Source organism: Spodoptera frugiperda, chromosome 10, assembly GCF_023101765.2.
Source record: "Spodoptera frugiperda isolate SF20-4 chromosome 10, AGI-APGP_CSIRO_Sfru_2.0, whole genome shotgun sequence".
Taxonomy (NCBI): domain Eukaryota; kingdom Metazoa; phylum Arthropoda; class Insecta; order Lepidoptera; family Noctuidae; genus Spodoptera; species Spodoptera frugiperda.
The window spans coordinates 8,702,613-8,770,761 of record NC_064221.1 but is presented as its reverse complement, the minus strand read 5'-3'; the positions used below and the strand labels follow the sequence as shown (position 1 = coordinate 8,770,761).

Sequence of the window (68,149 nt, the reverse complement as noted above, 5' to 3'; positions counted from 1 at the left end):
AATGTTATTAAAACATTTAGTTAATATTATTAGCTTCTATTAGTTCCAATGACTCAATACAGCTAATAGATGAATTAATTCCTGTAGCACATTTGAAGCTAAGCTAGATATTGCTACAAAATGTGCTGTTGTTATAATCATTATTAATTACCAAAGCAAATACCAATGTGACATCTACCAAGTTATATATACTTTCTAAGATTATTTAGACTCCACTGACAAACAGTAAAGAAAAACATTGAGAGGAAACCTGAGCTTATCGTTTCTAATTATAAGTTTGAAATCGTCAACTCGCAGTGAGCAAACATGTTGATTAATACTCAAACGTTTTTTTATGTGAGAAGAGGTCATTGGTCAGCAATGGTCACTTATAGACTGTTGATATATGTATGTATGTATCTATAGTCAACCAGCAACTTAGTCCCAATATGTTTTATTTATCAAAAGAAATAAATTACTAAGGTCAAGTATTTCCACGCCATTTACTAATACATCTGCAAATGGACCGGGGGACAATATTAATACAGAGTTCTGTCGAACGGAAAATACAAGTATTTTCTAGAAGATATATATTTTCTTGAAAAACAAGTTTGAGAAACTTTAACGTGTATTTTATGGTGTTTTCACAATTTGTCTCTTACTTTGATAAATATTAAGTATATATTTTTTTATTAATTTATTTATTAAGCTAAGCTGAGACTTTTTTGTCATAAAGTATCTACTTCTAAGTAATTAAACATATAACCTAATAAGTAAAGTAATAAGCACGTGCTATTGATTTATGAGGCACTGGTTTTGCTTGAAAGCAGTCGAGTGACTCAAATTTATATTGTAATTAAATATTGTACTGTCTTTGTCATTTGTAAAGAATTTTTATCGACTCGAGAGGGTCTTAAAATTGGGTATTGTTTGAGTATTTAACCTTAACTGCCGCACTCAGAGACATTTAATGATTACTTAAACTATTCCTTAGTAAAGATTTTGTATTGAAAACAATTACTAAGGAACGAGTTAAGTATCTATTAAACGACCGCACGCAGTTAGTCACTTAAAATAATTAATTTGACCATTGCGGAATCAATTTATATATCTTTCTATAATAATATCTTTCTATATAAAACCGCCCTTACATTGTTTACCTAGTCTCAAATTCGGTGGTCGCGATCCATCATCATTGAGCATTAATTATTTTGTAAATATTTTCGATACCGTAATGTCATACATGCACCCATACATCAATTTCATCAGTTGAAATGTTTTTGGGTCAAACTGAAATAGGTAGTATATTGTAGTTGGTGTTTTAAAGTTACATAACATAACATAGTTACACCACCTTACGTAAAGAATGATCATATAACATTTTAGATTATAACACATTATATTTTAAGTGTGGAAGAACCATGCTTTGGCACGAATGGGCCGGCTCGACCGGAGTAATACCACGGCCTCACCGAAAACCGACGTGAAACAACGCTTGCGTTGTGTTTCGTTGCATGAGTGAGGTTACCGGAGGCCCAATTTCCCCCTCCCCAATCCCCATTTACTCCCCGAAATCCCCGATTTCCTCAACAACCCTTAAATTCCGGAAACGCACTTGTAACCTCTCGTGTTTTGTGTGCTCATGAGCGGCGGCGATTGCTTACCATCAGGTGATCCGTCTGCTCGTTTACCGGCTTACTCGTGTTCCATAAAAAAATGCATTTATTTTTTCATACTAGAAAATCTCGTAAAAATGTCAGCCGTTTTGTACGAAGGATCATCGATATAAAAATAACTACTTACTTTTATTTTGAGATACAATTACATACAGAGAATAAAAAAGTTACACACTACACATATAAAGATATTGTTCACTAGACCAAAATAGGTGTGAATTACCCCAAATTCCCTTCAAATCACAAAAGGTTGGCCAAAAAATCTACAAACAACTGTAATCCTATTACCGTTTATCCAAATATCAAGCGAAATTGATGAGAAGGTTCAAAATCCGTTGTTCACGTCACAACTCGATTATACGGGTCAACAAATAATTGTGTTTTCATTGCTTTGAGCGCGGAATTATGTATGGACTGGGCTAGCGACCTTTTGCTAAACAATTGTCGACTTAAATGCCATGCTGTTTTGGTCTTGTAACCTTGAAGGACGAGGGTGGTGTGATATTTTGTTTTGATGTGTCATTTTTGGTTTGGTTTCGTTTGTTCTAACCTTTGAGGAGGAATATAGAAATGATTGTCGTTGTTTTATAAGTAGTATTACCCGTTATTTTATTCTCTACTCTAGATCTTTTTCTGACTTGTGTTACAGTATTAAAAATTTGTGATAATCACACTTCATACTAATATTATAATTAATTTGAAAGTGTTGTTTGTTACAGGGAGTCTATTGCCATAATATATTGGGCACAATTTCAGACTCCGTACTTCTACTGAGTAATTAATGAGAATCTGAAAAATGCCCATTAAGGCAACACAAATACCGGAGGCTCTATTACCGTTTCCTATCTTCCTAATCCCCGAGTCCTCAACAACCCTTAAAGTCCTAACCTCCAAAAGCCCACCACGCGCTTGCAATGCCTCTGGTGTTTCACATATGTCCATGGGTGGCGGCGCAACGGTTGCTTATCGTCAGGTGATACGTCTACGTGTTTACCGGCTTATACCATAAAAAATAACCATTCCTAACCCGAACTACTACTTCACAGAATCGCCACCTACATAACTTTAGAACAAATAATTATACAACAATAATAATTAAAACAATACATAATCCCATTCTCCAGTTGGATGTCACGTCACGTTGGTCACAGTTCACAGGACACCACGTGTCTAGGAGCACGTGTAGAAACAACGTGGTGTAAGCAGTGCTTCCTGGAATACCCACACTCTATAGTTGTTTGGTAGGAAGCAATTTTTCATTGATCTTTATGGAGTATGAAATCTGTGTCACGGATGTGTGTGGAAGTTCTGTTTTTGTGTTTGGAGGTCATTGAACTAATGGAGATGTTTTAAAATGTACCTTAAACCTTACCTAGATTTTCTCCTGTATCCTAAGTGCGTATACAATCATAGAATTTCACATAAATATGGCATCCAGACCCGGAACAGCTAGCTGTCTTTGGATTACACAAGTTGGTCCTTGCGGAAAATCATACCGACGACACATTGCACGGCAGCCCTGCCACCGCACCAACATTTATTTTTAATCTGAGGAGTCAAAGTCATTTCCATTGGCTACGCTATAACTTGAGAATCCGGAGCTGCGGACTACCTAGCGGGTTTACCGGGGCTCCAGCTCTAAAAGCAGGAGAAGGAACGGGGTGGTTTTTAGTCAGTAAGAGTCTGACACTCCCTCTCGCCTCGCCTCGCCTTGGATGATTCTCCAACATCAAAAAAAAAAAAGAGATTCACTGCAACTATTCTTCATTTTATTGTTTGTTTGATATAATTACTGCCAAGACAGTTAGTTTCTTTAATACATACGATATATTGTCGTGACAATATTATCTTAAAATTCTGAAAACAACATGCAAATGAAACCGAGGAAAGTGGCTAGTACGTTCACATATAAATAAAGCCATTTTCTATATCTGCTTGTAAATTCACCAATCTAATAGGTACACGCCGGAAGGTCCATTGGGTAGGCCCAAAATATTTCAAAGCCAATCCAAAAAGTATGCAAATCGCATTGTTTTACCTTTTCAGTCAAATTGACTACGAATTCATATGGGGCAGGGCCTCATAAATATTGTTCTACACACGACTGCACATCAAGCTGAACATAACCAGTTTATTTTAGTCTCTCTTTGTATAATCTTTCCGTACATTCGACGGTCAGTTTATACTGGTTTTGTATAGCATGATTTGAAGTTATGTGTACATACGCATAATAATGAAATTGGGTTTATTGTGATTTCGTTTCAACGTATTGAGCTGTAGGAGATTGATGGTCGAATCTTTGGTGTTATGACAAAATATTATAAGCTTTGGTTATGATTGTATTTTCGGAATAAATATTATTGCAACCCTTTTGCCTGTGTGTAAATTTTGTCGTCGTCTTATGTTTATTTTTGTGGCTGAACATAAAAAATGTGCCTACTAAGTAAGATTGGTTCTTTATTATGTGACGACACATGACATGATAGATGACAGAAGTCGCATCACATAGTAAATCGATGAAAAAACAAAAAAAGCTATGCTACATTGCTGTGGATGCGTTTGACTTCCACCAATCATATTCATTGGTACACATGGCTTAGCACTGCTGGAAACGGGTTGTTGTTTGTTCATCGATCTATTATGTGCGACTTCTGTCATTTATCATATGGCATGTGTCGTCACATAATAAACGAACTAGTCTTATTTAGTAGGAAATGTATGTTTTTACTTTGCGGCGGCACATCTTCCTAGCAAATCTTAGTCGCACAGCTACATAGCTCATCTAATCTCAACGTAGAACTGTTAGGCAGTAAACCCTCCTTAGTAAATCCTCCTTTACTTAGGAAACTTTACTCTCTGTTCCCTAAGAAAACTATGAAACAAAATAAATGTAAATTGTGTGCCCAAGAAGATATTTGCTTAAATGGCTTCGAGGATATATTAATAAAATGTGGTGTCATGTCTTCTCTTGAGAACAAATTACTCAAGTATTTAGACACTAATAAACAGAAGGTCTGTCTACATTTCTCAAATACTATAAAATGAGGCATCTGTTAATAGGAGGGACCAGTATAATGTCCAGTACATCATTTCGACCCTCCATTTGGACTGCTTTTAAAGTTTCTCCAACAATTACATCTGAATATTCATGATTTAAGTCAGACTTGTATGTATCGTCACGCCTTTTATCCTTGAAGGGGTAAGCAGAAGTCTACTGTAAAATGTGTACCCGCTTTTCAACATTTGTGTTATAAGTCCCATGTAATAAGTGGTGGTCCTACTGCCATATATCGGTTACGTTTTCAAAATCCTTGCTAAAATTGGGATTTTTTTCGAAAAAATCAAAAATACCTTTACTGGAGTTACCAGAGGCCCAATTCCCTCCTTCCCAATCTTCCCAATCCCCGATTTCCCAATAACCCCTAAATTCCTAACCCCTAAATTAGCGGCAACGCACTTGTATCGTCTTTGTTGTTTCAAGCGTGCATGGCCGACGAGGATTGCTTACCATAAGGTGATACGTGTGCTCGTTTACCGGCTTTTCCCATAAAAAAAATAGCAATACTTTGCCCTTGCCCAACCGTCGCACTTGGGACCACTCGATCAACGAGACAGTCTCATCACTATTGCACTAATAAACTCACGTAATAAATAAATAACCCCAAAATGCCATCACTAATATCACAAACACAACCACCAAATACTAACAAAGGCATTCAAAATTCACACATTGACACTAGCACTTCAATTCCTACCAAAACTTGGTCTTAAGATAGTGAATGCCACCTGCACAGTACACACCTGCTTGTAGTAAGTCAAGTTGCCGTGAAGTCCGTGTGACCTGCAATCAGCGTGCATTGTGGAATATACTGGATGCGATCTTCTTGTGGGTGTGTGTTTCCATTTTATGGGACGTCACGTCACGATATTTTGGGAGCGTGTGTTGCAATTGTTTTCTTTTTTTTGTGATGTGTGTTGTATGGTTTGTGTTTTGATTTCTTTGTTACTTTTTGTATGAATGCAATTTGTAATAGAGCCTTTGTCTACATGGTAAGGGTTAAGCGCGCATTTTAACACCACATGCTTAGAAGTACATGCATTTTACATCCATTTTATACAGGCAGCTAAAATGCTAACACGCGTAATTTGGAAAATCAATAACTAGTAAAAATTTTAAAGCCCTGACCATTATTATGTTATCACTTTTTAAATAGAACATTTCGGTATAATTATGTAGAAAGGCAAGCAAGAGATTTAAGAAACGAGTCTTTGTATAATCTGTGAATTATTGTTGTGGGTCTAGTTGTGATAAAATTATGTGTTTGTAAATGCTATCACAACACAAGAGGAAAAAAATGTGATATCACGTTTTTCTTTGAAAATTCAATGTCTGCACCTCTATCTACCATAAGTTTGAAGCAATAGTATTTGTCGGTAAGCTAGCTACAACGTAATTTTTTTGTATGTCAAATCTTACATCGCCTCTACCGTTCAATTGTGGTGCCATACAAAAACCTTACGCCTTCACTATCGAGTATGGATAAAAACTATTATAGTAAACTTATGGTAGAGGTACTGAAATAAAGTGTCATTTTCAAATTCACAGTTTAAACCCAACCTAAGATTTAGATCCACAGAGACACTATAATAGGTTATCCACAAATAAACCTAACTCAGATATTAACAGCTAAAACATAACCTCACTTCAAAATGTAAGCGCTAAAATGTAACAATACATTATTAAACAGTCCGTGATCCAGTGGGACCGTACCTCAGCACACACACTTAGCTCTCTCAGTCACATACGTACTTCATCGTCCACAGAACTGCTACCAAAGTACAGTGGAGTTAACTCAACGATGTATTTCGGTGGAGACAGCTAATGGGTTAGATTTGTACTAAGAATATTGATGACTAGCTGATGCCCGCAGCTTTGCTCGTGGATTGCGGAGTTTGTGACTTTATTTTCTGAAATAAAAGGAGTTTAAGTTGTTCTTTAGTACATCAGCTACCGGTAATAAAAATAGCATTAAGATTGGTCCAGCCATTTCAGAGATTAGCCGGAACAGACAGAGAGACGGATAAAAATTGTAAAAAGTTTTTTTGGTATATTTTATGTATTGTACGCTTGGTCGGAGGATCTTCATTTTCTTAAGGAACTTTACTATCTGTTTTCTATATCATAAAAAACATTGATTTCATTTAACATTTAGTCATAAATAGGTACGTCGTAACTACTTTCTGAGATAGAAAAGGCGAAGACAAGGAGAAGTAAAGGCTTACAACCATTTTTCCTACAATCTAGGTGTGTTCAAAATCAAATTGGCCAACTCGGAGATCGACTACAAAATTCGAGTGTACCTATTTGACGTACTTACGTACCTACCTACTTACTTAATAATACCAATCGATAGACAGAACCGAACCCCCATTAATTCGGCTTGTAACCACGGAATACGTATTCTCACTCAACCGTGCTTTAAATTTAAACTTCCGAAACGTTTTTCTCACAACATTTCCAGATGTTCGTTGCTCGTTAATTCTTAATTTTCCGACGCTTTGAGTTTTCGAGATTGGTACCGCAAACGAATTTGGACCTTAATTGATGGGTAGGACTTAATGCACATTTTTCCTATTTATAATTCGATTTCAGAGTATTTTTTACATTTTTTTTATTTTTAGTTACAAAGGACTTTGTCTCTTAGAGACTACATCGCCCAGTGCTGTTAAAATCACAATATCTTATTCAAACGAAACTAAACGACAACTGCTTCGTTGGTCAAGTCGTCGTAAGTGCGACTGCCAGACAAGAAATCTCGGGTTCGATTCTTGGGTCGGTAAGTAAAGTATTAGGTACTGGGCATTTTCCGATTTTTCGAAATTACCTCAGTCGTAGCACGGAGTCTGACATAGTGCCCAGTATATGGCAATAGGCTTACCCCCTATTACATGAGACTTATTACACAAATGGTGAAAAGTGGGGGCATACTGTATAGCGGCATTACGTTTTGTAATGTGCACCTCTACCTACCCCTTCGGGAGTGAAAGGCGTGACGTTGAGTGTATGTAATGAAATGTCTACATACAATAAATAAGGATCATGTTAATGAAAAAAAAGATCTAGAAGTTCCACCGATACTAGATACTGCTAAAATATACTTAAAAAATTCACTCAATTGTCTCTAGAACTGAACAAAATAAACACCTTTCAACAAAAAGAACATACTCTGCAAAACCACACAAAACCCAACTTTGCCGCACCATAACTTACGCAACCCAATATTCGGCAGCCATCTTGTTAGTACATCCATCATTCTTTGGCCCTCAACTTTAAGGCTGCAGGGTCGGACATCAAACTACAACTTTGCAGTAAAAATAAATTGAAAACAGATTGCCTCGTGTCTTCTCACCCAACGGATGGTGACAACTTTGGAGTCTATTGGACTTTATTTTACGGACAGTAAGGTTAGTTTTTGTTTAGCTTTTTGTATTAATAGCTTTTTTTGTTTGAGAAAGTATGCGTAACTTTGTCAGTTATAATATTTTTGATTGTGGGAGAGCCATGCTTCGGCACGAATAGGCCGGCTCGACCGGAGTGATAGATACCACGGCCTCACAGAAAACCGACGTGAAACAATGCTTGTGTTGTGTGAGTGAGGTTACCGGAGACACAATTAACTCCTTCAAATTTTTCCTATCCCCGATTCCCCAACAATCCTTAAATTCCTAACCCCAAAAGGCCGGCAACACAATTGTAACGCCTCTGGTGTTTTGGGTGTCCATGGACGGCGGCGATTGCTTACTATCAGGTGATCCGTCTGCTCGTTTACCGGTTTATACCATAAAAAATGTGTGTCTAAAAACTTGATACGATTTTGTACTCAAAAAAAAAACATCAAGTTTTAATCAAAGCGCAGTGCTTTTCTATTTCAAGACTCCTTTTTTTGTTTATTTACTATCAGGGAAATATTACTTAAGTATAATGAAATACTTCTTAGAAATTGCTTTTTTGCGAGTGCTTCTAAGAGTGAAAATGGAACGGAACCGCTGTTGGCACGGTAAATGCAGGTTTATTATTTTATACTTAACTAGTGGTCCCTGCGAACTTTGTTTCGCCTTTGATTTTTTCTTAATGTCTTTGTTACATAAGAATCTTTTTTTAACAATAACAAACCCAACAAAAGAAGAATTAGCGAAATCAGTTCCTCTGTTCTCGAGATTTTCGCTTAGCGACACATTCTACGATTTATTTTTAGAAGATAATATGTCGTGTTTTTTTTGACAGGGGAAATCATCCAATGACTTCTCCCGCCTTGGACGAGACAAGATGGTGGATAAGAATGTCATACTCTTACTGACTAAAAACTACCTCGTTCCTACTCCTGCTTTTCGAGCCGGAGCCCCGGTAAAGCCGCTAGGTAGTCCCCACCAACTCGCAAGTTACTTCTAACCAGCCGATCAGTCGAGCTCTATACACAGCAATGAATATCTTGTAGCTGACACAAAGATGATAACGAAGATGGAAATGAATGTTTCTACTACAAGGAATACTATATGAAAGTCACAAAAAATATACCGTACCTATATATACAGTCAACATTTTTGCTCCTTACAACATGAGCCACGCCTATCGTTTTGGGAACATACAAGTGAATGTTATGTATATTTTATATACCTAGTACCTATTTACATATCAAAGGAAAACTCTTTCAATATTTATTCCCATTGAGCGTCTAGATAAAAATATCAGCGTACTATTTCGTTTCTTTATTTTTTTGTCTTTGAATACTTCGTTTGGCCAGAAGTGCGGAATTAAAAGCGTTATTTGGGAAGTCTAAGCTTTTTTTGAGAGGGGAAAATCATCCAATTACATTTACCGCCTTAGGTGAGGCGAGAGGGAGTGGCAGACTCTTAATGACTAACAACCACCCCTTTCTTACTCCTGCTCTTTGAGTCGGAGCCCCGGAAACCCGCAACTCCGGGATTCTTCCATTCCTAATCTCCCAATCTTCAAACCTCTAACCGCAAACGACCGGCAACGCAATTGTAACTCCTGCAGTGTTGCGGGTGTCCATGGGCGGCGCCGATTGCTTACCATCAGGTAATCCGTGTGATCGTTTGCCGCCCCATCCTATAAAAATGTTACAAAATCTATGTTACTTATATAATTGATGTTATAAACTCCACAAAAGTATAGCAACTACTATAAAAAAACTATTCGTAATCTTTACTTTGCGTGGCGAGAAAGATTTTCTAAACGTAATATACTCGTACAAGCTTTGATTAAAGGAATATGGATAGGGATTATAATAGAACAACTATTATTCAGACTCCACTATGCAGGTGGCGGACTGTCGTTATACGTGGAGGACCAAGGCGGAGGCCCTTTGTTCAGCAGTGGATGTCTTCCGGCGATGATGAGGATGATGATGATGATTTAGACTTTCCGTGATTTTAATGTGACTGAGATTTACGAACTGGTGAACTCACTCTTTTGTTACTCAGGTACCTTTTTTTGTTTACTGGGGGAAACCACTTAAAGGCGCAGTGCTTTTTGTGGAAAAAGACTAGGGAGTGTGGGATTTTTACCTCACTGAAACCTCCCTGTTGGCCATCATCTACATGGATACTTTATTTTAGGCACTATGCCTGTAATGTGCACCTCTGCCTACCCCTTCGGGGATAAATGGCCTGACGTTACATAGATAATATTTATTTGAAAAACAATAAAATAATAAAAACTAATAATGCTAAAACTGCATTTATTATACAAAATTGCTTCTAAATCCTATTAGAAATTATTAATCTGATCTGATCTCAAGATTTTGTTGGGCCTAATCCCCTAAAAAAACAGAAGCATTAATTTCCAAATTCTCATTATTATAATATTTTGTACAAAAATAAAAAGTCAGTTGATTGACTTAGGGATTATACTGATTTGAAAGACAAGCGTATAAAATAAAATAAAATGGCGGATTTTTCCGCTTTTACGTTTTGTTTTAATTTATACGATCTCCTTGTTTGTCAATCTGAGTTTGTCATCCTCATGTCTGACATCAGTGTAAAACATAAAAAAGCATTTCACTAGGTACTATTTATTTTAGGTTTTCTTAGTAAAAGTTGTATATAATTCTGTTATACGTGGAGATTTTTTGGGCTCATTTTAAGATTTCTTTTTGTGGTATAAGCCGGTAAACAATCGGATCACCGGATAGTAACACTTAGTAACACTTGAAACACCAGAAGCTTTACAAGTGCGTTGCCGGCCTTTTGGGAGTTAGAAATTTAAGGGTTGTTGGGGAATCGGGAATTGGGAAGATTGAGAAAGCCTCTGGTAATCTCAAACACATAGAGAAATACAACGCAAGCGTTGTTTCACGCCGGTTTTCTGTGAGGCCGTGGTATCACTCAGATCGAGTCGGCCCATTCGTGCCGAAGCATGGCTCTCCCACACTTAAATTACAATTAAGTATATTTTAGTTCATATCCATTTTCTTCATACTCCAAGTTTCTCCGCAACTACGGTTGAATTAGATCATTAGTGGCATTAAGTTTTATCAAAACACATTACTTTTATTGGAGATTCAGATAACGCTGTGATTACCTACTTATTTTTTATGTGGTAATTTATGTACATTACTAGATTTTCTTTTCTTTATTATTTGTTCAAGAGTCGACTTAAGTACAGCACTTGTTTAACAGAGACAGAACCTTTTATAGTATAGAAGATTAGGGTAGAAGGTTTCCTCACGATGTTTTCCTTCACTGTTTATCAGTGGTGTCTAAATTATTTAAGGAAACACGCTGGTAACTTTCGAACTCGCACCCTCATACATGAGAACTGGGGGTCTTTCGAACCGTTTGTTAGTTATTTCTCATAGGGGTAGTGAATTCAAATAATTCTTGCCTGTTATGTCATGTACTAGAGCTAAATGTATAGATCTAATAGAGCGATACCTATGCTAATACAATACATGCCGAGCCGGTTCCTCGGTAAACCCGCTAGGTAATCCGCAGCTCCGGATTAGGCATTAGCCCTATTAGGCCCCATCTGTGGTGGTTTGAGGGCTCTTTGAAGCGCGCGCGGAACGCGACACGCCGTACGCTCGAGTCTGGATCTGATCGGGCGGCGAGCTACCCTTGCTCGCCGTCCGCAGACCCGACCTCTAATGTACCCTATGCTTCACAAATATAAATACTTTAACTTTGACTTATTATGGAAATTACTAGTCGTGGCAAGACGTCCAAAAATGTTTTTATGAATTCAAAGATTTTGATATGTTAATATTGTAAATGAAGTATGAGATAAAGAAATAATGTATGAAGGCTTTGTGTTTAAAGAAATAACATTAGTGTATTTGAAATCTTGCGTCTAGCGTGTAGTTAGGCTTGTCACAATTATGCGGGATTTACAATTCTATGCATATACAATTTAGGTTCATTCTTATCTTGATTAGACGAGGCAATAACATAGGGGTTACTGTATGAGTGAAATTCACATATATTTTTAAATAAAATCTTACTAATATTATAAATGCGAAAGTTTGTGAGTTTGCATTCATAAAAAGACTGATGACTGTTGATGAAGCGAAAGAGGTGTGTAAGAATCGTAGCGTCCCATTGTCTCTGCCTCACCTCATGTGTGACAGGCGTGAGGTTATGTATGTACCTATGTTTGTGAGTTTGTCTGGACACGCGGCGTTGCTTTTATAATGCTGGATTTGTAAAGTGTGTTCAAATTAACTCATAGAAAAGAATGTCGCACTTTTTGGCTTACCTACTGGGCCTGTTGCGCTTAGTTTTCGTCAAAAAGTCAGCCAAGATGATAACAAATATGTGGTTTAAATTAATTCATAAGAGGTTACCCCATACAGTATGTTTATTACTCTATCACGTCAAAACAACTGATGGGATTGTGATGAAATTTGGAACTGGTATATATCATAGTCTGGATCGTCATAATATTTAAGTTAATTTTTATACCACGGAAATGAAGTGAAGCCGTGGCAGAAGTTAGTATTTGTTTATTTTACTATTCAAGATATTTGAATAATACATATTCTTTTTTATTTCTTAAAGAAGTAAATGGTGCGAAAAATAATTGGACATATTTTTCTTTAACATATTTCAGTTTTTTTTTTTCATTTTTAAAAAAAAAAGTTAAACAAATGAATCTTTTGTTGAAATATGTTTTTGTTGTGTGGCTTTCTGTATTTTTTTTCATAAATATTTTAGTATCTAGTCTTCTTTTATTTTTGTGGTTACACGTAGGTGGTTCACGCCTAAAAACTATCTCAATTTTTTTGGTAGCAAAATTAGAATTCTGAAAAAGATACCTACAAAAGGTAGGCATATTTATTTTCGTCCGTGAAAAAGAAAATTGGTTATTTTATATTGTTTACACTGTTACTATTATTAGAACCTAATTAAGGATATTTTTCAAAAAAAGCATAGCCCCACATTTTCTTCTGCGTCGTGGGTGCGTTTACATACATACAAGTTGGCATACAAATGACACCCAGACAGAAACAACAATTAGTGGATCACACAAATGATTTCTTCCACTAACACAAAGAACCTGCTAAAAGTTGCGCGGTAGCTGGTTGCCCAGCCACGGCGCCAACTGTGCAGCCAAAAAATGTCTATATCCAACCATTGGATTAAACTTAAGACGAAGAGATTAGCAGTTACATTTATTACCAGTCTTACCAACGAATGCTTTACAAAAACCCTTTTTAATAGCAAAAAAGCCACGTTAAAAGTTATTTTTTATCACAACGGCAGATATGTAATTTGAAAATTCTCAAATCCCCGGCTTAGTTATCAGTGTAACCGCTCCAACATTAAAAATTACACTTTACGCGAAAATGCAATACACTTACATAACATAGGATATTAGTTGCATGTTTGATAATACTAATATTTTGTTTAAATGTGTGTCTGTTTATTTTAAACTGAATATTAATAACATTCTAAACCTATTTGTAATGAAAAAATAACATTCACAGAAACGACGTGAAACAATGCTTGCATTGTGTTTCGTTGTATAAGTGAGGTTACCGGAGGCCCAATTACCTTCCCAATCTTCCCAATCCTCGATTCCCCAACAACCCTTAAAGTCCCAACCCCAAAAAGCTGGCGACTTATAATGCCTCTGGTGTTTCGAGTGTCCATGGGCGGCGGCGATTACTTACCATCAGGTGATCCGACTGGTCGTTTAAAGGCTTATACCGTTAAAAAAAGAAAATGCAGTACGTCCTGTATCTATTGCACTCTTAACGTAAGTACGTACGCACTGTACGCAACAGATTTTAGTTTGTCTTGTATATAAACTTATACAACTGTGTCCACTGATCCGCATCAACGGCAATGCCAACATTCTAAGCTTACTGATGACGTCATGCGAAACGCGTACGATGCGGGCCTGTACTTGAACGCTTAAACACCGCTTTTAATATGACGAACGAGACATCACTTATGTAATAAACACTTCAACGAACTTTCTATATACCTTAATAGTGGCCAAAATAACATGTATTAATTTTTTTCTTTTACAAACAAACCTTCATGCAACACCTAGTTTATTTATACACTATACATGTATTGTGACACGAGTGGCCCTTCAAAAATTGATAAGAATTGATAATGGCACGGTGACTTGTACGAAATATATTGAGTTTTGGCCATAGCATCACTGCATGGCGAGATAAGGGAATTATGTACAACTGGGCTACAACGGGCTGTAATCCAAACGGTAGGGGACGGGGTTTTGGGGTTCCTTGTAGCATGAAGTCGGTAGAAGTGTTACTGTATGTTTTTGTTTGGTTTTTGTATGTGTGTTATGAGTAAAATGGATTCAATGGAATGTAAAGTCTTTGACTGCCAATAGAAAACTGTTGAAGGCAAATCCTCCGCTAACGTTGGTCACCGGTGACCACCACGGCGTTCAATGTGTTAATAAAAGTCTGAATTTTAACTGTACCCTTTGCAACGAGAGACGAAAAAAAACAACAAAATTTCATTAGCACGCGCGCGTAATCTTCCAAAATACCTGCCTAGTTACTAAAAACGCGGGCGCGAGCGCCTCGCTGCTAACAGCTGATCATACGAAAGCACGCGCGCGAAATTTTGTTGTTTTGTTATTGTGATAAAAATAAAACTATTGAGTATACAAAAAAAGTTTATTTGGGAAAGTTCTTTGTAATCATGAGTACTATTACGTGTTTAATTATCGTTCACTAATTACCAGTCACCATATATTATTAAGATTTATTATGTGAATTCCACTAGTTTCAAGCTATACTGGGGACCACTAAACTAATATAATAGTGAAACCGTAATAAAAACATTAAGTCTTTGTATATATATTTAAAGTAACCAATCGAAAACCGTATTTGACCTTTTAATTTTATTGATCTACTAAATAATGGCTGTCTAATTTGCGTAGCGTGGCATTAAATGGGATTACTCGTAGGTATTATTAATTGCAAAATGCTCGTAAATTGGTTTTAATGTTGTTTCAACATTTTCATTAGCCAATTATTATTGATTTCCGATACTTACTTAGTCGTGGGTACTTAGACTGAAATGTGGTAGAGCCATGCTTCGGCACGAATGGGCCGACTCGACCGGAGTGATACCACGGCCTCACAGAAAACCGATGTGAAAAACGCTTGCATTGTGTGAGTAAGGTTACCGGAGGCCTAATAATTGAGAGGTCCCTTCACAATCTTTCCAATCCCCGATTCACTAACAACCCTTAAATTCCTAACCCCTTAAAGGCCGGCAACGCACTTGTAACGCTCTGATGTTTCGCGTGTCCATGAGCGACGGCGATTGCTTACCATCAGGTGATCCGTCTGCTTGTTTACCAGGTTATAGTTGGTAAGACAAGTCTGGCTCAGAATCGTCCCCTTGCCAAAAAAATCTAGACTTAATATTTAGATTAATAAAACTCAAATTCAAATTAAATATCAAAAGAAACTAGTACAGAACCTCAACAATTTCACTACAAAAGGTCGTCAGTGTAATTATTCGACGAGTGTGTGACGTAATTCCTTGTTCCATAAGTAGGCGCCTGACGGCACGATATACGACATTTTACGAGAGCTCAAACGTGCTAAAGAGAGATTGCTCACTATTTTCCCGTAGGCGCTTGTTTTTGGAGTAAAACTAGAATAGTTGACGATGTTATTTGCAGAATGATATAGGAGTATTAGACAAAATTTTGACAATGACTTATTCGAAAGTACTTATGCATAGAAGTTTGGGAATGCTATTCAGATATTTTTAATTATTTTTACTAGTATATATATAGAATAGAGTTAGGCGTTACTACACTAACAATACAATATTTTAGTTTTCATTCGGCTTGCAGATGTATTTTCAGCATGTAGTGTGCAGCACTACCGTCCCGCCCGCAATTAAGCCGCCAGTAGAGGTGCAATACAAAAACACACACACGACACGCAACATAACACTCGACATTTGTTTCATATGTTTCGCTCCTCCACGGAGCATCTTTAGAAGGTTGTAAGGTAATGTGAACTTCAGCCTACCTCTAGGCTACGGCACGTAATGCCACTGTACAATGTACACCCACTTTTTGAACCGAACCCGAGACTCCTTACCCAGCAATCACACTTGCAATCTTACCATAATGCTTAACCAGACTCCCATCCTCAACAGACGCACTTCTGCAACCACCAAGTACTTAGTCCATAACTATTCAATGAGAAAAATAAAACAACCGCAACAAAACTTAATTTAAACTTTATTCACGCGGGCAAAGGTTGTCTTTTCAATTGTTTCTCGATTTGTTTCACACTCTTGTTCTTAATCTTAGGTACAGCGAACAGTGTGTACACCACACCAAACAAGTTTATACAGGCAAATATATAGAATGTCGTATAAACTCCTACGTAATCTTCTACGTATTGGAAGGTGTGTACGTGGATGAGTTTGACTACTTGTGAGTACAAGTAAATGGCTCCTATAAGTGTTGCTCGGATCTGAAAAGAAATAAAATAAGGTAAACATAATGTAACATAGGATAAGAGTACACTATATCTCATATATGTTAAAAGTTCCTACTCCTGATTTTCGAGCCGAATCTCGGTTACTCGCTAGTCCTAGTCTAGTCCCAAAGAAGGGGCCCAGTAGGGCTGATGCCGACCCGGAGCTGTGGTCTGCCTAGCGGGTTACCGGGGCTCCGGCTCGAAAAGCAGGAGTAGGAACGGGGTGGTTTTTAGTAAGTAAGAATCTGATACTCCCTCTCGCCTCGCCCAAGGCGGGAGAAGTAATTGGGTGATTTACCCTTCTTAAAAAAAGGTCCAGTCGAGTCCGCAGTTGACTGACTAATGAAATTATATTTACCCTTTATCTGACTAACGCCCAAATACTGAAATGCTACTCAATTTTAAGTTGTACTTAAATATCGTGCTATCACTGTCATTTTTCAAAGAAGTGATAGGGACAGAACTAGTTTTGGAAGCGTCTTAAAATTGAGTAACGTTTGAGTATTCGGGCATAAGAAGTTTTTGAAGTATTCATACTACATTGTACTGCTTTTCACTTTATACTGCTATGTACACAGTAACGATGCATTGCAAGTATTTCAGTGGAGCTCGGATCAAAAGCATATTTTAATATACCCTTTTACATTTTGATTTAGGGATGTAGTGAAGAATTGAAATTGTATCGGAAGTTATTGAATAAAACATATTAAGATCCGTAATTGGATTCAAAACATTTGAAATAAGTAATGGAGAGTATCTATTTTTGTTTATAATATGTTTATATTTTTACTTATAGTTGAATCAATACTCAATTCATTTCGTTAATTACGAAATATAATAAAAAATCTTATCATAGTATTTACCTAAAAATCTAACACTTGTCGTTGATGCTTTTAAAAACACACCAGAAGAGGGGCCATTACAGACTCTATGCTATAATCAAATTAAAATATTGATAAAGTTATGTAATATTTTTTGTAACATTGTAGGACTTCTAATCTCTTATTAGCTAATAACTAATCTTTGAATCTGCAAATTCACTTTATCCATATCCGTATTTGGATCCGAACTAAGTAGTATTAGTACCATCCCTAGTTTGAATCTATTACATAGCTCCCCGTTTCCTTACAATTCCTACACAATGCTTTGGTACTATTTCTTACTGCATTTTAATATCTGCAAATTGAATTTCAATTGTTGTATACAATTGAAATTCTTTATTCAGTTTTTTCTTTATTCAGCATAGCTTATGATATTTTTATTGTTTGGCAAATAAACAGATATTTTATAGAAAAACAGTTTGCTATAAATGTCAATATAAGTTAATAAAAAGAATTCTCGTGCTATTATTGGTGTTATTATAAATATTGTATAGATCTTCTCAAAAAAGTCCCGAAAAAGTCAGTGAAAAATTGAAGGTGTCTAATGTTTTCCCATTTCCATTTCGACCATATACTAAAGTAACCAGAAATCATTTCAAAAAGCCCAGTAATACTTTGCCCGACCCGGGAATTGAACCCTTTTTTTCAGGGGGGAAAATCATCCAATGACTTCTCCCGCCTTGGGTGAGACGAGAGGAAGAGTCAAACTCTTACTAACTAAAAACCTTCCCATTCCTTCTCCTGCTTTGAGCCGGTAACCTATTACGTTGTCCGCAATTCCGGAGGGAATTGAACCCCTTACTCTACTGCTGCTACTCGACCAACGAAGCAAACAGAAAAAAAATAACATCATACCTCCAAATTAAATATCTCCACCATGATCACAATAGGTAGACCCCACGCCACTCCGTAAGCAAACACCAGGACGCCGAGTGCGGAGACGGGCACCCATCTTAGTGACGTCACTGTCAGGTCCGCCTGCGTGTACACTGCCAGCACTCCTGTTGACATCGTCATTGTGACGTAGGCTGCTGTGAGGAGGTACTGGAAAGAGGAAAACAGATAAGGTAGTATTTATAATATACAAAACCGACATGTCTTTTAACTTTGCATGGAGCATATTGATCGTGCTATATTAAGTTGATAAACGAGATTTTTTTTGTTAGATAATAAAAATATACAAAATAATAACTTCTTTGACAAAAAGGGAACGGCATTTTTTTTAAAGTCATTGGCAATTTAAACTTATAATCAGAAATAATAAGCCCAGGTTTCCTCACGATGTTTTTCTTCACTGTTTGTCAGTGGTGTCTAAATAATCTTAGAAAGTACACAAAACTACTTGCCGGTGGTAGTTATCGAACCCGAACCCTCATACATGAGAACCGGGCGTCTTAAACTTCCAGACCACCATTTAAACAGTAAATAAATAATTGAAATTGTAAAATTGGTGCAAAATCTTTAAAAATAATCTCACCTTCCTATCCACAAACGTAGTGCAGATTAAACAGAACACACTTCCAAGGAACAAGGTGCTGAGCACCAGCATGTTCTCAGGGTCGGAAGATACCCTCAACTGCATCAACGTCTTCTGCTGGTCCAGGAACAGAATGCTTCCTCCTATAGCCGTTATGGTGTAGAGCACAATCCCTACTTTTGTGCCGTCTAGCCAAATTTTGTTTCGCCCTGAAAAAGAGACAAATGTTATTAAAAATTCTTGGAATGTATGAGAAATTGATAGATGAGGCTGTTTTGTGTTGTATAAAACTGAAGAATATTTTTTTTTTTCTAAAAGTATCGTTAAGCCTCTTCTTATCTAGACACACGGCAGTGTGTCCGCCAAGTTCGAGCAAAAAACCGACACACCGGCCGTGGGTTATATTACACGAACCATTTCGGGCCAAGTTCGACCCACCTATAACTCAAAATCTATTTTATCTACGCATATGAAATTTCTAGTATCGTATCTAATCGAGATCTACTTACTTATCTAAAATACAAAATTTCATTAATGTACCTATTGTAGGTCTTGAGATATTGACGTCAGAAAATCGCTAATTTTACTATACACTCACTGACTGACTGACTGACTGACTCACTCACTCATCAAAAACCTAGACCACTTCCAATGGTCGTATTGACTTGAAATTTGGCATGGAGGTAGGTCTTTAGGTCAAGGTAAAGGAAAAAATCTGAAAATGGCCAAGTGTGAGTCGGTTTTAAAAATAATGAAGGTGTAAATTTATACCCTAAGGAACCAAAACAAAAAAATTATCTATATCTTCCAATGGTCGTACCGACCTAAAATTCGTTACGAAGGTTTGTATTTAGTCAAAGTGAAGTAAAATAAGAAAAAAGAAAATAAACCTTACAAAAATAAATGAAATCCCACCCAAAACATAAATGTGAAAGGCTGCCAAGTTCGATAATATTGGAATGCTTCGCCTATAAAAGAAGTGAGATCTAAATAAGTACCAAGTTCCATACACAGACCTCAGTTAAAAATGATATAACTTGGCAAGTTATATATATTATTTTTTGCCTTTAATCCCCGAAGGTGTGGCAGAGGTGCACATTATGACACGTAATGCCACTGTGTACACCCACTTTTCACAATTTATGTTGTAAGTCCCATGTAATAGTGGTGAGCCTATTGCCATATACCGGGCACATTTCCAGACTCCGTGCTACTTACTACTGAGAAATTTTCGAAAAACCGAAAAAAACCCAGTAATACTTCGCCCGACCCGGGAATCGAACCCGAGACCCCTTGCCCGGCAGTCGCACTTGCAACCACTAGGCCACCGAGGCAGTACATGAATACTAAGTAAATACTTACACACAGAACATACTGTAAGCCTTCCCTTAGCCTTCGCCTTATCACTTTCATCTTTAAGCAGAGATATTTCCTTTGACACGTACGGATCATCCTCACCCACACAAACAAGCTTTGATAAATTTTTTCGCGCATTCTGGAAACACAAACAAATTTTTACTTATAAGATAAGGTATTTACTAAAATAAACTCTAAGGTTTGGTTGGTTTTAGGTCCGTTTTTGGTTATAAATAGCACGGTGTTATTGGATTTGTTGGTTTATATATTCTTGGTTCTAGTAATGGAGTTGAATTTCAGGTGTAGTTTAATTTATATGCTTTTTATCTTTGATTTTCGTATCAAGAACCTATATGTTACGCAAAAAACAATTTTAGTTATTATTTCTCCCTGATCTCCAAAAAAGGGGCCAGCAACGTACATACAACTCCTATGGTGTTTCGGGCGCCCATGGTCGGTACCAATCGCTGCTCTATACTATATAGAAAAATAGTTGATCAACACATACTTGTATTCTAACCTCTGTTAGAAGTAAGTTTAAAATTGAAACAATTTCATTCTAAAATATTTCTGACCGTTTTTAATATTAAACCAAATGGCAATATCTGTCGCAAATCTACTTTAATTAATTACTGAAAATTGCAAAAAAATATTCTACACTAAATAAGGAGGAGCAATCGTGTGAATACAATGAAAAAAAAAAACATGGATGTTCGGTGTTAAAAATAACCTCTTCCTAACCTAAAATACAACAAACTGTTGAACAAATAAAAAAAATATGTTAAAAACACCACCAGTATGAAATCATTTTTCACAGAACATAACATCAGAATGGAATTTCCCAAAGGAAAGCTAAAGTCTGCATATAACCGAGTATTACAACCAGGAACAAGACACATTCATTTGTATGACAAAAAGAAAAATGGCCGCTGCACATGATAATTTAGACAAAGCCGCTTATAAAAAGGTAAAGCTAGAATTTTAAATCTGAGGAGGAATTAGCGAGTTTGCATGAATGCGGTTTGCCAAATGCTTTAATAGCCTTTAAAACGAAGGATTATTTATGTTTTTAAAGTATGAGCCCGTAAAAGAGTAAACGTATCACCTGATGGCAAGCAATCGCCGCCGCTCGTGGACACCCAAAACATTAGAGGCGTTACAAATGCGTTGCCAGCCTTTTGAGGTTAGGAATTTAAGGGTTGTTGGGGAATCGGGGTTTGGGAAGATTGGGTTATTGGGCCTCCGGCAACCGGTCACTCAACGCAAGCGTTGTTTCACGTCCGTTTTCTGTGTATAACTTCGGCGGAGCTGGCCCATTTATATCAAAGCATGGCTCTCCCATACATAGGTATGTTTGTAAATATAATTATTCTAATGCTTTAAATGTGTATATGAGAACAAATGAGACTAAATTAGGACAATAATATTATTATCTATTACCTTAACATATAAGTGGTTCACTTGCAGCCAAACCTGTTGCTATTTTCGCATTTACCTAAATACATAATTATTTGCATGATTCTATTTATATTTGATACTATTTGCAATTTTATTTAACGCTAAGTGAGTTGTCGCGATGTTTATATTAGTGACTAGTATTTTGCACGTGACTTTGTTCGCTTTATATCGATTCTATTCGCTCAAAATTAGTTTAATAGTTTTTGATTTAGTTGGTTACATACACATAATCAAAAACATTGTTTTTTATTGATGTATGTAATCAAGAGTGAGAGGCTTGCTCGTTTATCGAAAGATAGCACAAATCGATAGCACGCATATTTACATTTAAAAAACAAAGCTTAGGTGAGTCCGTTACTACCAGTACTAAGCTATGTGTGCCAATGATTATAATTGGCGAAAGCCAAATACATCCACACCAACATAGCATAGCACATTTCTGGTGGAAAAGTACCCTGAGGGTGATATTTCTGAAAATCTTTTCTTATCATATAATATTATTATACTTTTCCTTATAAATAAGGCAACTTCATTTCCCCTTTCTTCGTATAACAGATAAAACGACAAGATACTGAAATTCTTTTGGGATCAAATATGCACCCATGGCCCGGCAAACTTCGTACCACCTTAAATATTCTCCTAACCTTTTAAACCTTCCCTGGGAATCGGTCTAACCGTTTTCTGGCGAGACTAACGTACAGCAAGTGATTTTTATACATAGAGATGTATAAAAGTAATTTTCCATTAACAAAACATTATTTGCTTACTAAAAATATTTCAGTAATTGTGTTAATTATTTAGATTATATGTTAGTGCTCGAATGCTAATAAGTATCTCGTTACTGCACTATTTAATGGTTAAAATATATTATTACACATGCCACATATTAATTTATTATGCACTAGCTTCTGCTAGCGGTTTCACTCGCGTTTTCGTGGAATAAAACGTATCCTATCACCCAAATCAACTCATGTCCTGTCTGTATACCAAATTTCATCAAAATCCGTTAAGTAGATTCAACGAGAGTGACGGGCAGACATTCAAACAAACGTTCACATTTATAATATTAGTGTGACACTTATTATTATTATTTGATTTTAAGGTAATTGCACATGAAGCTTAACAAAACCAGTATAAACTGACCGTCGAATGTACAAAACATCATACAAAGCGAGACCAAGATAAACTGGCTTTGTATAGCTCCATATGTATCTAAGTACATTTCATTCAGTAACAATGTTTTCTAGAACGTTTTCCTTAAAAGAAAAGTTCATTCACCTTACAACAGACGGGCAAACAAAAACAATTTAATAATAAGAATACCAAGGTCGAAAGAATTAATAAATAAGGCTTTGTTCGTCACAAATAACATCATAACACTATTACGAGTACTATTTAACATTCCACACACACATGTTTTTAATTTATGCCGTTTCTTGTAGATAAAGACTTATTCTTCTAATTTTCTCATTCACCTCTATAGAATTTTTATATGTTATAATTAAGCCGGTAAACGAGCTGACGGATCACCTGATGGTAAAAGTCAAAGTCAAAGCATTTATTTCAATTAATCCTAAATAAGGCACTTTTGAAACGTCAAATTGAATTGTCCGTCAGTCCGTCTGTCAGTGAAGCTAGGCGCTAAGCGTAAAGCAATCGCTGCCGCCTATGGACACCCGAAACACCAGAGGCGTTACATGGGCGTTGCTAGCATTTTAGGGGTTAAGAATTTAAGGGTTTTTGGGGAATTTGGGATTGGAAAGATTGTGGAGACGGGTAATTGGGCCTCCGGTAACCCCACTTAGGCAACGCTGCACGCGCAAAAAAATACTATGCTGAAAACCCCATCTAAAACGATTCAGCCAAAACCGAGATAATCGCGCACAAACGTGTATACCTACACACAGGTCTAAAATGAGAACCTCTTTTTTGAAGTCTTTTAAAACTCACCTCATATTTCCTCATCATCACCAGATAACTGGGGCTCTCCACCATCATCAGAATTGATAGGAACTGCACCATCACCATAGCGAGCATCACGTATAACCTCACTTCTACCGCTACCATCTTCATTAGGTAGCCACCAGTGGTCATTACCACCAGCAATGGGACGGCGAACCCACGGATGGTGGTCACTTCTCTTAAGTAAATTGGTAAGACAGTGAATAGACCACCTGATGATATTCCTGCTAGGATGTGCAGGATTATTTCTACGTAGTATATGTTTCTTTTATTTAGTAGAAAATGTGGGATTAGTGATATCTGGAAAAGAAAGCGATGTTATCATTAGAGCCTTATCATACTAGCGGTTTGCGAGGGTCTACAAGGTAGGATGAGCGTGCAATCATGCTAGGGGTAAAATCATCCTATGACTTTTCTCGTCTTGGGTGAGGTGAGAGAGAGTCTCAGACTCTTACTGTTTAAAAAACACCCCATTCCTGCCTCCCCCAAAGAGCTTTTTGAGCCGGAACCCCAGTAAACCAGTACCCTTAATATGAGTTTGCTTTACGTTTAAAGTATTCGAAACGAGAGCACGTTCGCTGCTCTGATTGGCCGGCTCGAATAAACCAACCAATTAGAGCTCTGAACGCGCTCTCGCTTCGATTATTTTGAAAGTAAATCAAACTCGTACTAAGGGCTCAGTTAGGTAGTCTGCAGCTCCGGGAAAAGTTATAAGTGTGTACCTGTGTGAGTACCTAATCTAAATTGCTTTCAATCGTGACTATAAAAAGAGTAAAACACAATTACATTATTGTGTTACTTTGTTAAAAGGACAAACCACGTCTTTAATGAGATCGTGTTATAAAACTGTTGTTGATAGCCTATAAAAGTCAGTAGCTATTAAATGCTAATTGAATTCATTAAATGAATGTCAGTCATTGACGAGGCATTTGTCTGCCAATCTTTTACTTTATTGTTCCCTTGTGATCTGTAGTTGATTTATTTTATAGCCGAATGGTGGTTTAATTGACAGTGCTATTATTATCACGCGTTCCCTAAAGTCTTTGACGTGTAAGTCGGTAAAGAGTGGGTGTGAAAAACTTACTGCTATACTCAGAGGCATTTAATGGTTACTTAACCCAGTCCTTAGTAATTGTTTTCGGAATAAAATACTAAGGAATAGTTTTAGTAATCATTATAATTATGTCTCTGAGTTTAGCAGTAAGACTCTTTGTTAAAAAAGACAATTTTTTTTCATTATTGTAATCTTCTAACACAACACTACCTCTCATTAAAGCCGTGGCATATACTTTTAAAACTCCTTATATGTATAATAGCTTACGAGATCACATACTACATAGTAAGAAGACCTATTTGCAATGCCAATGAAGAAACTAATCTATCAATGTTCAAGGTCAAATCGTTTGGTTCATGGCCATTCATCTATTTATAGTCAAACATTAATCATCAATTTGAATTTGAAACTACTATCATTACGGTACTGAATCAGTCAGACTAGTACGTTTTTTCTGCAATTGCTTTAGAGCATTTAATTTGCCACTCACAGTAAACAATAGTTATTAAAGAAGTGTACCAGATACCTTCATTATCTCGATTGTAAACTCTACCACTCAAAAAATAAAGATAAAATTTCAACAACACTTACCCCTTGTATCATACTGACTAAAAACACCCCGCTCATTCTTCCATAAGTATCGGCTATGTAGCAGAATATTGGAGCCGCTATGCCTGCCCCTGCTATGACTGAGGTAGTTGTCCATGTGGTACCATTTCCATTAACAAAATGGCCGGAATGTATCGATGACGTCAATCTTGTGGTCTCTATCCCATGTGTGAAGAATGGTAGGTTTACTGTAAAGAGAGTAGGAGATGGTTAGTCATATTGTTCTTTTTGTAAAGGTGAGAGAATTATCAATGTTGTTTTTATAGGATATGGTGGCAAATAAACGCAGATGGATCATAGATGGATAATACATGGACAATCTGGTTCGATTCCCGGGTCGGGTAAAGTATTACTAGGTTTTTATCGGTTATTCCACTCAGTAGTAGCACGAAGTCTGGAATCGTGCCCAGTATATGGCAATAGGCTCACTCCCTATTACATGTGACTTACAACACAAATGGTGGAAAGTGAGTATACAATGTACAGTGGTATTACGTGCCGTAATGCGCAGGGGCACTTCTGTCTACCCCTTCAGAAAAAAAGCGTGATGTTGCAAGCAAAAAAAAACTATTTCTGGACACCGAGAATCAAATCATATAGACCAAAATTATTAATAAAGAAGTATTCTTCTTTCTTAACGAAGTTTAAAACTTAGTAAATACTGAAGTCTGCGAATAGAATATAATGAAAATGTCTATCTATCTCTTTATTAAATCCAGATAAACATATAAAAAATTAAATAGCCAATCACATTATGGAATCGCTTTTTATTCCTACGGTTAAATATTTATGAGCTAAGATTGGTACAATTGAAGCTATAAACGGTTTAACTGTTCAATCTTAGTAATACCATATTTTTACTGTCGCCTTGTTCCAGTTTTAACGATAGACTATGGTTTAGGTCAGCAATTCTTAGGTAACTAACAACACGCAATTTATTTCTTACTAGCTTTTGCCGTATATGTTACTTTGTCCGCATAACCATGGGATAAAATGTAGCCTATGTGTTATTCCAGACCATAATCTACTCTTGTTCCAAATTCCATTCCGATCTCTTTAGCTATTTTGATGTGATTGAGTAACAGACTCATCACAAAATTTTGCATTGTATATCGATGATACGATGTACGATATATTAGTACGATGGAGGTAAGCAAAGCTAAAAAATGTAGCATCAACTTTTTTGTCACCATGTAAAATAGGAATAATCAAAAATTCTATGCGCTGTAAAATAATAAAATTTAGAAGACCTGTGGCGAGCGTATACGCTCAAAAAAGAAAAATAATGAGCGGCTGTCAAATATTGTACGTTCAATGATGTGCCATCAGCTTATTCTCTATTGGACGAAAGACGGGAGGATCACTATATCACCATCTGGTGAGCACAAATATGATAAGCCTCATTTACAACATTCAAAACTCTATCACCTTGCTAAATAATTTCAAACACCGAAAAATATCCCAATAAATTTCTACTCCGACCCAAAAACTAAAGCCAAAAATCTATCGCTCAGCATACACTAGATTAACGGTCCAATCTGTTAACAACATATTTGTTTACCAACTTTCGAAATCCGCATTCTATCCTTAATACGCATGTTTTCAACCGAACTGATCGTAATTTCGTCTAAACACCAGAAGGCCTCGTACCATCTGGTTTAACGATTATTTATTATTTTATTTATTTATTTATTATTATAAAAGAAATACAACATTTATTTAAAACAATCTCCCACAAAACCGGTTTAGCGGTTTGACTATGGGTGTTGTTATACAAAATTATTACTTACTACTTAACTATTTATTCTATATAAGTATTTTCAACAAGTATTTTTTTAACTTACTTTTATAGATTCTTTTATTACTTATAATAACGCGATCAACACGTTCATGATGTTCGCGTTCTGATTGGTCTGCTCTTTTTAACCGACCAATCAGAAAGCTAAATGTGGTAATATTTGGTAAGCGTTGACGTAAAACAGACTTGTACTAGGCACTCTGATCGTATATCGTCTAAATACCAGTACTATTCGTCGCCTTAGCCTTGTGGCCTATTTTCATCCTCTAACATCTGAGTATAGACAAGGTTAAAAGTATCTTTGGTTATCAACGAGTTTCTTCATTAGGGATTTGGTCTAGTTTTCTTTTTAATTTTGAACAATCTGTAGCGTCAAATTAAAGTTAAAACATCTATTACTATTAAACCACAATATAAAGGGTATTGTTATAGCTTATTGGGATTTTTTTCTGTGTTTCAAATTCCAAACAAGCTCAATAAGTTAACGTTACAAGTGCGTTGCCAACTTTAAATTTCACAGAAATGGGTAGTTCTTCGAAATTCGATTCTTCGACTGATTCATATGGCCAAAATTTAATTCCACTTTAAGATCTGTAACACGTGTTCATATGAAAATAGGCATACCAAATAACGTATATTCGAATGAGGGACTCGTTTTTAAAAAATAGTTTTCGAGATATCGACGTCCTAATATTTTCTGCCCAGATGAATCAGAAATTGTTACAGATGAATCTGTTGAACAATTGAAAATTGTATGTAAATGAGCTCTGTATTTATTTTAATTTCAGGTTCTTTTAATTTCTTTTTAGCATACCATTTTCAAGTACTTTCGCACAGAGAAGTCACGAGCATTCATCATCACGCTTGCTCAGGGCGGATTAGCAATTTAAGACTCATATTAATTACATTTCTCAAAAAAAAAAGTTTTTAAATTATAGCTATAACCTTTATAGTTAAGTTAATTTTAAAATAAGACTAGTAAAAAAATGTACAGTAGAATCAATAATTTATTTTATGATTCATATGCGGTTTTGACCGAACGAATCAGGCACAGATGAATCAGGATTTTGCTTACAATCATGCATAACTCATCGTATATACAGACTTCATTCTTGTCATTTTTCTACACGAATGTATAACCAAAAAGCTTCACACGAAACATAGATTGAAGTTTTAAAACTGTATAGTAAATTTTATAAAATAGGCATTGTAATCAGGATGCTATGTAAACCAAACACAGATGAATCAGATATTTACCTTAGTAACACCTGGATCTAAGCCAACCAGCCGCACGTCCGCCTCCTAGCTTGTCCGTTACACGCCTGGCTTTCCTCCGCACAGGAAGCCAGACTCTCATTATTAATACCCGACCAAGTATGGTCATTCGCAGCTTACGCCATATTAATCAGTATTATACGCCGGACACTTCTTATTTATTTATTTATAATCCTACTAACATAGTTATAACGAATGCATTTTTTTTTTGAAGAGGACAACTCATCTCCTTTCGATGTAATTATAATTTATATTGAAGTATCAAATAGAAAATGCGAAATCGACTACTTTGTTCCGGAAAATGGCAAACGGACACGCCATATGAATCAGAAGAACAAGCTTTAAAAAAAATCCTTCATTTCATTATTTCACAAAATAATTTACATGAAACAGCCACAAATAAGTATTAATCAATAATTATGCTAGTGCACTAGGAATAACTTAATAAGTAACTTACCAATATTTAGGAACTATAGGAAAATTTACTTTTTAACCTAGACTTATGTATAATTAGCGACTTGCCCGAGCTAGGTTTATAAAAACCTGTGTTTCGGGTCATCACTTACAAGACTATCAATTTAGGTGCATGTGTACAGAAATAGAATAACAACTTACAAACTAATCTTACATTCATACTAAAACTTCCAATAGTTTTTCTGTGTCTGCGTAATCAAGATTTAGTAGATACTCTGATAACAATGTACTACATTTATAATAATTTACACTATATATATTTAGTATCTTGTTGACCTTGTTGTACAAAAATGGTCCTAAAAATACGTAAAATCTATGTGCAAATGCATGTCTTGTCTGTGGTTCAAAGCAAACCAAATCTTTCCTCCTCCTGGTTTGGGATACTGGGTCGAAAGGAAGCTCAGAGTGCTGATAAAGTATGGTTTGCAATATAAATAGTTGGCGCACTGTTAGTATTTTACATGCAGTGTATAGTTGGTGTGTGGGAAACCTAAAAGGGCGGAAGGTAGCAACCTTTAGAATTGCTCTTTGAGCGCGTTCCAGAGGAAGCAAGATAGACTTTGCAGTTCCACCCCATGATGTAATACAATAGGTGAGAACAGACTGACACAGAGCCAAATAAACCTGTTTAATTAACTTATAGTCGGCTATGTGGCGTAGGTTCTTAAAAATGTACATTAATTTACGCACTCTTTTGCATAGTAACTCGATGTGTTTACGGAAATTTAGATTCGTGTCAATCGTAACACCTAGATATTTTATGTGGTCAGCTTTAACTAAAGTGGGACAAGTACAAGCAATATTAGCAGAATTGCAATTATGTGCAAATATATCTAGGTTAGTAAGCGGTGGATTAATGTTTCTAATTGAGAATGAAATATATTTAGTTTTATCTATATTTAATGTTAGAAGATTTTGATGAAGCCAATTTGACACAACATTAAAACCGTTTTGGGCATATTCATATGTTTCACTTTGAGATTCAGCGGAAAACAATAGGGCTGTGTCATCCGCATATGATAATATTAGCCCATTACGAAGGACCAAACTACATAAATCATTAATGTAAATTAAAAACAATGTAGGTCCCAAAATACTTCCTTGAGGTATTCCGAAACCACTATTTTCCATCTCAGAACTTGTGTACTGACCTATTTTAACGCATTGTTGACGATCTCTAAGATAATCGGTGAACAACTGAAGTTGTTCGCCTCTTATTCCAAGTTTTTCAAGCTTGTGTAGTAACATAGAACAAGAAATTGTGTCAAAAGCTTTAGCGAGGTCCAGGAAAATCCCAATGGTATGCATACCCTTGTCAAGGTTAGTACTAATGTATTCGGACAGTCTGTGAACTGCTTGGTTAGTCGATCTTTTTGGTCTAAACCCAAATTGGTTATTTGAAAGCAAATTGTTAATTTCAAGATAATCTATTAATCTACTATTTATAATTTTTTCTAAAATTTTTGAGAGACCTGTTAATACTGAAATGGGTCTATAGTTGTTAACACAGTTTTTATCTCCCGCTTTGAAAACTGGCGTAACTACTGCTTTTTTAAGCGGTTTGGGAAAGATTCCTTTAGACAAACATGACTGAAAAATATGGGTCAATGGAGGAGCAAGAAGGTGTTTAAACCTTTTCAGTATGTTATTAGGAATGCCATCCCACCCAACAGCGCAATCGTCCTTTAACCCTGTAATTATCCTTAAAATTTCATTGACGTCAGTGTTTAATAAAACAAAAGATTTTGATGTTTTCGTAGGGGTATTTACAGCCGACAATGGTTGGTGGGGATAAGTACTATGGTTCAAGGATTTTTCAGCTAAGGTTTTGCCAATGTTAGCAAAAAAACTATTTACTTTATTTGCGGCTACTAATGGGTTTATTTCTGAAGACAGTAATTCGAGTGGGGGTTCAGGATTTTTCGATCGAAAAGTATTTGTTTTAATAAATTTCCAAACGAGTTTACTGTTTTTTCCTGCCTTCTGTAACTCATTCTTCTCGTGTTGATATTTAACTTTTTTTAAAAGGTTGTTACAAAAGTTTCTATACCTTTTATATGAAATAGAAAGTATTTCATTATCAGGTGCAAGTTTTGACTTTTGGTGTAGTTTGTCCCTATGCCGTATACAACGAACGAGACCTGGAGTGATCCACGGTTTGATCGATTTATACCTTCTAGACGTTATTTTGGTAATTGTATTTTTGTTTATCGCATGTTGTAGCGCATTTATAAAATACTGTAATGAAATATTTGCGTCATTAGTATCGTAAACAGGGTCAAAGTCGATGTCGCGAATGGCACGTGCAAGATTAGTCATATCAATTTTTAAAAAGCTACGCATGCAGTTTTTTCTAGGTGAGGATTTTTGTATTGTTAGCAAAATAGCTTGATGGTCCGTAAGCGATGAATTGGTGACTAATGTTTTGTTCGGATGTCGGGTTTTTATGATGAAATGATCCAAACATGACCCAGACTGGTGCGTGGGATAATAATGGGTTGGTAAAAGACCATGAAATGAACAAATATTTAGGTAGTTATGTACATGTGTATCTGCTCTCTCAGAAGCAATATTAATATTTATGTCACCCATTAATATAATGTTCTTAAAAGCAGATAAATGTTTTAAGTTTACATCAAGTGAGTCCAAGAAGCTGTCAATGTTTTGAGACGGTGGCCTATAAATGGCCATAATTACAGTATCCGGAATAATTTTAATTACTAAACAGTTACTATTTTGAACTCTGGGCTCTTCCACTAGAACTTTTAAGTTGTTTTTTATGTACACCACTACACCATCATTCTGATTCATGTTTGAATTTGTTTTGTGAGTGCAGTAGCCGTCGAGAGAAGGTAAATTGGCTGTCTGAGAAGATAGCCAACATTCTGTTAGGACAATAACATCACAGTTAATGTCAAGACTTTCTAATAGAACTTCAAAGCCATCCATGTTGCGATTAATACTGCGAATATTTTGAGTTAGTAGCGTAAGCGTATTTTCCCCAGAAGGAAGAAGAAGTTTACAATCTTCTACATTACAGGTATTGGCTTCAGACACAGAAAATTCATCCAGATCAGTGATTAGCTGACTGGCCATAAAAACTAATTACTAAATTAATAAAATATAGAGTAACTTTTAACTTACGAGACAATAACTAAGTGCTACTAAATAAACTGTCCGGGGCGCTCTTAGGCGCCTTCATAGTCAATCGAATTGATATAATTAATCTCGGCATATTTACGCGCCGGACACTCTGCGTCACCAGTCTGATGGTCACATTTCTTCTTGAAGCGCTTGCACGTCGCACATTGAGGCGGAGAAGATTTACTGTTACACTCCTTGTGGGAATGCCCAGTCTCCCCACAGTGGTTGCACGTAGGACTAGTTTCACGACAAAACTTGGCTGCATGGCCAAACTGCTGGCAGTTGAAGCATCTTGTAACTATTGTGAAATCTCTTACAGGGCAAGAAGTCCAGTTTATAAAAATCCGGCCTTGGTTTATGAGTACTTTCCTGACGGCAGCAGAAACTTCTAATATATAATTGCAAGTGGGAAGACCTTTCTTACCTGACTTATGGCTCAATTTGACAGTAGCAAGAAAGGACTCTCGAGTACTATTTGCCAATTTCTCCGAAAGGTTTTGCTCATAGATGCAGTCAAATACTTCTCTTTCAGTAAGTGATACTGGAACTCCAACGACAGCAATCCTAGGTCGGCGCTTGGGGGTTTCTTCTACCGTAAGGCCAGATGACATCAGTTTCGTTGAATTCCTGAGCTTTTCAATATCTCCTTTGTTCTCGGTCCTAATAAGTACACCCCCGTTTCTGACTTTTTTTAGGCCACGGACATGAAGCTTTAGTTCTTCAGGCGAAATAATTTTCTGAACAAGTGACTTTGTGTCTTCGCTTGTTCTCGTCTTGTCGCAAGGATAGATGGCCACAGAACTCAGATTTGCTGGACGGATGAGGGTTTCGGAACTTTTTTTTACTATGTTAGCGTAAGATGAAGAGGTTATGTCAGAAGGCGATAATTTGTCGATTATAGTATTTTTGATCACCTTAATAGATTCTGCAAGGTCCAGCTGTTCTTTTAGATGCAGTACTGTGTGGTGCGCTTGGATGGTTTTTTGCTTTAAAGCTTGATATTCTACGGCCATTTGACTTGTCCCCTTTAAAACGTTGCGACAAAGGGCGGAGACACGCTGCTTTTGATCGTTGTTCATTTTCCCTTCTGAGACTATGGTGCAGACCTCAGCGAGAACGGCGTCTATTGACCCAATCCATTTCTGGATATCTGGTGTCGAAACAACTTCAGGGGGTAACTCACCAGCCAACACGGCTGGAGCTTGAGGTGGAATTTGCTCAATAGGTTGAACTGGTTCTGGTTGATTTGGAGTCGGTGGAGGACTTCGCTGCAATAGTTGGCTACGCCCGAAAGGGGAAGCTGTTTGGTTAGACATAACTAACACAGATATATGTTATAACCAAAGAAATATTTAGTTCATCTTGCACAATATAAGTAAGTATAAATTGTAAAATCACACTCGCGACACACTTTACTTTCGAACTGACACTGCAGTTAATTTTATAGTAACAATTATTGTAAGTTATTAAGATATTACATTATTATTAAAGGCAAAGTACACGTCTATGAAGTCTCGCGTCTTGTTAGCGAATCAATATATAAATCACAACAAATATCTAGATCAAATTATCGTGAGACAGATACTATATTAATTGAAACTACTTTAGCGCAACGTGACGTCACGTTGTTTATTAATATGAGTCCCGGTATGACTTGAAACCAGTAGAGCTTTTCTCAAATAGTAAAGTAACATATAATTTTTTTGATAACAAAAAACATTGTTAAGATGAACATATCGAAATCAACCAAGTCTTGGAAATAAAAAGGTAACCGCACTTAATAAAATAGGAGAGTCCCTAATAGTACATTATTAAATGATAAATTATATTTATTTTGTAAATAGATTACAATGTAACTCTTTTACACGTCAATATCTTAAATTTACCAGATGAGGCCGGCGTTTTCTATCGGACTGCTCTGAGAAGAAATGCCAAAACAAACTAAGAGGTCAATGTTTCTTTTAAAGCCTAGAAAAATAAACATATGAGAAAACAGTATTAGCGTATCAATCACAATACATACACAGCGTAACGTAGGCCCCCAAATGACTCCTAGATAGGCAGTTTGCAAGCGACCTGCATTGCCTAGATGGTTCAAAACCAGTATATTCCAGTTTTTACGACCTCGATACATAATTATTGCCGTGACGTTCATTACCTACTTAGAACCAATCATGTCGTATTGACGCTGTAATTGGGATTATGGTGGGCGGAATCCTAATATCGGCAAAATGATTATCGAGTTGAGAAACTTTATTATTGGCGTTATGTCTTTGATTCAAGGAGCAGCTACGCTATTGTGCAATTGTTAATTCGAAACATTAATTTTTTACTTCTCTCTAGAATTGTCATGGGTACGTTTACAAACATACAAGCTCACATACATGTGACTCCCAAACCCGAAACATGATTTCGTGGATCACACAAAGGGTTGCTCCTTCAGGAATCGAACCCGCTACAAGAAGCACAGCAACCGGTTGACCAGCCACCGCACCAACCGTGCAGTTAAAACAAACAAACAACTCTTCAGCTTTATATATTACTAGCGACCCGCCCCAACTTTGCATGGGTGCAATGGTGATATGTTATGCATCTATATATGACCTCTTGAATTTCTCTATCTGTTTAAAAAAAACCGCATCCAAAATCTGTTGCGTAGTTTTAAAGATTTAAGTATGCAAAGGGATATAGGAACAGAGAAAGCGACTTTGTTTTATATCATGTAGTGAAGTAATAGATATTACTGAATCTTAAACTTATCATAATAATATATGGCGAGACTAGAATAAATAAATCCATTATCAAATATCACGCCAAGCCACGCTGAATTATAAAAAGGATACCAACTTTTACAACCCACGTACATCTGACTACACTACTTAATTAAAATATTTACACACGTCTATCACCACTGAGATTAATGTAAGAGATATCATGAACAAACATTTATACTACTTTATGAGCATGTGAATCAATTGTTTTTCTTAAGATTTCATACGTCTGTGCGATGTCAGGCACGTATTTCTAAACTATTTGTATTGAAATTCTTATACAAATGTTCTAAGTACATAGATTTATTACAATCAAAAATGTACTTTAACATTATTGGTGTAGTGTTTATTTTGGTTTAACGTGGTTAAGGTTAAGCTACGCATGCCGCTGTCTGTATTTTGATGGGTGAGTCAGAATGATGCGTTTTGTTTGTCATTACTGTTTTAGTTATATTTTTACATATGATTAGAAGTTTAACGGGACATTTTGTGGTTAAGTGCTTGACATAGTAAGATATATTTATTTAAAATCTAAATAGTTGTATATAATACTGTAAATTGGCAGAGTTAATGCCTTTGGAATTCTCTTACAGTTAACCAAATGTACTATGAACAATTAACTATTTTTTTAAACCTTTTTAAGCCATTTCTATTTTCGTCAACATCAAGATCAAGTATGGAAGAGCCATGCTTCGGCACGAATAGCCCGGCCGGTATATGAAAGAGCTGAGCTGTGAAACTGTATGACTGTTTCTACTGATATTAAGCTATCTAGCTGAAGGAGAAAGATGCGCAGCTCGAGTATGCAATATATTGATAGTAGGCAAGCTATTAATAGTAAACAGTCATAGCTATGTTTTAATATGGAAAGATATTCCATATTAAAACATTGTTTGGCCGAGTCCATTTCCACCAGTGCTAAGTTGGTGGAAGTACACACTACGTAGCATAGCACATTTCTGGTAGAAAAGCACCCTAAACCGTTGCATCGTCGCGACGCAACAGTGAGGCTGGTGCCTTAGTCAGTTACTACGACACCAGATACAATAAATAGGGGTGTTGACAAAATGCATTCAAATCTATCGTCTACACAAAGCAATGACGAATAGCATAATTAATGCAAAACAAAATGCATTGTAAGCATTAGACTAGTTCTCAACAACTGTATGTAGATGATCTAAGTGTTAGTAAATATCGCGAGATGATCTCCGGCCACCGTAAGTGCGGGCCTGCGGACGGCGAGCAAGGGTAGCTCACCGCCCGAACAGAACCAGACCCGTGCGTGCGGCGCGTCGCGTTCCGCGCGCGCCTCAAAGAGCCATCAGACCACCACAGATGGGGCCCAGCAGGGCTGATGCCTGATCCGGAGCTGCGAACTACCTAGCGGGTTTACCGGGGCTCCGGCTCGAAAAGCAGGAGAAGGAACGGGGTGGTTTTTAGTCAGTAAGAGTCTGACACTCCCTCTCGCCTCGCCCAAGGCGAGAAAAGTCATTGGATGATTTTCCCCCTTCAAAAAAAAAAAAAAAAAAAAGTGTTAGTAAATATGTCTATGTATATATGTATGTATACAGTGACTCATAATGAAATATTATGATTTCATTCTTCATCCATTTGTTTTATAAGGAAACTAGCTGACCCGCGCAACTTCGTTTGCGTGTATCCCGCTACTTCGACAAATACAGTCAACGCACCAACACATATTGGATACTAATTTTCAATTCACAATAACTTCTCTTTCCATTAACCGCGTTTAAAATATTAAAATGTTTTTTGGTTTCTGTGACTCTTCTTTGATCGCCCCCCCCCTATCAGTTTTTGAAAAAATATTTAAGTAATGTACAGATTTTTTTTTGTCTTATATGTATAGATCAAAGTCGTAGTACCTACTTTTTAATATTATTTATAGGGACGCTGCCCCCGCCGCCTCGGCCGGCCTGTACCGTGCCGCAATACTAATATCGTGATATCTCCTAAACTATATGTCTAAATAACACACTGTAAACTGCAAAAATAATCTAAATTAAATGCTCGTGATGATGAACTTACTTATTATGATAAGGATATATGTATTATTGGTTATATCACCAGTTAAACATCACCCAACGAATTAAATGTTTTTTTAATACAGAAAAGTAGTTTTTGTGACTTAAATAAAAAAGCTGGATATATGTCATCGCGGACTTTTTTGTAGAACTAATAAAGACCAATGTTTTTGCTATACATTGTTCTTACTTGTATCCAACGGTATAAGCGGCGCACGCACAAATGCAATCTTCAATTAGATTTTTTTTCTGACTTCTTGGACATAAATCGCTATAACTCAGCTAATATAGTTTCAATGTATTTCAATTATATATAAAAACCTGTCGGAGAAAATACTCTTTCTATTAGTGAAAACCGCATCAATATCCGTTGCGTAGTTTTAAAGTTTTATGCATACGAAGGGACTACAGACAAAATGGGCGACTTTGTTTTATACTATGTATAGATTGTAATTTTTCCTGTAAATTAAATCATTCAATAATGTAAACGATTTGTACGTCATTAGTTCTGGTATTGCGAAATGTACCTTATATTATATTTCATACATTCTAATTTCTGAGTGGAGGTAAAGGGCACAAGCCCGCATCGTACCCATCGTACGCATCGCACGCAAAATGTCCCTGGATGATTTTAGAAGTGAAGTCATTGGATGATTTTCCCCCCTTAAAAAAATATGTTCGCCTGTTTCCATAAGTTTCATTAAGCAATATTTTTTTTTTGGAATAGGGGGAAATCGAGCAGACGAGTCACCTGATAGTAAGAGTCGCCCATGGAAAGCCGCAACACCACAAGAGTCACAGGTGTGTAGTAGGCCATTTAAAAAGGAATAAGCTTCTTTCTTAATATTATAACAATTCTCTCTTAATTTCGGGCTTACCAGCAGACCTTACCTGATACCTTAAACTGGTAAGTTAAAAGTGTGAAGGCCAAGGTTCGGAAATACCCACTTGTTTATTCCATTAAACTACCTACAACATTCATAAAAATATGCAGCCTGTGTTTTTTCCTCAACCTTTATGCAAAACATCTGGTTTTGTCACGTGCATCGTGTTATATATTTTTTATTTGTTACACACAACACTAGGTATAATTATTATAAAACAAAAATCACCGGAGCTTTTCCTTCTGTAATAATCACATCACATCGACAGCCTATAAGTGGCCACTGCTGACCAAAGGCCTCTTCATACACGGAGGTTTGAACATTAATTGGCGATTTCAATCTTATAATTAGAAATTATAAGCCCAGGTTTCCTCACGATGTTTATCTTCACCGTTTGTGTCTTAATAAGAAAGTACATAATATATCTCGGGAAAAATCACATTGGTACTTGTGGTTGATAGGACCCGTGCCCTCATGCATGAAAAACGGGCGTCTTAAACCTCCGGAAAACCACGATGTATTTTAGTCTAAATAACCACAATTATTAATAGTGAATATCGTAAAATATCTATAAATTTTGCTGACAATACATTCTATATCTGACTTTATACATCCTGTCAGCAATTTATAGTGTTTTGTTATAATATATATATAATTTTATAAACAAACATACATCAAACTCGTGATTTCATAACCGCAAGGTTAATTTCGACATTAATATAAAAATAGAATGCGTGTCTGTTTTCACTACGTATCTATTTATGTATGCAAATTCTTCCATGTTGAATTTTTGCTAAAGAAACATTCACTTATCTAGCTATTAGACATTATAATTCTTAATACTGCCGACGTCATTGGTTGAGTAAGCTTAAATATGCAGTTTTTTTTTTAATAATCAATACATGCTTTGCACAAAAAAAAAGTTGTACATATAAGGTATTCTAAAATTATTTGCCACGGCTTTAATGAGAGGTAGTGTTGTGTTTGGAGATTACAATAGTGAAGAACTTTTGTATCCCGGACCAGTTAATTCAATTTGAGAACATAAAGATGTTAAATAAACTTCGACTCTACTCTCAAACTCTAAAAAAAAAAAACATAAGCAGGTAAATGACGTCAATTGTTTGTAAATATTGCACCAAACGAGTTAATTTGAGTAACAGGAAAATCGCAGGTTTTAAGGAAAAGAATAATTATTGTTTAAATTAAGTAGTAGTTACTTATCGATAGTGTTAAAAGAAATGCCGGTTATGTATTACTAGCCTCGGGTTCGGCAAAGAGCAGGTGTAGGAACGGAGTGGTTTTTAGTCAGTAAGAATCTGACACTCCCTCTCGTTTCGTCCAAGAGAGGAAGTCATTGGATGGTCTTTCCCACTTAAAAAGGCCGTAATTTATAATCGCAAACACGTCTTGTCTAGTCCCTAAGATACAGGATTTTTCTAGTAAAAAATCTAAGAGGGACCTAAAATATACCTACTTTATAAAAACACATTTTTTTTATAAAAATAAAATGTTTAACATTTATTTCGAGAAAAACCCGCTATTAAAAATAAACTCTAATATATATAGCATAAGCATTGAAATTGATATTCAAACCACGTAGTATTTTTGTAAAGGACACGTTTATTGGTTTTTGACAATTTTCAGAATAATATATTTTTTTGTTTGTTCAAAGTGATCTATTAAGCTTCCTTTTGTTCACATATACGCCTTCCATATTTTAATATTGTCTCTTAATGTACTGTTTCGGAGTTAAAAACAATAATAGGTGATTGGCGTAACAAAACAAAATGTTTTTTTCCTTAATGCGTTTTCGAGATTTTTCTTGGTAATTATTGTGGTAGTAACAAGATTCGATTGTTTTAAGAGGGAAAATCATCCAATGGATTCTCCCGCCTTGGGCGAGGCGAGAGGGAGTATCAGACTGTTTCTGACTAAAAACCACCCAGATACTACTCGGCTTACTCCTGCCTTCCGAGCCGGAGCCCCGGCAACCCATTAGGTTGTCCGCAGCTCCAGAAAGTAAACTCACTCTAGCAAAAACAAAACCTTTTTTTTGAGGGGGAAAATCATCTTGTGTCATATCCCGCCTTGCGTGAACCGAGAGGGAGCGTCAGATTCTTACTGACTAAAAACCTACTCCTGTTTTTCTAGTCGGAACCCCGGTAAACCCGCTAGTTAGTCCGCAGCTTCATCTGTATTTTTTATACCTATGCATTGAAAAGGTTTCATAATTACTGAATCGATTTTGAAGGGACTAAAAACTATTTATTATATAGTTAATTTGTTGGTAAATATTGTGCAATAGTAATGAGATTACTGATATCCAATTTTAAGTTAATGTTAATTATGTAGCAATAACTGGATGTCCAAATAAATAAGCTTAATATCCAAAAAAGATGGGGAAAACTAAAATATGATACAAACTTCATTAATCGTAATTATTGCTACAGACTATAGACTCGAGTTAATTACCTACAAATTAAACAGAATATAACTCAGTAATTTTATTGAGTAATTTATAGTTGTAATTTAATTGTAATTGACTCATTTTTAATTATCAATAATAATTAATGAATATTACATGCAGTGTCGCAATCGTAACGTCACGTCTTCATTTTTTTTACATTACAGCACATAATACCACTGTATAATGTACAACCACTTTTCGCCATTTGTGTTATAAGTCCCTGCCTCGTCGAGTGGTTGCAAGTGCGACTGCCGAACAAGGGATTTTGGGTTCGATTCCCGGTTCGGACAAAGTATTACTGGGCTTTTAATCACCACGCTTGCTCAATGCGAGTTGGCGATTTCAAACTTATAAGCTCAAGTTTCCTCACGATGTTTTCCTTCACCGTTTGTCTGTGGTGTCTAAATAATCTTAGAAAGTACATATAGCTTGGATAAAATCATATTGATACTTGCTGTTGTTGATAGATTTCAAAGCCTCATCTTAAACCTCTAAATCTTAAAAGATAAGAAGCGGGCATCTTAAACCTCCGGGCTACCACGACATAATTATTCAGATTCGGAATAATATGAATAATCATATGCTTAAGTGAAGCGTTGTATAAAATGCACACGGCTATCGGCATAATATCAAATGTATAAGAAACCAGTTTGTCTTGATCTCCCTTTGTATTACCATTCCAAACATTTGACGGTCAGATTACACTGGTTTTGTATAGCTTGTTGTGAATTCGTGTTAAACTGAAGGTACAGATGGTCAGAAGAAAGGATTTTCGACTTTATATCCAAAACAATAAAGTACAATTTCTTCAACCAACAAAGTCCAACCTTGCAATTTGATTGATACGCTCAATTTTTACAGACTTCAGTAGCACAATTGACATCTTCGTAATTGGTAGTTCATGACGAACACATGATCATGTGAATAGCTACTTTATTTCGTTACACATAATGTCGAATTTCGTAAATAATTGTTGAGAAACGTATGATCGTGTTTTGTTTTTGTTTTTTTATACATATTATATGGGTATTCTGAGTATTACATGACATCGTTTAGCTCTTGAAGGACGAAATACTGGAGTTTATACAGTGATCTCTGATTTCATTAGGCGATCCTATACATAGTGGTTAAGTAAAAACAGTACGGCTTTAGGCTAGGCTAGGTCTTAGTATAGTTTTCCACCAGAGATGTGCTATGTAATATTGCTGTGGAAGTGTTTGGCTTCCACCTATCATATTCATTGATACACATAGCTTACTACTGGTGGAAATGGATTCAGCTATGCGATGTTTTTAATATGGAAAAATGCGTGCTATGGATGGCTTCCCTACTATCGATACATCGCATACTCGAGCTGCACATATTTCTCGCACAGCTATTTAGCTTAGTATCAGTGGAAACGATCACATATTATAGTTTCACAGGTTAGCTATTACATCTTCCTAGCATACCTACATCATAGCACATCTCTGGCGGAAAACAACTTAGCATTGATTGCTTGTCAATATTTGTCACAGGGGAAGAACTATCGACGAAATACGTCAATGAATTCCAAATACTGCACTATTACTTAGAACTTATTATAAAAACAGAAAAATTCAACCTAAAATGCTAAACAGGATAGTTCAAATTCGCGTGTAAACAATCACGATCATTGCTAACTACTTAATTGTCAGGTAATCAACAAACTCAATGAAGCAGATAATACAGAATTAAACCTAGTATTTGAATCTATCGCCTCACGCGATCTTAGTTAACAAGGCAATCTTGAACGCGAATTTTCTTGTATTAGAAAAATTATAACCATTAACACAAAAAGTCCACTTAAAAAACAAACTAATCACAATTTTATGTAGATCAACTTAAAGGTTAATTAAGTAAAGTCAAGGTGGATTCAGAGGTGACTACTAAAAATAGGCAGCAGCATCCTTAAGTCCGCTTAAAAATTAGTGTAAAGAAGTCAAGGAATTGAATGGGAAACTGGCACCAAAATCTTTAAAAATTTTCATTGTAGGTACTAAAGTAGACATTTCCCGGCTGCGGCTCTTCATGGTAATGATGATGAATCAATTTTGAGACCAAAAGCATAGATGCAATTCAATATTAGCCGAGGCAACGAAGGTGAATGAAATCTCAGCGCTATATCGTACCTAAATACAATTTAAAACGACTATAGATTCAACTAGTGTTATTTAAAAACTTGAATTTTAATGGCTATTCTATAAACAATTCAACCGGTTTATTGTGAATTTTATAAGTATGTATATATGTATATTTTTTTTCATATGTGACGAGAAACAAGTAAGGTTATTATTAGTAAAGAAATAATAAAACCTAAAGCCTTCTATACTGTTTCTATTAGTGTTGTAAGAACTGACTAACAGCCAAAATTAGAATCTAAAATCTGTATAATATTAAGATCGATTTTTAATATAAGTTGAATGGAGTATTTATCAAAATTTTGAACTAAGATCTGTTAGATATTAATTTTAGCCATAAGGACCTACTACACATATTATTCGGACAGCATCGTTCATTGTTATTAAATTAGAAATTTAACTCATGAGCTCCGATTCATCTGCCAAGCAACGACGACTCTCGATCAGAACCAGACCCGGGAGAATGTCCCTCTAAGAGCCATTAGACCACCACAGATGGAACCCAGTAGGGCTAATGCCAACTCGGAGCTGCAGACCTAACGGGTCCCCGATGCTCCGGGTCGAAAAGCAGGAGTAAAGACGGGGTGGTTTTTAGTCATAAAGATTCTGACACTCCCTTTCGTCTCGCCCAGGACAGGAAAAGTCATTAGATGACTTTCCTCAAGCGTCAAAAGTATGGTCAACCAAGTTTTTTATGTATAAAAAGCATTATAAAATTAATGTGTTTTCTCACATACTATTTGACGACAGTGCAAATGGTTTTTACTTTACTTAGTACAAGTAAATAAAGTATTTTCCTGTTTTTGCATCAAAACTTTTAGGTATTATAATATAAGTACTTATTACTATAGCTGTTCACGTTTCAAAAGTACCTATACCAATGGTTAAGTTGAAGTAAATTGTCTTTGAGTTTTCCTACTCTCCATGAGGAAACTGCAGACTAAATGTAACCTTGTTAAGACGAGCAGTAGGTTGTGTCTTGATTGTCAGTCACTATTAAAGGAATAGGTTTATACTGATTGATGTCACGACTGTTTCCTTTTTAGGTGGTATAATAACTATTAGTTTTAGGCTGCATTGAGCAGGCTGTCCTTTTAAAAGGACAGGTAGTCGTGTTTGTCTACTTATCTAAACTATTAATAAAGGCTTCCAATGCGGTGTTTGTAATTTAGTTTTTAGTAACTAATAATATACGTTTAAAAAGCCATGGCTCTTATCAAATCAAATAGACGTGATTTTAAATGACTTTTAATTGTCCCAATGTTTATAGGAATTTTAGAATTTTGTAATTGAGCCTAAGACTACGGGGCTTAGTTTACCATAAAGATTTTCACATTTAAAAAATAAACGACCCGCCACAGTTTCTCATCAATGGTGATATATTATTATACATGAATTTTACATATATAAATATAAAACCTTTCTCTTGAATCACTCTATCTATTAAAGAAAACCGCATCAAAATCCGTAGCTAAGTTTTAAAGATTTAAGCATACAAGGGGACATAGGGACATAAAAAGTAACTTTGTTTTATACTATGTATTAAATTAAATTAAAATTAAATTAAATTAAATTAAATATTCTTTATTCCAGGCATTTCAAGCCCATAAGTTACACATACACACATACACATTATAATTAAACAAACGTACATTAAAATTTTAAATAAAAACAAGATAAATATTGACAGTGGTATTTAAAAATGTTATTATTAAGGTTTAGAAATAAATGAAGACATCATAGTATATCAATAATAATTAATTCACAATACCAGTGTCCACAGCCCTAATTCAAAAACCATACTAAAACAACGAACAAACACAATTACCTACAAGTAAAAAAATATAAAAAAGTAAAATAAAAAAAAAACAACATACCAAGTACGGCAATAAGTAATTCCTTCCACAAACATCGTTTCGTTTCCTTCTGTTTCTCTAATATGTTTTGTTGAGTAATTGTGTACACCATGTTCACTGATTCACAACTCTCTCTGCCTATACTCTTACACGTACTATCTACATGAGTCGTCTGAAAGGAAATCACTATTTAAATAATAATATGATTCTTTTATATTTTATCTTCTGTTTGCACACGCCTTATCTCTATCTGGTCTGTAATATAAAGGTGAGTTTCTATGTGTCATTCTGTCATTTTAATATGACACTTTGAAATAGAAATGGAATTTAAATTAAATTTAAAAATATATATGTGTTTATTTTATTTTATATTGACAGTAAAAATACTCAAAGATAATCATAGAATGTTTAAATGTCATGTTCACTGTTAAGGAAAATAAATATAAATTTAAAAAAATAAGTGTTTATTTTATAAATCATGTAATAAAATATAAATTATGAAATTAAATTGTTATTAATTATTTTACTTTAGTAGTGCTTAACGATCGTTTAAAGATATTATACTTCATTAAATTGTAAAAAATTTAATGCCAATAACAACACTCAACATAATTTATTTTATTTATCTCACTTTTATATAAAAAACAACTTCATTGCAGATTTAAAGCAAGATTTTTTAATTAAATTCTCACGATCCTACAATTAATATTTTATTTTATTATTTACAATAACTATAAAACAACACAACACAAGTTTCAACATTAAAAATTGACACTCAATAATTTATTTTTCAAATTAAAAACACAACCTTTTTAAAATTGACACTCAATAATTTATTTTTCAAATTAAAAACACACTTTCACCACAACAACACTAAAAAATAAAAATTTAATTTAAAAAAACGATAAACACTCACAGCTTTATTAGGATTAGTCAATTTTTGCACAATACATTTGCAATGCACGAAATATATAAATAAATATTCGAATATAAATTTCATTTTTAATTATTTATATTTAAATAAATGATTAGCAGTCCGTTTGTTCAATGGTAGCACTGTCACTGACGCTATAGCAGCGAGTCGCAAACTACTTTAAAAGCGAATGTGTACTCATTATCTATTTTTTTTTATAATCCTTGTCTATAATTCTTATATTTCTGGTTTGTGCTGTCATATAACGAAATGCTGATAAGTTTGTATTGTATTGTAATGTATAATTAATGTGTCAATTTATATTTTTTTGTATTTTGTGTCAAACTAATTTTATGTATTGTGGATTTTATGTCTGTTATACGAGTAATGTTTATCAATAGAATGTTTCTAGATTTTATTTTCCGAGATAAGATCTTTATATAATACTTTTTTTGATTGATTATTTTGTTTATGTTATATTTTATTTATATGAAAATATTATCTATTGTACACAAATTTCACACGACATAAATAAAATGTAATTTAAAAAAGTCGTTTAAAAATATTAAAAAAAAAAAACAAAAAACCTAAAAAAAAATTATAACCAAAAAAAAAGACACTATAAACCCACCATTATAATCAAGGTACACACAAAAATACACGTTATCACTTAGAATTAAGACACATTATCCTTCACTGATATTCAGCAGTACATTTTACAGGCTTTTTAATATTCACAGATAAAGTAACCGTTTCTATTACAAAATAATGCTGAAGACGTGACGCCTGGCGCGTGTGTGTACTCAGTTTAAACGTTTTAATGCGCAAGAGCATTTGAACGATTGCTACTCTACTAGTCTAGAAGTTTGTTTATCAATCTGTTGCATTGTGTATAAATAATATTTATTCTACAGCTATATGGGAGACAGGCTAGGTTATGTATGTATGCTGTACTACAGCTATATTATAGCTGTATAGTTATTGGTGAGGTTGCGTGTGTGAAATCAAAATTGGTATGTAGCTTTTTGTGTTAATATAATTTCAATATTAGTTCTTATGTTATTGAATATTAGTGTTTATTTAACCATTTAATATTTTTCATGTTTCATGTTAAATTAGGTTTTTTTTTTCATTTAATTTAAATTAAATCATATTCTGTTCTGAACTATAATCAGCTAATATAAATTGTAAACAAGAGAATGAAAAAATACAAAGAAAAAATTAATTAATAAAAATAGTTTCTTTAACAAGTTATTGTTTAGTTGCTAGAACTCATAACTACCAAAATAGCATGTATTAGTTGCTTGTGTTGGGTCGATCCGCTCTTGAAGAATCAGAAGATCAAGAAAGGTCTAGAAAAGATCTAGAAAAGAAAACACAACACACTATTCCAATCGCACCTTAAATGTTCAAAAATATAATCATCATCAGCCTGTTCTCGTCCACTGCTGGACATAGGCCTCTCCAATGGCACGCCACTGAGCTCGATCTTCAGCTCTACGCATCCAACCACTACCGCAAAAATATATGTATAAATACAAATTAATTTCTAGATTTCTCAATTCCAGCAAGCAAACTCTCCCGTTCAAACGATGCTCCCAGTCAATAAACGTAAATTGTACCTACTGGACTTGCATCCTGTTTTCTTGTTCGCGTTGTGAAAGAGACGGAGTATTTTCGTACCGTTGACATTAATATTGTTGCCTTCAAAGATGAAGGACTTTTTTATTAGGTTCTAGTTTATCACCATCGTATCAGTCTCAAAATTGATCCGGAGCTGCGGACTACCTAGCGGGTTTACCGGGGTTTTAGCTCGAAAAGCAGGAGTAGGAACGGGGTGGTTTTTAGTCAGTAAGAGTCTGACATTCCCTCCTGCCTCGCCCAAGGCGGGAGAAGTCATTGGATGATCCCCTCCCCCAAAAAAAAAACAGTCTCAAAATGTCCACTGCTGAACATAGGCCTTCCCCAATGACTTCCAGATAGGCCGGTTGGAAGCGACCTGCATCCAGCGGCTCCCTGCGACCTTAATCAGTTCATCTGTTCACCTTGTGGTCGGAAATTCTGTGCTGAGTTACCAATTTAGTAGAGTACTAATATTGGTTATCACAGATAAATAGAAATAACGGTCAATTGTGTGGTATCTCCCCTCAAAAAGTAGGTTGAGTTTATCCTTTTGGGAATTTTTCCTTATCTCTTACTATCATGGACTTCGTGGTGGCCCGGAAGTTTAAAACGCCCGCTTGTCAAGCATGAAGACGTGGGTTCGAAACCTAACAACGAAACTTTCTTAGATTATTTAGACACCACTGACAAACGGTGAAGGAAAACATCGTGAGGAAACCTGGGCTTATAATTTCTAATTATTATAAATTTGAAATTGCCAACCCGCATTTAGCAAGCGTGGTGATTAATACTCACACCTTCTTTGTTTGAGAAGAGGCAGAGATCACGGACTTCAATACAGGAGCCCGTTATAATCCACTGCTACACTATGGGTTTCCTCTGTATTTAAAAGATTCAGGTTTTTATTACAAATAACATAAATCCTTTGACTACAAAATATCATTCGAAAAATTAAAAAAAGAAAACAAACTGAATCATTCGTCATTTATACCTATAACACAGTTATTAACCTTTTATGAACAACACGTATCTACAAACTGGTTATACTTGATCTAGACTTGTCTGATAACTAGAAATAAAGTGGTTTATAACAGCTGTAATACCTACTTGAGGTAAGTATTAGTACTTTATATATAGTACTAGACATAACCAGTATAAACTGACCTTTGAAAGTGTGGAATAGTCATACAAAGCGAGGCTTTGATAAATTGGTTCTTGTCAATATACACATTATAGTGCACATTATCGGTGTAGGAGTAGGACATAAAATCAATGTCTTAGGTAACTGTTTGTAAATAGAAAAGGAAAATATTATTCCTGTTAGTTCCAGAAGACTCTGTTCTAAATTTTATTTTTGATAAGGTTTTTTTTATCACATTTTTTAAGGGGGGAAAGAGAAAGAGGAGAAGTCATTGGATGAGGACGAGGAGGGAGTGTCAGACTCTTACTGACTAAAAACCACCCCGTTCCTACTCCTGCTTTTCTAACCGGAGCCCCGGTAAACCCGCTAGGTAGACCACAGCTCCGGATCAGGCATCAGCCCTAATAGGCCCCATCTGTGGTGGTCTGATGGCTCAGTGGTCCAATGGTTGCAATAGCTAGAAACCTCTGGCATATACCAAGCGCCAAGTATTGAGCCTTTTAATGAAATAATGTACTGTAACTGTGACTTGCTCGCGCTAGCAACCACTCAATACCCGGAGGCAATTCTTTATTACAAATGTTATTAATAATTTAATTGAAAAAAAAAACGAGAGCTATTGTATACATAGTATTATGCAAAAAGTAAACCTGTTGTTAGTTAGCTAAACCAATCAAGCTGGAAATTATTTTAGAATAGGAAAAAAATTGCCAATTGTATTTACATATATTATGTTTTTTTATGGTATAAGCCGGTGAACGAGCAGACGGATCACCTGATGGTAATCAATCGCTGCCGCCCGTCATGACCCAAAACACCAGAGGCGTTACAAGTGCATTGCCGGCCTTTTGGCAGCTAAGAATTCAAGGGTTGTTGGGGAATCGGGGATTGTGAAGATTGGAAAGAGAGGTAATTGGGCCTCCGGTAACCTCACTTACACAATGCAAGCGTTGTTTCACATCGGTTTTCTGTAAGGCCGTGGTATCTCTCCGGTCGAGCCGGCCCATTCGTGCCGAAGCATGACTCTCACACACTTAATTGTATGGTTAAATCACGCCATTCATTCATTAATCAAAATCTACTGTACACCGCACCGCACCAATACCGAAAATTATACAGTATGGAGATCACTCATATCATGATTTAAATGAAACTACCAGTAGTACTCGTCCACAGAAGCATAATACAACTAAATATTAAAACGAAACCGTAAAACGGGGTGAATAGGAACAACATTTTGTTTTGTTTTCACGTAATTTAAAACACATTTTTTACACCATTTAAATTATTAGTTTACACCATTTAAATATTTTTTATTAATTCAATATAAAACCAAAAATGCTTTATCTATATATTAATACGTGATGCAAAAACTTTGGACCACCTTTTACGAAAATTGCGCGGACGTAGGAGCATAAAATTTGGTACATTTATAGTTTATGTGTAGGAGAAGTGCATAGCGCTAATATTTTTCAAAAATAATGCTTATAAAGTACATTAAATCAATAAATAAAACATTACACACACATGCATAGTATCTGATCGTATTTGACAAAACGTCAAAATCGATAGACATTGCGATGATATTCTCACGTCTCATATGAAAAGAGTTTTATAAAAGAGTTTGAATTAAATAAAAATTATCATTCAACGTACGTTAAGTGGTATTGTAAATTAAATCATATAGGTATGGTCGAATTTCGGCCACTAGGCGACCACTAGTGAAACTAAAAATATGAAAGCAAACTAATAATCATAATAAAAAAAAATTCACCCCCTGAGTTTCTATTCAGCCCATTTTACCGTAAACTGAAAAAAATAATTAATTTTTAAGCAAAATAAATACGGCAATTAAATTAATCAAGTATTAAATTCTGTGGGATCAGCTTTGCGTTTCTTGACTACAGAAGAACTGTAATGTTGTTGGTTATCTAGAAACATTACGGACATATGGCGCGGCTGTTATAATGATGTATTTGTAAAGTGTTCAAATTAGCTCAAAGATAATAAATAAGGCGCTTTTTGGCCTATCTACCTACTGGACCTATTTCGCTCATCTTTCGTATATTGTCAGCCAAGATGATAACAAATATGTGGTTTAAATTAAGTCATAAGAGGTTTCTCTATACGGTAGGTATACATAATATATTACAGTCAAAGAACTTAATTAGGTATTATTCATAATGATTAGTCATTTTACATTTCATCGCTTATTACATGGGACTTACAACATAAATTGTGAAATGTGGGTGTACATTGGCATTATGTGCCATAATGTGCACTTCTGCCTACCCCTTCGGGGACTAAAGACGTGACGATTAGTCATTTTATTCTATGCTACAGTAACCATTTGACTAACCAATACAAACTATGAATTTCCTCAACAAATCAATGTTAATTATGGAAAACTCCGTCTGTCAGTTGACCAAAGACTTTAAAATAGACATCCAACTGATACATTATACTTGTTTGTTTGTCAAAACTGTTACTTGTAAAGTAGATGCGAAATGGATTTTCACGATTACCTATATTTTTAAAATTTGTACTAGGTATGTGTACGTACTTGGGTGCATGTGTGTATATATGTGCTACCGGTAAAAACTAGTTTGTTATGGATGAACTGCCTAATAATATATTTAGAATGAAATGAATGGGAAGAATGGGACTGTCGGAAGGATATGAATGGGACCGTCGGTAGAGGGCGCACTAGACGAACATAAATATCGACCAGATTGGCGATATATCTATTAAAGAAGGACCAAATTAAAAGTACACTTAACCTGACGAGCGTGCATGAAAAGACTAAGAAAAATAGAAGATAGCGTTCTATAGTCTGTGTCTACCCCCACAGCAGACAGGCGTGAGGCTATGTATGTCTAACTTGTAGGTTAGTTTTATGTTTATAATTTTAGCTAACGTAGTAACATAGGTATTTTAAGTTTGATTGCTTCATCTGTCGAGAGATTTCGAGAATGACTACCGAGCAAGAGGTTAGATTTTGAAGTTGAACAAAGTATCATAGGAGTCTTTTTGGACATATGATTTGCAAAATTGATGAAAAAATGGGTTTAATGACTTGTTTATATTATGTCTCTTTAATTTTTGCAAATAATAATAGCAAATAGATCCAAACAAATTGCAATTTCATCCTAACCGCAGAAAGATCAAAACCCTTTACGAGATTCTAGGAATCAGTTTTAATAAAACAGTTGCAATATTTAATTATTTGCTTCCAAACCTCAACAAGTTTTGCTGTACAAATATCAACAACAGCAAGTTTCGTTCGGTTTCAGTTAAATACAGAATTACATGAAAATGTACTCATTACAATTAGGATTGTTCACCTTGTGGTAGGTTTAGGCTGCGTTTACATCAGAGCAGTGGTTCGTAACCGGTGGTATTGGGAAGGGAATCATTGAGCCTCCGGTAACTTTACTCACACAACGCAAGCATGGTTTCACGTTTGTTTTCTGTGAGGAATAGTAAGTACACTTTTACTTTTATTAAAAATCACCGCACTTGGCGCTTGGTATATGGCAATGATTCCCAGTCAATGCAACCAATGGATTACCAGTGGTAAGAAGAAGTCCAAAAATACACAAGACTACAACTTTGTCCATAAAATATCACGGTTACGGTGTTGAACAATCAGCTTCCTCTAGATATTCATCATCCATTTTTTATGGTTTAAGCTGGTAAACGAACATACGGATCACCTAATGTACCTAATGATAAGCAATCGCCGCAGCCTATGGGTACCCGATACACCAGAGATATAACAAGTGCGTTGCCGGCCTTTTGGGGGTTAAGAATATAAGAGTTGTTAGGAAATCGGGGATTAAGAAGAATGGGTAATTAGGTCTCCGGTAACCTCACTCACACAACGAAACACAACGCAAGCGCAATGTTGTTTCACGTTGTTTTTCTGTTAGGCGGCCGTAGTACCACCCCAATCAAGCCGGCCTATGCCTGCCGAAGCATGGCTCTCCCACACTTATTACATCGAGGGCTTCATAGCTGCATACATGTCTAAAAACGTGAACATTCTGAATTATCTTAGTTACTCGTTGGTTGAAAGTAATCTTTTGACCAACAATTTGCAACTCATAAAAACAGTGTCCTCTATGAAATAAATCTCTTAAACTTCACAACTCTAGTAGAAAACTAGCCTAACAAGTTAACTTGAATCAATTGAAACTAAATAGTAACTTTAATGGAACAGTTCTGGGAATTTGTACTACAATCCCTGTCCACATTATTAGGCGCACTCTTGTTTTTGTTCGGTTTGTAATACATTTAGAGGAGTTCAGTCACTCTACATATTTAGTACTTTTACGTTTAAACATATGAGTGTTATATACAGGTTGTAAATGGAACGCTCTCGAAAAACGCAACATGTATTTTTTGTTTTATAATTTTCATAGTTATAGTTTTCATGTTATTCATGCAACATCAGTCTCAATAATTTGATTGCTAACTATCATTACATAAAATTCCTTATTTTTTTTAATAGAACTCGTTTTTTGCCACCACCGTCTGTTTGCAGCGTTCGGGTGCGTTCCGTTTACACGCCTGTATTTATATATTGAGGATTTTGTTTTGGTTTACAGTGTTGATCGATTCCTTTATCTGTACTTCAAATTATAAAATTGAAAACCTTGTTTGTTTCAACGCCCTTATCTTCGAAAGTACTGGTGCGAATTGAATTTTATTTTTGTCGACAATTACCCATTTGTCAAAATTATGAGATATTTATATCTCATAACACATTATACTACACCTAGTCGGCACTTATACACATCTAAAGAAATACGGTACCTATTAAAAAAAGTGGGTGTTTCTTATAATGTGGCCAGGGACTGTAGTTTTTAAACAGTTTGCATGACATTAGTTTGGAAAGTTGCAAAGTGTGACTATCGACGTTTAAATTCTCAGTACGTAATAGTATCCAGTTTAGAATTACAGTAATGTTTGGTAAAAGACTCGACAACTCGACATTTAATTTTATTAAATGGGATTTTATTTAATTAGCAAAAAGCATTGTACATAACCTCACGCCTCTTTCGCTTCATCAACAGTCGTCAGGTTTTTTATGCAGGCTCGTCGGTTAAGGGTATTTAACAAAAACAATTTTCAATGTAATATGCACAAAATAGAGAACGATTCGAAAGGGTAAGTACCAATGTGATTTTTTCCGAGTTATTTATTTATTTATTTATTTATTTAGAAAAACATGCATAATTTTACAGCAGGGGTAATAAATTTTACTTTTCAGTTATATGTAGTTTATATAATTATTTACACACCTCTGACAAACGGTGAAGAAAACCATCGTGAGGAAGCTTGGGCTTATAATTTCTGATTATAAGGTTGAGATCACCAACCTGCAAAGAACAACTTGTGTCACCAACCTGCATTAACGCTCCGTATAAGAAGAGGCCTTTGGTGAGCAGTCTCCAATTATTAGGCTATTGATAATATGATGTGATGCGTGTAATAAATACTTCATTTTATTAAGATTAGTTATTGATCTCGCCCATCAAACGATAAAATGGGTAAGATAAAGTATTTGTTGTGTCAAGAGCAAAGATTTTATTGATAACTTTAATTTTATGACTAATAATGAAACTTTTCTTAAACAATACACGTATATGCAAAGTTATTAAATGTTCAAAGATACTGTGAGCACAATGTAACAAGTCAGCCTCCAAACTGTATTGACGTCATACAATGTTAGATATACGGGATAGAATCATGTACTGAAACGTTCCAACTTTTTTTAAATACTAGATATTTTAAATTAATGACACACAGTATGTTACTTTTACAACATCATAACACATACATAAAAATACAAAAAAAAGTTAATAAAAGAAATTAATAACCAAATAAAATTAAAATGACGTCAAATTAATTTTTTTGGCTCCTATTTGATAAATAGAGAATATTTGGAGAGAAAGGGTATCGGGTGGGCCATCAGACCATCAGAGTTGAGGCCCAGTAGGGTTGATGCCTAATCCGGAGCTGAGGACCATCTAGCGGGTTTACCGGGGCTCCGGCTCAAAGCAGGAGAAGGAACGGGGTCGTTTTAAATCAGTAAGAGTCTGACACTCCATCCTGCCTCGCCCAATGCGGGAAAAGTCTTTGGATAATTTTCTCTCCTCAAAAAAAGGCAAACCGCCTTACCCTCACTTCCCTCCTAACTGCGTAAGAGTTTCTATAATGATAAGTTATAGAAAAGGTAGACCTAAAATATCCTTCCACAATTCATCCCCCTATATTTCAACGTATAAGTTGATAACCACTTCAGAATATAGAGTGGATGCTACCCATTCATTATGCCACAGTTCACGGAGACTCGTTAGCCTTAGACCAATATAATAGTCCTTTACTCCTCAGTCCTAACTTGGTCTGTTACATAGTCATGTGATTGAAAGCGGTACCACGTAGTTTCTTTGGTCGAGAAGTTGGCAGCAACTGCTAGTGTGCATAATGGTCCATCTGACGGTTGTTTCTTTACTTCTTAGATAAACAGAACAGCACACGGAACAAGGAAATAATATATAGAAGAGATTTTTATACCGGTACCCGGTATATGGTAATAGGTTCATCCCCTTAGGGATTTATAACATAAATAGTGAAATGTGGGTGTACATTGTATAGTGGCAATAAGTGCCTTAATGTCCACCTCTGCCTACCCCTTCGGGGATAAAAGGTGTGACATTATAATAAAATTATATACCGTATGAGGAAACCTCTTATAACTTAACTATCAAATCCGGCGAACTCCGTTTCGCTACCAATGATTTTCCCTGATTTCCTGCGTTTCTGAATTATCTTTGCTAGAAACCTTACGGAGGTACTTACGGAGCCCGAGACCTTTCCAACGAATGCAAAACCGTGGAAATCGGTTCGTGCGTTCTGGAGTTATAGCGTCAGAAAGGGAAACCCGACTTATTTTCAAATTATAGATGGGGAAACCTCTTATTTACTTAGTGTAAACTACATATTATTTCAAATGCATCATTGGCCCTTTGATGAAGGGCTTGATATGGCAAAAAGACGTTGACTGTTTCACTCAGGTTTCCTATGCTGACTGACTCTGGCTTGTGTCATGGCTCTCCCACGCTGAAATTCATTTCAGTCTTAGAATTAAACTCCGTAGTCTTCGTCCGAACACATCCAACTATTATAATGAATAACATTACAAGCGTAAGTTAACATACCCACACATTTCAAAATCTTGAATTAACTAAACTTCAAAAGGTCTCCGATTCTCTACAACAAATGGGTCTGTTTTGGTAAACTTTTTCAATTACCGCCCTTAACGCTGTAGGCAATAAGGGTCATAATTACTTAATAGAAGTTTAGGCTAAGTTTCCAACTATTATGTAAGGATATAACTAGACTAATTATAACAAACTGAGTGTCTAGAAGTAGTTTTGTTGTATGAATGAACCTAATTTTGGTCCATTGAAATCCTAACCTTTACTTCAGACTGGTGAGATTTGCTCGTGTGTGGTAACGTTTACATAATCTCTCACACACTTGAAACAATTATATAGTTACATGTGTCTACAAAGATTTGTTTTGTGCGAAGATCGAATGTGTGACACGTTATTTTATTTTTAAACGATTTATTTAGTTTGTCTTTGTTTATTTTGGTTCAAACTTAGTAATTGGCATTTAACCCCCTTCTTAACATCCGATCGATCTGATATTGGAAGTGCTTAAGGTTGATGACCATACAATATAAGCCCATTAAAACTGTTTATCATAAAAATATGTATTACTTGTTTACATAGATACTTAACTTTATATAAGAATCGTTTTTAATTCCTTGTGTGTCTATTTGTGCGTGTACTGTACCCTTAGTATAAGTTTGTTTTGATTGTTTTGATCTTGTGACGAGGAGAACGACGATCTGATTGGCCGATGCGAATGAACCAACCAATCGTTTCGATCTCGTTAAACATAAAACAAACTAGTACTAAGCCCTCTGATTCTCTGTAAACAGTTTAATACAATACTCGTAACTTGGAAAAAGGCTTCCGTTTTAAACAGAAAAACACTTGTACTATGTATGTAATTTATTTAAAAAGTCTTTATCATAATGTTCCTGTAATGTACGCACGGTCTTACATACACGTTTCTCATTAACTTCTATTAAAACCGCTGTACTTTCTTAATTGTATTCACAGGTTGTTCGTAAAGACTATAAAACATGTTTTTTTTTGTAATATGTGTCTATATACGAGTTTGCCCCACACTAGAATTTTCTCCTATGTTGTGGGTGCGTTTACAAACATACAATTTTACATACACATGACACCCAGACCCGAAATAACAATTTTTGGATCAAACAAAGAGTTGCTGTGCGGGATTCGAACTTGCTACACGTTGCGCAACAGCTGGTTGCCCATACAAGGTGGATCGCTCATTACTTTTATACACATATATGACAGGAAAATACGTCATTGCTTGAACCACGAGCTATTAAGTAAAATCGTTTGCTTTTTGTTCTGTGTTTGCGTGAATCATTCGCGGGTAATGCACGGTCCACTCATGATCCACGCGCAGCCCGCGCGCATCAAGCGTGGCAGCAGCAAGTTGTCAACGAGTAGACCATTCGTCGTCCACCCGTAGACAACGCGGCAAGCGAGGCGACCATCAATTTTATTGATGTAATGAAGCGCGTATCCATAGACGTTTTATAATATAATTTATAAAGAATACTATCCACTCAAGGCGAGGCGATGCTGGTCGAGTGCTAGGTGGCTTGAATGAGCGATGACCTTGAAGTCCATCAGTGGACTGTAAGGGAGCTCTATTGTTGTTGATATTGTAGATTCTGGTGAAAAAAAAAACTCACGCTCAAAATAATCTGTTTTAATTAAAGAATTAAAACACACCCTGTAAGACATAATCAAGGGTAAGTTCTTCGAACCGTAAAATCAACATCATGTCTTAACATTTTGGATTACAAGCAAAACACTAATGAATACATAAGTAAGCCACTCAAAGGCTACGTTTAATAATCTACTTTAATAAAACTCTTATAAGGTACTTATTCCTTTCAATTAAAATTCTAAGCGTAGCTGGCGAAAATTGTGTGTATTGTATACTACACTTCAGCTGAAATTAGTGCTGAAATTGTAGAGTTTTGTTCTAATTATTTTTATTTAACTTTTTTAACAAAATGTGGATGGATCCATGTATACAAACAACATCTAAGGCAACACGAGGAAAAGAATGTTATGTCTTTTTTTATGGAACACGCCGGTAAATGAGCAGACGTATCACATGATGGTAAGCAATCGCCGCCGTCTAGGCACACTTGAAACATAGAACAGAATACATTAATAATTTGTAGTTATAAAACCATTTAAAAATCAGGATTTTTTTAAAGTTTCTCATTCCTAACCCCTGGCCGGCAACGCACTTGTAACACCTCTGGTGTTTCAAGTGTCAGTGGACGGCGGCGATTGCTTACCATCAGGTGCTCTGCTAGTTTATCGGCTTGTTACATAAAAAAAATACATATGTATTGTCCTATTGTATATTGAACTCACGTTCTTTCAATTCTTGCTTACTAAGAATAGCACTGCTACTCTACAAAACAAACAGATCTAATTATAAACATTAAACAAATATTGAATTAACAAAACATTTCTGATTATTAGACTCAAAACTCGGCCTTTAGGCAACATATTAAAATTTTACGTCGAATTAGCTAATTACAGATTCTGTCTGCTTTGTTAATAGTATTTGCTGAGCTAAGAGTGGCTTAGTAGGGCAGATGTTGTCAACTCTGCGTTGTAGGAGAGAGCTTGCCAAGTTGTTTGGGTTAAACGATTTATCATACCAATATTATAAATTCAAAAGATTGTGTATGTGTGCAACACATTCACGTCACATACACCATTAATAGCCTATAAGTGGCCACTGCTGACTCTTTAGTCAGTCTCTTCTCGCATGAAGAAAGTTTGAGCATTAATCACCACGCTTGCTGAATGCAGTTTACTAATACAATAAATGCGATGGTTTATGAGTTTGTGTGTGTTTGTTACTCAATCACGTCACAACGGCTGAAGGGATCGGGATAAAATTTGAGGCTACGACAAATTTTTCTTCCACGGGAACGCATGCGAAACCTTGAGCAGAAGCTAAGTTAGCACATACCCTGTCTGTATACAAAATTTCATCAAAATACGTTCGATAGTTTAAGCGTGATTGACGGACACTTAAACAAACTTTCACATTTTTAGTATTAGTGTTATCCCAACTAATATTATAAATGCGAAAGTAACTCTGTCTGTCTGTCTGTCTGTTACGCTTTCCCGCTTAAACCTCGCAACCGATTTTGATGAAATTTGGTACAGACAATCTTTAGACCCTGAGACAGAACATAGGCTACTTTTTATTTCGAAAAAAAGGGATGAAGGGGTTGAAATAGAGGTTGAAAATTTGTATGGGATTTCTTAATTTTAAAAGATAAAACCATGAAACTTTATATTTAAGCACTCGATAAGAAATCATTAAACATTTGTTCTAGCATTTTTGAAATTTCGACCAGCTAAGGGGTGAAATAAGGGTTGAAAGTTAGTATGCAAGTTCGTCAAATATCACGTCATAAGAAACAAAAAATCGTTTGTTCTAGCATTTTGAAATTTTTACCAGTTTGGGGGTGAAATAGGGGTTGAATTGAAGATAAGACCATGAATCTTGGTACGTAGGTCTCAAAGGATGTGCAGAATTTTTCTACAAACGGAATTCCCGAAATTCGAACGGAACGGATTCGGAACTGGAACTACAAAGCCAAACTTTTTGTATACGAAATCTTAATCACTGAACCTAGGAACATGTAATTTAGAAGTTTTGGGTGTATCAAGTTACAAAAAAGTTCGTTTTTGAAGTTTAAATTCCTTTTAACGAATACTCTGCATCGCCGCCGCTGCCGTCGGTCGTCGTCGCGCACATTCGCCGAAGTGTGGCGGCATCTGCGGCAGGCAACGGCGCGGCGCTGTCGTGTGGTGGGGGAGCGCACGAATCTAACTATGCCTACCCGAACGGGCAGACACGTGAGGGCAGACGTCGTTGTCGGACGCATGCGATTAGAGAAATTTGCGCTATAGAGAATTACATTTTTCGATCCAGTAAAATTATTTTTTTTGTTTCGTATAACTTTTTAAGTGTTTTTTATTAACTAGGTCCTGTAAATTAATTTTGTACATACTTGATATTTCTTTTAGTTCATAGTTAAAAGTAGGTAAGATAGTTTCCGTTACTTTAAAAAATCCGATTTGCTTTTATTTCCTTTTTTTAATTAATCTAAGAGGTCGTAGTAGCCCCATGTACCCATGATCCCTACAGATTTACCGTTTCAGTTTAAAAGAATCCAGTTTCCCCTCAAACCAGCCTTCGCAATGACCATTAACAAAGCGCAAGGGCAAACACTTAAAGTAGCAGGTGTCCATTTAGAGAAAAACTGTTTTTCGCATGGCCAACTGTACGTGGCCTGCTCGCGAGTGTCGAGTCCAAACAATCTCCACATTTTAACAAATGATAACAAAACAGCAAACGTTGTGTACAAAAATGTTTTAAATTAGGTCATTTAAAAATATTTTTGTACACAACGTGAGGCTGGCCCCTGTAAGAGTCTCTTCGACATAAAGGACCAGGATTGACAAAAACTAATTTCACGCGGGCGAAGCCGCGGGCGGAAGCTAGTAACTTTATAGTTAATCACTGATTTAGAATGTCTTAACACAAAAAGTTATGTGCACCGGCTCAAAAAACAGGAGTAGAACGGGGTGGTTTTTGATCATTAAGAGTCTGACACTCCGTCACACCGCGCCCAGGGTTGGAAAAGTCATTTGATGATTTTACCCTCTAACAAAAGGTGTCATTTTTTTTTTAATTATTGCCTTATTAACTGACCTATCACAACTAACTAGTTGGGCACCCCTGCCTGTACAGTACACAAGGTATTAAGTAACCAGTTGTTTGAGATCTGGAGTACAATCCTGGCAATGTGCCAAAACTTCATGTTGGTCTAGAATCTAGATTATTTGGTTACTCGTACTAAAGCAGCTGATTTTGGCTGTCTTTTTAAAGTCTGATAAGTGTAAATTATGTTTGTTCTGCATGAGATCTTGGATTCAGTTTATCTTTAGACTGTTAAATGTGAATTCCATCTTTGTATCAATAGTCGCATTTGCAACCATTTGAGCGGTATGCGGACGGCGAGCAAGGGTAGCTCGCCGCCCGACCAGAACCAGACCCATGCGTGCAGCACATCGCGTTCCGCGAGCGCATCAAAGAACCATCAAACCACCATAGATAGGGCAATACTTAGATAAAACGAATCAAAGTTTAGGAGTGGGAGCAAATACGTAATTTCTGAGTACAAATCGCACTTCGAAGTAACGTCACGCAATATTTCAAATCAGTAATATATATCTACGAAAGTATATTTTGTTTCCGTAAGAAAATAAAAAATATACGTGTCTAATAATCTACAAATCTACAAAAGATTCTCTAACTACTATCTAACCTATCGTTTGTGAAGGATGCATGCATTCGTCAAATGCTGCAACGTGGACAGTTACCCTTAACCAACAAGGTAGTTAAATTGGTAGTTTAAAGATGCTAACAGTATAATCACAATTCTATTATTTCATTTACACCGAGTGTCTAATGTAAACGGGAAGTATGTTTGTGTTATCTATAAATCACAGTTTGAAATTAGCACTTTTTTGTTTTCATGGTATTTGGTACCTTTTGATAAAGGTATAAGGTGTTCTAAAATTATCTGCCTCGGCTTTAATGGGAGGTAGTGTTGTGTTTGAAGATTGTAAGATGAAGAATAGTAAGGAAATTTTGTATCTCAGACAAGTTAATTCAATTTGAGAACGTAAAGAAGTTAAATAAATATGGACTCTACTCTGCATGAAGTGGTTCACAAATACACACGTCTACTGCTATCAATCGTTTTCTTTGACGAAGAAAACGCTGCTCATGATGAAGAGTCCCTCTGTGACTCGAAACTAGTAAAGCTTTTCTCCATTAATGTACGTGAGTAAACCGTAATTTTTAGTTAATGTAGTATGTCTCACTATATGTATTATCAATTTACATCACAATTTTTACAGCAAGGATATAGCATGACACATAGGTAAACGCTGAAAACGAGAAGTCACTATCATAATTACTCATCTTTATATACAACGATTATATGTGTTTGTCCTACCAGTACGTGAGTCCACAGCTGTGCTAGATAATGATCTCAATGGCAGAATCATGTAGGTTATATTTTTTATGGCTGATACTTTATCTCGTTGTGTAGTGACGGCATTGTGGAATACAGTAGTCATAACCCTTATTAAGTTTTTCTTACAATAGTCATACCCCTTATTGTGCAATTCCACCAACGTATTGCTGAGATACGTTACTGTGGATGTGTTTGACTTCCAGCGATCATATTCATTGGTACACATAGCTTAGCACTGGTGGAAACGGGTTCAACTAAGGTATGTTTTTTATATGGAAATGTGCGCGCTATAGACGTTTGTTATGTACTATGGATGATTTGTCTACTATTGCATACTCAAGATGAGCATCTTTCTCGTGCAGCTACTTTGCGGCGGCTCATCTTTATAGCACATCTTACTCGGACCGCTACATAGCTTAGTATCAGTGGAAACGGTCACAAAGTTTCACAGCTTAGCTATTACATCCTCGCAGTATAGCTACATAGCACATATTTGGTGGAAAAGGACACTTACTCTTCACAAGGGTATCGTAAAAACTGACTAAGAGACTGTACATTTAACGCAGATCGGGTGGTTTTTAGTCAATAAGAGACCCTTCTTTCTTGCCATTTCCCAAATTAAAAAAAGCAAGCCCGATAACTTTTTAAACTGACATGATCACTAACATTAGTGTTATACTAGTTACGGATAAACTGCAACAGTGCCGAAAGATCGGAAACTCATAGACACAAATAAACATGGTAAATATCCCGTTTCAAGTTTTATACAAGCCCGATAACTGTTTTAACAACCAACCCAAATCTCCTATTGCATAGATCCTATACTAAGTAAAATAGAAACAAAATACGGTACAACAATGACGAACAATTTCAATCAACGTTTTGACAGTCAGCCAACTCGTATAATTTTTACAACCGCCGAACGTGTACCGTGGTGGGCGCCAAACCGCACTGAGCTGGTGCCAACAAAATGTTGCGTTTAATAAATATTACATGAAATATGTAGAGCCTGACTTTATAAGGTAGTGGGTGCAAGGCTTCCCTGTCGATTAGGTTCTCAGGATTATTGTTAAGGAACATCAAATATCAACAACCTGTATGTGGCCACTATGTTTCTTCTCAACCGGAGTGGCTTCACTGTCCAGTGGGTTGTCGTAAGATTGGTTTATCAGGTTCATTGTCAACTTGTATGTGGCCACTGCTGATTAAATCCTCAACCGGAGAGGCTTCACTGTCCAGTGAGCTGTAGTAAAATTGGTTTATCAGGTTCATTGTCAAGGAATATCAAACTTCATCAGCCTGTATGTGGCCACTGCTGATTAAATGTTTCTTCTCCCACGGAGAGGCTTCACTGTCCAGCGGGCTCTTGCAAGATTGGTTTATCAGGTTCATTGTTAAGGGACATTAAATATTAACAGCCTGTATGTTGCCACTGCTGATTAAATGTTTCTTCTCACACGGAGAGCCTTCACTGTCCAGTGGGCTGTCGGAAGATTGGTTTATCAGGATTATTGTTAAGGAACATCAAATATCAACAACCTGTATGTGGCCTCTGCTGATTAAATGTTTCTTCTCACACGGAGAGGCTTCACTGGGCTCTCGCAAGATTGGTTTATCAGTATGAATCTTAAGGAACATAAAACATCAACTCCCTGTATGTGGTCACTGCTGAATAAACACCCCTTCTTACATAGAGAAGGTTTGAGCATTAATCAACACGCATGCTCAATGTGGATTGGCGACTTCAAACTAATAATTAGAAATTATAAGTCCAGGTATCCGCACAATGATTTTCTTCACCTTTTTATCAGTGGTGGTTGACTTTTTTTACGGTATAAGCCGGAGCCGGTCAACGATCCGACGGGTTGCCGTCCTACGGGCTAGTAAGTAAGGAAAATACCAGAGGCGTTACAAGTGCGTTGCCAGTAGGTACTTGGGAAATCGGGGATTGGAGGGGGGGGGTAATTGGGAATCCGATAACCTTACTCACACAACGAAACGCAAGCGTTGTTTTACGTTGGTTTTTCTGTGAGGCCGTGGTATCACTCTGGTCAAGCCCGCCCATTCCTACCGAAGCATGACTCTCCCACATTTCAATGTATATGTCTACGCTTTCCCAACTCTGTTCACTGACGGACAGACTGACAGACTATTGTTTATTTCTTTCTTTGTTGACGTTTTAAAAGTACCTAAGTATATGGTTTAATTGGAATAAATGATTTGACTTTGACCAAGATACATGAATTTTAACTAACAAACAAACAGTCATGCAACACACACAAAGAAGTAATCGCATAAGAGTTCTTTATTTCCTTTCAACGTTTAACCTTAAAACGAGCATACACTTTAAGAAACACCACATTTCGAACAAATAGCAGCTGAGCACATTGAATTTTATTTCCATTTGTGTGAACATGGTGGAAACGCATTTGCAGTGTTAAGACTTGGTGCGAGTTGTAGCGAGTTTTTATTTATTATTTACTTATTTCTATTGTGCTAGAATGTAGTACATAGTACGTTATGTAAATAAAATATTTATTATGCTGGCAATATAAACAAGTATAAAATTTGGTTAATATTTAAGTCATAAAATCAAAAAATATGACAACGAAGATAAACAAAAATATTGTGTCGCTCTTAGGGTGCTTTTCCGCCAGATATGGATGTGTTTGGCTTCCACCAATTTTACATAGCTTAGCACTGGTGGATTTTTATATGGAAAGATGCGTGGTATAGATGCGTGCATTGCATACTAGAGCTGCACAAACAGCCTTTGTGTATTGGTAATATCAATATATCATACGACATAAGACTTAATTAATGTTCAAATTTTAATGACAAATTATTTGCTGGGTCGGAGTGGCATTAAAGTGTGATTATGTCCTTAAGGCTGATTTTTTTTCCTAAGACTACAATGACGAAACCGCTAACAATAGCAGGTACCTAGAGCTACCTACAGCTAGAACAAAAAGCCGTATCTAGTAGCAATTGGTTAGTAAGTAGAGAGACAGAGAGGGAGAGTAGTTATAAAAATTAATATAATTTTTTCTCATAGTTTACTCTCTATATTATTATAATCTATAGTCACATCATTATTATGCCAAAGTAGGCCAATAATTGAACCATTCCGGATCAAAGTCAAAGTCAAAGCATTTATTTCAATTAATCCTAAATAAGGCACTTTTGAAACGTCAAATTGAATTGTCCGTCAGTCTGTCTGTCAGTGAAGCTAGGCGCTCGTTCCAAAGTGTAGCTTCGAATGGAGAAGAACGAGCAAGAAACTCCATCGTTACTCTTTTAAAAAAAAGTTTTTTACAATTTCTCTGATACACTATTTATCTATTGTATATATATGTAGGAACAATGTAACTACAATACGTCAAAACTAACGGGACAATAAAACCAATTTGTAAAGAAAATAAAATAGCGGGTTATTTCAAACATAGTGCCCACATATGTACACTTACAATTTTGAAATAATGCTTCTATACAAATAATAATAATATATAATTTAATCTTTCACATAAAAAAAAATATCTGCTTGATGCCACAGGATCCCTAGACTGCATTGGAATAAATTAATACTTTAAGTTAACGTGTAACTAGTGATCGTATTTGAGCATTGTCTAGTGTGAGCGAGTGTCCAGTGGAGCCGGACCAACATGCTGCCACGCATTTTTATCCTCAATATAATCTGACAGTTTATAATATGCCTGTTTACACAGTTCACGCTTTATACAAGATTTAAATTTTTTCTCGTTCAGATTCAGTATGGTAGTTGGTAGTTTATTATAACATTTAACACAAAAACCCATGAAGGATTTCTGCACTTTGGACAATCGGAATTGCGGTATAGCCAACTTATTTTTACCTCTCGTATTAAGATTGTGTCTGTCGCTTATTTTTTCAAAAAATTGTTGATTTTTTCTTACGTACATAATATTTTCGTAAATGAATTGAGAAGGCACTGTAAGAATATTTATAGTTTTAAAAAGTTCTCTCAAAGATTCACGACGGGGCAAGTTATAGATAGCTCAAACAGCTCGCTTTTGCAAAATAAAAATTGATTCTACATCCGCGGCCCGACCCCACAGCAAAATGCCGTAAGACATTATGCTGTGGAAATAGCTAAAATAAACAAGCCTTGCTGTATTTACATCCGTTAGCTGCCTAATTTGTCTGACTGCATAAGCAGCGGAGCTTAGTCTCCCCGAAAGTGCTTTTATGTGGGGCCCCCATTGTAATACATCAAGGTCGATTTTCCTTTGCAAATACCGGCGGATGAAAATTCGTTGTCTAAAGCCAATCGGATATTCTCTCGACCTTTCTGAAGTAAATTGGGCTCTCAATTAGCCTTAATTAGTTCGAATGTCAATTCGAGTATCTATTAAAGATAATCGAGTTCTTTGATAAGATTCCATATTTTTATATTTAAAGTGTTATCGTTTGGGCTCCTGACTTCTATCTACTATTTTTTTTATGGAATCCCCTATTCCAAACTAGCAGATGGATCACCCGATATGATATTAGCGCCACCCGATACTGGAGTGAGTTACTGTAGGTTAGGTTTTAGTTAAACGGTTCACTCACATAAATATACCTACTAAGAAAAGTTCTACTAGATTCGAGTCATAGAGCGAATTTCCCTACAAAAAGTCACTTGCCGTTGGTTGGTAGGTTTCGACCCCGCAACCTCATGCATGAGAATATAGAGATTTGTCTTCAACAGTTTTTTGTCGGCAGCCAAAGGCTTCCCCGCTTGCGGAGCAACCTTTCCCTACACAATTCTCAGCAAATCAAATGGAATACAATTTCTTATATTCAATTACACGCGACGTTTTACTTCATACTCGTCTGGCTTCACTTTAAACTGGTGTTTTGTAAAGTGTGGGAGAGCTATGCTTCGGCACGAATGGGCCGGAGATTATCGGTAACCCAATCTAATTTGGAGATTTAGTTTTTTTTTTGTTGAAGGGGAAATTCATTCATTTTGCTTCTCACGCCTTGGGCGAGGCAAGACTCTTGTCTCTTTTGTCTGTGTCAGGCTCTTACTGTCTAAAAACTAAACCTGCTTTTCGAGCTTGAGCCCCGGTGTCCGGCTAAGGAGTCTGCAGCTCCAGGTAAATTGGTGATTCAGGGATTTGGTATACCAATATCTCCTTGTAACAATACAACCATATTATGTCCAACTGACCACTGTCATTAACAAAAATAAACAAAAAACGTTTCATCAACATTACACATAATGTACAATTTATCCCGTCTATACATAAGACCCAACATTTCCACGGATCAACAGAAAAACAAGCTCCTTTACTTATATAAACAAAGATGTTTCCTCCTTTATATTTCGGACCCCAGACGAAAATAAAAGACAATGATCCATGCAACACAATACGTAGAAACATCAAAGGTTTCCTATAAAATAAGGTGGAGCAACGTATCGCGTGAGCATATCGCTTTGCTCTGAGTTTTTGGTCAGGCGCTTTAGTAATGTGGTGAGCAGCGCAATGTTCTTTTGTTTATGTTTTACGTAATCTATTCTTATACAATGGTAGTGTAGAAAAGGTACTTGATTGATGATTGAATTAATTATTTTTATAGTTGAGTTTAATTTTAGAGAGTGATGTTTGAGAATTGATTCATATTGTTAGGTATAAAGATTTTATATTTGCAACATTTTCAGTGACTGAAAGATCAGGTTTTTTTGCGACATTTTCCTTCACCGTTTGTCAGCGATGTCTAAATAATCTAAGAAAGTACATATTATAAATTGTTACATACAAATGTCACATTGGTAAGTGCCGCGTTGGTAAGTACCAATGTGACAATTTTGACACTGTTTTTATTCTATTACTATGTAATAATATAGACTTGTTGAATTGTTATACCTAACAATTCAAGATTCGTGATGTATAGACATCCATTTGCTCTAACTTAACAGTTGTATTTCTTAAGCCAATGAATTGCCAATGTTATGTACACCATTATAGACTTTTTTTCATTCTGTTTCATCATTCTGTTATTTTTATATATTTTAATGTTCAACGTTTGTGATGTAGCAGTATCTATTTTTTCGAATAAATAAATAAACATTATAGCTAGAATATTATCTAGAACATATTTCTACTAACATAATAACCTCCAAATTATGATAAAAAATACACATACGATATCTAAATAATGCCTTTGACAAGATAGCTTACAAGTTATTTGGGCGTAGGCATTTACATGAATAACTCGTTACTGTGTAAAGGAGGATAAACTTAAACATTATAATCATATTTATGTCTTTATAATAATATAATATATCTTATGTGTATTTTAGACATAATAAACATACGAGTAATTGTAATAAAAATGGATAAATAAGTTGTTTTTTGAGGGAAAAAGTTTATCAAATTTGTGTTTAAATATATGTCTTTATGTAACAACTACTGGTTGTCTAAATAAATAATAAATAAATAAATGACTTCTCCCGCCTTGTGCGAAGCGAGTGGATGTGTTAGACTCTTACTGACTAAAAACCATCCCGTTGCTACTCCTGCTTTTCCAGCCAGAGCCTCGGTAACTCGGCTAGGCAGTCCGCAACTCCGACATGATTGTATCTACCTTGATAATTGAATAATAAATGTGACTACCTAGTACAATATTTTGGGATCGATTTAAAACGTTCGAATGCCATTTTAATTAGGCATTTTGAAATGCTTCATACACCATCTGCAACGTGTTAATTGGCGCCCACCGTGGGACTACATTGTAAATCTTTTATACGGTCTGCATAAGTTTTTTTGTTAATAAATATCTAAAAATCTATCAATCTTTTCTTCTAGAAAGTGATAATCACTATCATCTCT

The 68,149-nt window shown here is 35.8% G+C and overlaps 2 protein-coding genes across 3 annotated transcripts; both read right to left on the bottom strand.

Annotated features, from left to right (window-relative positions):
* Positions 1-16,411: 16,411 nt before the first annotated feature.
* On the bottom strand, positions 16,412-46,085 carry LOC118277096 (solute carrier family 2, facilitated glucose transporter member 2). Of its 2 annotated transcripts, none has more exons than XM_050696543.1 (8): positions 45,887-46,085; positions 44,364-44,514; positions 25,452-25,657; positions 23,795-24,106; positions 20,393-20,525; positions 19,031-19,239; positions 18,409-18,597; positions 16,412-16,666 (listed from the first exon to the last, which is right to left on the bottom strand). In XM_050696543.1, exons 1-8 carry the CDS (start codon positions 45,887-45,889, stop codon positions 16,433-16,435), a joined length of 1,437 nt encoding a protein of 478 aa, XP_050552500.1. In that variant the 5' UTR covers positions 45,890-46,085; the 3' UTR covers positions 16,412-16,432. The 2 variants fall into 2 exon arrangements, with proteins under 2 accessions (XP_050552500.1, XP_050552499.1); XM_050696542.1 differs by lacking the exon at positions 45,887-46,085 and adding an exon at positions 45,259-45,430.
* LOC126911157 (uncharacterized) lies at positions 30,156-33,668 on the bottom strand. The gene has a single exon (XM_050696550.1). The coding sequence runs from the start codon at positions 33,474-33,476 to the stop codon at positions 32,205-32,207; it is 1,272 nt and encodes a 423-aa protein (XP_050552507.1). The 5' UTR covers positions 33,477-33,668; the 3' UTR covers positions 30,156-32,204.
* Positions 46,086-68,149: the final 22,064 nt, after the last annotated feature.

What these genes read in the sequence shown, in the direction of transcription:
- LOC126911157 (XM_050696550.1), bottom strand. Translation starts at nt 33,476, where the DNA reads ATGTCTAACCAAACAGCTTCCCCTTTCGGGCGTAGCCAACTATTGCAG.
- LOC118277096 (XM_050696542.1), bottom strand. Translation starts at nt 45,342, where the DNA reads ATGAAATTTATATTCGAATATTTATTTATATATTTCGTGCATTGCAAA. An exon ending in CTACGTTTGTGGATAGGAAG is followed by an intron (nt 18,598 to 19,030) that starts GTGAGATTATTT and finishes TCCTCTTTCCAG; the next exon opens with TACCTCCTCACAGCAGCCTA. An exon ending in TGGAGATATTTAATTTGGAG is followed by an intron (nt 16,667 to 18,408) that starts GTATGATGTTAT and finishes ATTTCTTTTCAG; the next exon opens with ATCCGAGCAACACTTATAGG.